General features: G+C 39.6%; 2 protein-coding genes across 2 annotated transcripts; one reads left to right on the forward strand and one right to left on the reverse strand.

The window, feature by feature from the left end:
- The first annotated feature begins 9,021 nt into the window (after positions 1-9,021).
- LOC127056886 (heat shock transcription factor, X-linked-like) lies at positions 9,022-12,228 on the forward strand. The gene is made up of 2 exons (XM_050965219.1): positions 9,022-9,594; positions 11,551-12,228. The coding sequence occupies exons 1-2, from the start codon at positions 9,031-9,033 to the stop codon at positions 12,226-12,228; spliced, it is 1,242 nt and encodes a 413-aa protein (XP_050821176.1). The 5' UTR covers positions 9,022-9,030.
- A 2,275-nt stretch (positions 12,229-14,503) lies between these two features.
- LOC127056657 (protein EOLA1-like) lies at positions 14,504-20,205 on the reverse strand. The gene is made up of 3 exons (XM_050964763.1): positions 20,118-20,205; positions 18,245-18,539; positions 14,504-15,333 (listed from the first exon to the last, which is right to left on the reverse strand). The coding sequence occupies exons 2-3, from the start codon at positions 18,495-18,497 to the stop codon at positions 15,116-15,118; spliced, it is 471 nt and encodes a 156-aa protein (XP_050820720.1). The 5' UTR covers positions 18,498-18,539; positions 20,118-20,205; the 3' UTR covers positions 14,504-15,115.
- Positions 20,206-72,089: the final 51,884 nt, after the last annotated feature.

The raw sequence follows: 72,089 nt of genomic DNA on the forward strand, positions 1-72,089 counted from the left end.
TGCTGAGGTGGATAACCCCCAGTTTACAGAATGATTCATGCTAGCTGTCATAAGAAATAAGATTATAAATTAATGGTCAGCACATATTACTACAGTGTCTGGTATGTTCATTGAAAGATCTCCTAAATCAGGCCTAGGATAAGAGATCCATAAAATCAACAGACCAAAACTAAGAGACTGGATTCATTCATTTTCAGCAAGATGCAGGTTAGGGTTTATTAAAACGGAGAGAAAGAAAGAGGGGAGGCAAGGTTTAGGAATTACTTTACCATCTTGGATCCCTTTCACTCAGATAATTTTGAAAAGATGCTGCAATTCAGGGTTACTTTGAAGTTAAATATTTCAGGTTCTAAAAAATGTGAATTTCTCTGTTCTTGGTGTGGCTATGGATTACTGGGTGGTAATTATTAGCATCCTGCATACATTGTGACCAAGGGGCAGATCCTTTGCCCAGCGAAGTCAGTAGTAAAGCTTCCATTGAATTTAGTGGTGGAGGATTGGGCCACAACTGATGTGAGAGAAGAAACAAAATACAAGACAGTTAAAATATTTAAGGAATGTTTATTAAATGATATATTTTAAAAAGTAGAGTGGAATAATTATTTAAACTTAGGGTTAGTAGTTCTTTTCACTATCATGTAAGAAAGTAGGGTTCAGGTTGGACATGCATTGAATTGCTTAAGAATGATCCTTCTGCATGATTAACATGCTACATTGAATTAAAATGATTCTTTTTATATATCTACTTGAGGGTTTTCTATAGCACCCATCCCCGTGGTATTTAAGCACTTCTCTTAAGCCTTTATTAAAACCTACATCAAATCCAATTCATCTGGACTAAAATGTGAAGTCATTTCTGAGACAAAACATACTGGTTTCTGTAGGAGCACTGCCTACATTAGATGTGCAGGATTGCATCCCTGGATGTGCAATAAAGAGCAATGCCTATTAGTTGTAAAATGTATTAAATATTCTGTGAATGAAATCTTCATTGTTTTGAAGAGCAGATACAAGCTGGATAAAATGTTATGCCATTAATAGTGTATCAGTACCCAACTGTGCATCGTTCTGCATGTTTAGCTTCATGGAAGTCTGCTGTAGTCAGCTCCCAATATTTACATCTTATATTAAATAAAATGATAAACTACCAAGAAATTCAGAAGTGTGAAATGTATTGCAATTTTAAAGAGAATTTAAAAATCAAAGAATAAACAGAGTGGTTCGTTAAATCCTAAATCAGGCAGCTTCCAGTCACAGACCGGTGCCTCTGGAATTACTACTGTAATACTCCTCTTCAGGAGGTGCTGTAAGCAGTGCACATATGCAGTCCACATAGTCTTTAAAGGAATGTCGTTATTGACTGGGACTTTTGTACAGCACATAGGCTTTGAAAAAGATTTACTTAGCTTTCTCTTCCTGGGTTTTTCCCCCAAACATAAAATACATTCTCAAGTATGAAGAGGTTCATCCTAAAAAGTTGTTCTTCCCTGAGGATTAGACCTCAGAATGTGCAGCTGAATTGGTGTTTTTACTAGCTGGATAAGGCTAGATGATATGGCAGTAAAAATGTCTATGCCTAGTCTTCTGTGTTGGTAGCCCTGGTGAAAAACATGTGTGTAGTGTGCTAGTGTAGATGCACCTGCTACACCTTCAAAGAACACAAAATTAAGAGATCTTTATATTGTCCATGTATAAGAAGTTATAGGTAGCTTTCTCTGTCCACTGGGGGAATTACTAGAATAATGAGGATGGCTGGGGAATGTAGGCATCAGTTGATGCTACATTGGTCACAAGTATTAGTGAAGTACTTCCAATGAAGTACTCTGTGTGAGTGTAATTTGGCAGTGCTTACCCTTAAGAACATCTTTAAGAACCATCACTTTCTGCAGACTAGCATATTCATTTTATTGCCTTTGTATCTACGCCCCTTGTGTGGACATAATGCCACCTGACCATATCTCAGATCTGAAGGTTAAAATGGGTTTTGACACTTCTAAAAATGTCATCCCTTCTCTATTTGCCAGCTGGATCCTCTTTGATATCCATATGTATGCTTGGCCCCATGTGAGGTTAATTTTTGCTTCTGGCACACTGATTCGGTGTTCTGCATAGAAAGCAGACAACTATTATAAGGTTTCCAATATTAAACAGGTAGTGTTTAGGTAAAAATGGTTCATGGACCCTCTTGTTGCCAGTTAAACAGTATTTCTACTGGAAAATTATTTTTAAAAAATGCTTTTCAAAATTTTTTCTTGAGATCTTACTGAAGGAGACCAGAAGGAAGTTTTAGAAACTGTCCTCTTTAAACACGGAACATTATAGCCCACACAGAAGTGGTATAAGCTTTCCCACACTGCCCTAGCAATGTACTGCAACCTTTGTCTGGGCAGATTGTATCTATGAAAGAGGGCAGTTCAGACTCCATACTTGAGCCAAACATTGATCTCTTTGATAAAAGAAGCCAATAAGAGTGCTGGTTTTTGTGATGTGGCAACCTGACAGCTGGACTAAGTCAAACTCACTGAATGGCTATTAAAAGGAAAACATTTTGAGTCATTATCAGCTATCTGGGGATTTGAGCCAGCTACATGGAGAGGAAATCTTCAATAACCCATTATTAATCTCAGCCATTTAGCAGAATTTATTGCACATTAAAATAGATGTTATGTTTACCCTTGATATCAGCAATTGTGCTCATTTTCTCATTATGATGCTATATTTTCTGAAAGGGATCCTATTATGATGTAATGCCAATGTTACACATTCACTATTGTGATGTTCATGAATGCTTATACAAATTGTATGTCATAGGTGTTTAACTTTCTGAAATGATCTATGAAAGAGCAATATATAGTCTGATATTACTCAAAAGCAGGTGAGAAAATCATTTCTACTAAAAATATTTGAACAATTTAAATTAAAAATATTATCAGTGTCTACTATTGTAAGTCCTCAGTATTTGGCGTTTGGATTGTAAATTCAGTGTAAAAAAGCTGTTAAAGTAACCTTATTTTCTCCCACTTCACTTTTTAAAAGTCTCTGGAAAATTCAAATGATGGATGGTAGCTTGATGGAGTGGTGCTGGAATAAATGTTGGTCCTGCTGAGTATTTTTGTTTTAGTGGGTCAGAAAATTCTCTCTGAAATACTTTATGTACAAAGTTTTACTAACCAACTGAATCTGAATTACTTGTAAGGACCAAAGTGTGCAGCATTTGGCTAAATTTCTGGAAGGTAAAGAGGATACCTCTGCATTATATGATGTCTTTGATCTGATTTCCTAGTAGAAAAAAAAAAAAAAACCTATCATTTTTTTTCAAGTGTCTGTTATTTCTGAGCCCAAGCCTGGGAGGTCGTGGGTGCTACACATCTCCCATGGATTTAAAAGAGTATTGACAGAATTCAGCATCTTAGTCTTTTATATCAAGCTCTGCAGCTGTCTGATAAACTTGAAAATCCAGTCCCCACAAACTACTGGAAGGGAGAAGGGGCTTTCTGTTTCTTCTGCATTGGTGCCTCCTGACTGCTGTAAAGGTGAGGTAGGACCTCCTGAGTCTGAGATAGAATCATAGAATATCAGGGTTGGAAGGGACCTCAGGAGATCTAGTCCAACCCTCTGCTCAAAGCAGGACAAATCCCCAGACAGTTTTTTTCCTACTTGGTTCCACCTCCCAAAATTCTTGGCTACTGTAATGGGGAAGATCATTCTCTGTTATACTCCCTTCCCCAGAACTTGCAGATTTCTGCAAGAGGGGAGGGTGTTTTCAAATCTACTTCCTCCAAAGGTTCCAAGCGTCTGGTAGGGTCAGAGAAGGGGAATGTCTGTGCCTCTAATTCATGTACACAGTCCATCTTGGTTCCTGCTAGGATCTCTCCTACTCGACTGTACCTCCAGTCTACTTCCTAACTACTGGGAGGGCGCATGAAGGCAAGAGGTGGTCTCTGCTACTTCACTCTTCCCCACGTTCCATGGTGGGGGTTCTCTTCCTCCTTGGATAAGTTTAGTACCTGCCTCTGCTGCTACTCTGCACTTTCCCAAGCAGCAGCAAGAAACTGATGTGCATCTCCACAGTTCTACTGTGGACACAGCAGCAGTGAAGCTGATCAGACATGTTAATTTTTCTCTTCCGCTTGACAAGGCTAGAAGTAGCAGTAGAGGCAATCAAGATGTCTGGCAGCAGAGTTAGGAAGATGACACTGCATCAGTTCAGTGTTGACCACTGAAAGACTATTCTTGAAAGAGTAAGGGTAAATACAAATTAGAAAGCTAAAAATGCATACATTGATAATTAAGTCCTCTCATTTGCAGGATAGGCTTCCCCGAGGCTGGGATGAGAATGGATTTTTCAAGTTCTTTTTTAGAACAATGGGAGAAATAATTCAGATTGAAGATAAGCAGCAGAAGCTAATTCAAGTGTCTCATTTACATAAATGAAAACAAACCAAGGTGCACAGGAGAGATTTTATGGCAGATTTTGGCCTATAAAATAATGCTGAGAATGCAACTTGAAAAGGGAGAGTACTTTCCAGAACCAGTGCTGCACATGCATACACAGCTATTTTGGAATTGATATACTTTAAAATAATCTGTCTGTTTTGTTACAGTTGTATTATCAAGCATCAAGAGTCTTTATTCAGTTGTTAATGATAACGAAAAGAAACACTAAAACTAGAAGTTTTACCCTGGAGCATGAGGGTAACAGCACTGACATAAAAGCTGTGGGTATGCCAGATGCTCAGGAATGTGCCTCAGCATGCTTCGGTGGTGGCCAGCAAACTGATTTGTCATCCCATTCTGTACAAAACTGTGCACAAAAGCTCCTACCTCCTCAAGAACTGAGAGCAAGCATCGGTGAATTAAAAACTCACTCAGCCATCTTGACAGGGAAAAGTTCACAAGAACAGAAAATAAATTTTGAAGCCATGAAGAACAAATATTGTGACCATTCAAACAAACATTCCCTCCTCTTTCCTGGACCTTCTCAGATAAGGGGGTCTAACAGCCGTGAATTAAAATATCACCCAATGGCCTTGACAGGACAAAGTTCACATGAACAAAATACAGTTAATTGTGAAACCAAGAAGAACAAAATGTATCATTTTCATCCATACAAACATGCCAGTTTTACTCCAGGTATCAGCTATGGTATGGATTCAAGAATTGCTGCATTAAGTTATCATCACCCCTTGACTCCAAATCCCATGCCAAGATTAGATCCCATAACCAGGCTTCCTATTTGTCAATGTGCTCACCTAGATTTAGCAGCTACGAATGCCTGCCAGATTCCCAGATTGCAGTTCTCTCATCCATGGTTTTCCATGCCTATGATACCATCTCTTTCTGCCATTTCTATGCCCGGGGATGCCCCTCATCAACATAGGGCATCCCCACATTATGTTTACTGCCAATGCTTTTGCTGTCTTGGAAGCTGGAGAGCCTCAAAACCAAATTTGCAGTAAGAACTTTGGCTGCAAGGGAAAAACAAATGTTAGTGACACATGCACTAAATAATTTCCATTTTATTAAAATTAAATGTCCAGAAAGTTAATTTTCTGTGGTTTCTTCTTATTCTTTGCTTCTCTTTTTTTTTGTCCCTATTGTTCTATGATTTACCTTTTAAACACAATATTCTGAAGGTGGGGCTGTTACCATTTCAGAGCAGTCGAAGAAAAACAACACGTAAGAAGAGGACCCTCAGCTACCTTTCATTGAAATTTAGTGGGGCAATGAGTTACCTTCTAATGACGCCAAAGAGTGCCCCTTTAAATCCTTTGAATTGCAAGGTTTTTATACAATCAGCAACATCTTTTGCTTTTTTGTGGTTCAATAGTAATGTCAGAGTTTCTTCAGCCATGCATTTCATCATTTCCAACAAACCTACAGGATAGGTATTTCCTATCCTAAGTACAGAAGAAAGCTTTGGTATCTTCTATAAGCATGTGTGGATACTGCTGACAAGTAGTGAGTATTTAATGGTGACCACTCTATTGTCTTGGTCTAATTAGCTTGGATATTTCCCCAAACCTGGCTCACCATGCAGACTGGTTTATGATTTGTTACATAAAGAGATGATTAAAGGCTGTGTGGTCTATTGTTTAGAGTAAAACACTGAGAATCACAGTTCCTGGGTTCTGTTTCTAACTCTGCCACTGGCTTGCTGTGTAACCTTCAAAAGTCACTAAGCCTTCCTCTACCTTAATGGGAGTAATAATATCTACCTCACACTGGTGGTGGGAGGCTTAATGAATAATGTTTGGAAAACACTTTGTTTTTATTGTGTATTGTTTCTCAAAGCAGATCAATGGATTATGGCTTGGTACTATTCCAAAGCTGTAATAAACAGATAATTAAATATCCTGTGCAGCTCTTTTAATGAAATTTTGTAAGTCCAATAGGAAGAAAAATAACATATGCACTGAACAACAAAGGATAGTCATACCTTAGATTCAAAGTGCTATAAAAAAACTGAGCTGTGACCATTGGCTGCCAGACATGGAGATGTGCTATAGATCTCATTCCATGGCACAGGTGAACTACCTTCTAGAAGCACAAACATCATCAGAGGTGAGTATTGAATGAGAGGTCAGTAGCACTAATGGACTATTGACACATCTATGTGGTCTGGATTTTAATGATTTCTAGAGAAATTTTAGAATGGATCATTTAACAAAGGTGGCCTTTCTTATGCAGTATAAATCCACACTTAAAATCATCAAGTTTGGGCAGAGTCTCATAGACCATGGTAGTGCTATATAATACTACTGTTAACCTATTTAATTCTTGGGCTGATTGTATTAGCATGCTTAATTCATTGCCGCCTTTTATAACCTTGGTTAGGACACAGGAGAAAAGAGGTATCTTTTCCCCATGATTATTAATACAAGCCACTTGTATTATTTGGCAAATAAATTTGAAGCAGCACCATTTTTGTAATTGTCACACACTCAAGTCACCCTTAACCTGTGATCAAATAAGAAATTGAATAGGCAGTGTGCAAAACTGACCCCATAGGAACCAGATGTGATATGAAAACTGTTTTGGATTTTTTGGCATAAACTAATAATTACCAGTAGATTTAATTTTTACTGTTACCAGTGAACACCATTTTAAACTTAGAAAATTTGAGCCAAAATAAACTGAATTTAAGTAGTTCTCAATGTTATTTCAAACAGACCTGCCAATTTATATATCAGATAACTGAAAATCGGAGACAGCAATAGTTTGTTTATCTTTTAGAAAAATTCCTGTATACGCTAAGAAGGAATATTAGCTTATCTCATGTGAACAAGTATATAGCTGTTAGTGATGGTCCAAAGCTGACAGGTTTGGATCCAAACTTTTCAATATTCAGGGGTGTGTTTATTGAAGATTTTGGCTAGGCCTGTTGCAGAGATAAGGCAAGTTGCAAATTGCAGACCCAGATCTGAATCTCACTAAAATTCAGGTATGTTTGTAACTGGAGGTTTTGGTTCAGTGCTATATATTTTGTGCACACTACAAACACACACAACTAACACATACGTAGACAAGGTCAGTGTCCCAAGGTTCTTACAATCTAATGGCTGGATCCTTTTCTCATTAAAGTCTGTAAGTTTCACCCATAATGTCAATGGGGCTGGATGGGGTCCTAAAAGAGACAGGTGGAATATAAACAATAACAGATGAGGAACAATGGTAGGAGCAGACCATTTTGGAAAGGAAACCAGTGATAGGCTAAAAATGTAAGAAGAGATTTGAAGAACAAGCTGGAGATCACTTAGCACATGAGAAAGGACAGGCTGTCCCTAGCATAGGGGGCAGTGTGAAACAGGCATAAGATCATAGGAAGAATCAGTCAAACAGAGAACTAAAAATAAAACTGTATAATGTACCATTTGAGCTTGTAAATTCAATTAGATCACTTGTTGAATGGGTCTCTACTGTATCATGTTTACTTTAAAATATCTTAATGTCCCTAGTCTTCCCCAAATTAAAAAAAATAAATCAAATTAAGTGAAACAACTCTAGCTGAAGCCATTGTCTTCCAACTGGGAAGGTTACTTTTCAAACCACAAAACGTGGCCCAAATATATTGGTGAACTTGAGAGTCTAAATCTAACCCAAAGTATGCATTACCTCCAACTGAAACCCACTCAAGACTCCTTTAGAATTACACCCACTTAACATGTAACTTACAGTTTGCATATTACCTCTGAATTTGGCCTGCTGAGTCTAACTGAGAATCGGAAAGTCTAAGCTGATGTAACTCACATACCAAGGGCCAGAAGAAAGAATTGTAGAAAGGAAGGGTGGCAGTAGGCCATTTCTCCTTTTATCTTCTTCCAGCTCCTCAGCCATTTAAATTACTCCAATTTAGACTCCGATGTGCACTCTTCTGTATCAGTAAGTGGACGTGATTCTGTCTAAGGAAGTCTAACTTATAGTAACTTACACCACTTCTAAATGTGGCCAAGCCCAAGCTGCCAGAGATTGCATTTGAGGAGACACCCAAGCAGGATCCTCCTCAGTGTAACAACGAAGAGGCTGGCAGTACAGTGTTCTCCAGAGGTGCTCTCAGTTCTGGAAGTTGCTCCCCCTCAGATTCAAAATAGGCCTGGTTTATGGGCCTTCAGGGAACACTACAAGGCAATCTTTCAGACTGCTGCAGCAGACAAGGGGCTATGATGGAGTTTGGATCTGTGGGGAAAGGCAGGCTGTTTAATTTTATTCTTTGTGTAATTTATGGCAGGATTTCCTAGAGCCCTGGATAGGTGCCCTCTTAATTTTTGTACAAAACTAAATAAATAATAACCAGTTTGGCCCTGTATATTTTATACCTGCGTAAATAATTTATCCTGCCACCATAACTAGAATTTATGACATCGCTAGAGTAACAAAAAACGTATATGTCACAGCCATGGTGTCGCTTCACTACCGCAACATTCTAGAACTTCACCTTACACTGTAAGCAAGTATTTATCACGTCTTTAGAACTATCCTGGACTGAGTACAACATTACCTTTCCAGGTTTAACTTACTCCATCTAGATTCATGGTTACAAACACTTCAGAAAAAGAAGACAACTTTAAATTTATGTTTGATATGGCAGTTGCGCTAATATCCACTGACAAAAAAACCTTCAGTCCTGAAAAATCAGAGAAAAAGCTTTCATCAGCAGTTTCTTTAATGCTGGACCAGAACATACCAGGAGATTTACCTGTAAAGGACATTTTGGAAGAACATGCTTATGAAGTGCAAGAAGATGCCAGCTTCTCCAAAAAACTGCATTGCCATAGCTGTAACCAAAGTAAAGTAGAAACAGGTGAGATAAATGTACTTCTTTCTCTCTCCTTTCCCAAAAAACTGTGGAAGATAGTAGAAAGTGATGAGTTCAAGTCTATTGGTTGGAATGATCATGGAGATTGTGTTATTATAGATGAAATCTGCTTTCAGAGAGAAATCTTAGATCGAAGAGGCATCTTAAGGATTTTTGATACTGATAGCATGAAAAGCTTCATTCGACAACTCAACCTCTACGGATTCAGTAAAATACGTAAAAATATCACTTTTCCTCGTTTTCAAGCAGAGAAAAACAGAACCAGAGCAAGAATACTGGTAAAGTAATAGAAATCTATGTTTTAAATAATTTCTTTGCTTTACAAAAAGGGACACATCCTTGAGTCTCAGCCTTTGTGCCCTGGGCATAGCTCAGGAGAAGGTGGGGTACAAACATGGCTTTAAGTTATCTTTGTTCCGCCCCAATTCTTAAGCAGGCAGGCACATGGGTGAGTCACTTGACATAACATAGAGCAGCATGAAGGATGCCGTAGATTACACCAATTGCCCATAATTCCAAGGAGCTGTTCCAAAAACCTGGGATGACTGGGGCATAGGGACAACTAGGCTGTGATGAGTTGGGTGTTCTGTCTGTACCACTTATGAATTTTGGATAATTTTATTAAATTGATCATGAAATTACTGTGTCGTAGAAAGCCTCTATGGATGTAGATCCCCCCGGGGTGAACAGGGTTGTGTCATATCTCTGCGAGGCCAGAGCCAATGGTGAATGATCAGCACTCAACGATTGTCTACTGGGACAATAGGTTTGCTCTTCCTCGAAAAAGACACTTCCTCCTCTTGTCTTACAGGAAGGGGGTTTAAGAAGGCAGAAGTCTGTAAAGGGACCCATGAGGGTAGCTGGGGCAGAGAGCCATTTTCCACCGGGTTAAGATGAGGGTGATTGATGTAACCTGTAGGAGCAGGGTAGGTTAGGTAAGGGGATGGGAGAGCTTTCCTGTCTGGTCTCCAAAGTGGGGTGCACACACCCCAGGGGTGTGCAGGAGGATCCTTGGGGATGCACGGCAGGAGGAGCTTTTTTTTGTTGTTGCTTCGTCAGGCAACTCTGAGCGGCATTTTTTTTTTTTTTTTTTTTTTTGCTTCAGCATGGCAGGGGGTGCATGCTCAAGTGTTTTTTTACTGATGGGGTGCGCGATCAAAAAAGTTTGGAGACCACTAGTCTACACCAGGGGTTTGGTGGTTATAGCTACGTCTCTCTGAGGGTGTGAATTTTTCACACCCTTAAGAGATGTAGCTATACCAATGTAAAAGTCTTAGTATACACTAAGCCTTAGTTAGGGGACTCCTCAGCTCCCTTTAAGTAGAATGTACGGCTGCTTTGTGTTGCTGGAGTAGTGCTGAAGATCTGGCCCCAAATGTCTTCCACCTACACTGCTAAATATGAAGTGATTTAAAAGTCCTCAAAGTAATATATATTAGAGGATTCTAGTTACATTAGTTGTATACAGCAAAATCAAAAGATAGACAGTGTTTAAATAATTTATTTATATGAACATATCTATGTACTATCTAGAAAAGAGGTCTCATGTCAGCCTCTACCAAAAAGGCTGATGTGGCTGGCATGTGAGGAAACCTCAAAGTCATAAACAATATAGTTTTTGAACTGACTGTTAGCATAGGGAAAAAATAACTTAACAAGAAATATAAATGTATAAATACCAAAACTGTCAATAATATTACTTATGGAGTAAAATTAGGAGTAATGGGATTAATAGGCTTGATTATCAGGAAGAACTGATTAAAACCCTCTGGCTTGGGACACTTAAAATAAGATTAGGCAAAGCACTAGAAAAAGTATTGCAGAGAACACCACACCATTGCCTCATACGGATAGACAAGATGCATTTTAGGTCTTTTCCTTTTCCAATTACTATAATTTCACTTAAATTGAAAAAAAAAAAGTCTTTCAGCTATGAAATTTGGAAAAATCTTTCATGTCTTATGAAGTGGTCACACTATACCCAGATCCTACATTTTATACTTAGGCAAAACTCCTATTAATTTAAATGGGAGTTTTATCTAAGGGACACAGAACTAGATAGCTTTTTTATTACTAGAGAGAATCTGAGGTTTAGTATGACAGTTCACAGCATGTAGACAATAGGTACCAACATTATTTATGGCAAGGTATCTTATGTTTCTTTCACAAGTTAAAACATTCTGAACCTTATTGTTTCATGTTAAATTTAAAAAATGTTCGGGATTTTGTTCCAGTTGTACCACAATCCATATTTTAGAAGAGAGTGCCCCTTTCTCATTCAGAGAATGAAGAGAAGAGTTGGCATCAAAAGTAATGAACAGCCAAATCCCATCAGTCCTAATCTGAAGAGAAGAAAGCCAGCTGCTCCAAAGAAATATATTGCCTTTCAAGATTCAGTTCAGCCAAATGATTTGCAAACACCTTGTTTACAAGAAACAATGCATAGCAATCTACAAAATAATTCAATAAATGCATGGAATGGCAAAATGACCCATTCCTACCCAGTCTCTACACCATGGCCTTTGGAAAATGGAACTGAAAACTCCATTCAAAATGGTATTTATAACCAGCAAAGAAATCCATCTATGGATACTAATGCCACCAGCTCAATTTGTCCATATTTTCCTCTGACTTCAGAAACAGGGCTTGATGCCTCAATGGAACTCCATCATTTACCTTCAGCTTACCAGGACTTTGTGTTCATGAATGCTCAGTTTACTACTTTAATGTCCTTTTGGAACCGCTGGTTTTCAATGTTGATGGCAGCAACTTCACCTATTCCTTTGACAGAAACTCTCAACCAACAGTTTACTTTTCCAGGTCAGACATGTTCTTTATGCAACTGCTATCGTAACACTGAGCCTTCTGCCAGCTGTGATTCTGCAAAGTCAAATTCTGCAGAACTCTTCTGACTGACAAATTACAGTTTATAATGGCTGAACCAGATCATGTCTTTTAAAAACAATATACAATTAAACTGGTTAAAAAGTCTAAGTAATGGGAGTATTTATTTCTTCTCTATACTTAAGTTTCCCAGGTAGCCAGCATAAACAAGCCTGAGTTAAAGATTCTTAAAAATGCATGCTTCCACCTACCAGATGTAAAACAAGTCAAGTAGTAGTACTCTAACAGATCTTTTAGACATAGAGACCATATACCCCAATCCTGGCACTCAGAACTTCACAGAACTGGGGCCCGTCTGTAGAAGTCCATTCCTTTGGCATGATTCCCAGTGAAGGTTTAAATGAAAAAGATCTAATTATCTGTAAACTTCTTGTATTTGTACTAGTACTTCACAACTATTATTAAAAAAACTAGACTCTCAAAAAGTAAGTTTCCGTTTTGTAGCCACAACATTAACTCCCTGGAGCACTACATTCAGTTCACTTCAGTGCCAGAAAAGATACTGACTAATTGGCGAGAGTTCAAAGAACTATAATAGTTGTAGGGATTGGCTTATCAGGAACAATTATAAAAGGCTTGTATAAAAAAAAACAGCCAAGAAAAAAACAAAGTGGAGGAGGAAAGTGTATTTGAAGGGTGCAAGTACCTCAGATGGAGAATTATTTAGGGAAATTCCAAGAACTAGAATTAACAGGATGAAGTTAAAAATGGAAAAATGAAAAGCTTCCTGGCAGTGAGATCTCTGTCACTGTCTAATAGTTTTCAGTTGAGCTGGTGGAAGCCACCTGGGGACATATAAAGCTGTGTAGATAAACATTAGAAAATGTACTCCAGGGAAGAATTCTGTTCTGGCCATTGGGAGATCGACTGGATTTCCGAATAGGTCTCTTTCATTTCTAGTTTCAAGGAGTCTAGAACTCTGTGACAATTTAGATACCCACAATCTTCATATTTAAAACTCATAAGGGCAGTAACAATTACATTTAACCCGTATTTGCATTGATACATCTAAATTTCTATTAACAGTTACATTTCCTCCACTGAAGAGGAGGGGACAGGGGAGTAACAATATGGTAAAAAATCTTAAGTGATCAGAGGAGAGGCTGAAAAATATGCTAAATTTAAAGCTCAGAATTATAAAACAGTATATAGCTCCAGATGAATTTATTTGAAAGTGGAAATGGGAAAACTAAGAGGTTGAAATATGTTCAGTGATCTCAATCAGAAGTCCAAAGCAATATGGCAATCTTTATTTTAAGAAATACTCTCACCCCTACCAAGCTCAGATAGCTGGACTTCATGCAAGAAGAGAACCACAGAGAGACCCAAAATTTCAAAAGCGGTAACACAGGCATTTCATCAGTGCCGCAACAGCATCTTAAATACATGTTCCCCGTCATGCAGAGGAGACTTATTAATGGATCCACATAATTGCAAATCCATCAAACTACTGTTCCTCCCCAGCCCAGCCTGCCTCCTCTAGCTGTGTGTGTCAGGTCACAGAGGGTTCTATGGAGTAGAGTGCTATGGTGGCAAGGACAGCAGGGCCCTGTGCTGGAGCCAATATTCAATGTGACTGTTCTAGCTGGGGCCTGAGGTCAGGCCTGAATTTGCCCCTTGTCAATTAATTTGTAATCTCTGAGCACAAAAGTGATTTTTTTGTGCTTAAATTTTAATTCAGTATTTAATTCCCCACCATTTACCAGTGTTTTCCATCTTAAATTATAATACTAAAATCTATTGCATTTGTTCAGTTACACTTTTTACAAATGCATCTATAACAACATACATGTTCTTGTCCTCCCAAGTACTTAGTCATGCTATAGAGTCTATAAAGGGGAACCAAAAACTCTATCATTAATGCAAAGGAGTGTCTGAATATTATTAGATATAACTTCTATTTATATAGCACTTTTGATGCCAAAGGATAAAAGGCACTTTATAAACTTAAACTGTTATAAAGAAATTGCATCATCCCACTAATGAAATGTAACCACCGCTGGAAAGCACAGCAGCACATAGCAACACCAACTACCCTCTTAGGGTAGGAGGTGAAGGAGAATACTGTACAAGAAATTGTAATGGGAATTTGAATAGGCAGACTGAATCCATAATTTGAACTAAATTTAAAGGGAAAGCTAGATATTATACTGCATGTTTTTGTTTTGTTACTACCTACATATGTAGGGAAAAATTAAATGCTTACAAACATCTGAGCAGAAATTCATTTTTATTTCAAAATAAGACCTATGTCCTAGAATAAGAGTTCTGAAACACTGATGCTGAATTTTAAATTAGTCCTCCTTTAATCCTAAAACTTAAAACACATGCTTAACTTTACTTATATGAATAGTTCTTCTGAAATTAAAAAAAAGTTATAGACGTCAATAAGACTATTCACATGCATAAATCTTTCTAGGACCAGGGCCCAAGTTTCTATTTACAACAAATATAACTGAATACTTTTCCATTCCATTATCATCCCACAGCCTGATGCAGCCACACCTCCTTTTAGGTTTCAACATTTAAAATAGGTACATCTGTATCTCAGTATATTAAAAAAATTAAAATTTACAAATTGTCCATGTGTACACATACAAGACACTTAAACAATATAGACATCAATAATGGTCCTTACAATGACATCTCTTCATTAGTTGGTAGAAAAATAATTCCATACATTTTCTCATTATTTCAACTTCTTATTATGGGGTCACAAAAAACAGACAAAACTCAAATCAGTTTTTGCCTCATATCGATTGCTATAAAAACCATTCACCACGAATACATTCCAGATGACAACTTGGGGGAAAAAATAAAATCACCTACATATATGAAGCTCAACTAATGACATCTGACACTACAGCTTTACGCTCAGGTAGGTACAAATATAGCTTAATGTTCCAAAGGGATCAGTTCCTCTGGGATATCCACTTGCCATACATCTTTGCCCCCTTTAGCAGGAATTGGTTTCAGTAGCCATCTTGGATTTGAAACAACAGTCAAGTATTTCTGCTCCAGGCTAGTGAGTACAGCTTGATTTTCCAGCTCCAAAATCTTTTCAGGAGATACGTTTTCTGGATACTGTGAGGTCTCTCCAATGTCAACTAGCCCTGTATTATAAATACAAAAGTTACTTGGCAGATTAGTTCCCCTCCCCAAGAGAAGTGTTCCAAAATAAATTCTCAACTTCCCAGTCCACAATTTATAATGTAAGGTCTCTACATCCACTATACACACCTTAAACAAGAAGTGTCAATCTCTGCTAAAGGCAGCCTGTGTGACTCAAGATGAAAAGAAAGATGAGCAGAAGAATGCAGCTATAAGATAAATAACTCAGTGCGATGTAATTCTGTTAAAAAGAAGTTCTGCAATTATTGAGGTATTATTGCAAACTTGGGAGCCAAGTTCAGCCCAGGAACAGCTCCTCTTAAAAAACAGAACTGTGCTCACTTATAACAACTGAATTTGCCTCTATTTTATTAAAATATCAACAAAAGAAAGTAAAAGAAGTACTAGACAGCAGGAACTTTCATATCTTTCCATGATTCAAATTTTTTATGAAATAAAGTCCAAATAAATCTTCATTCCTTTTCACAGTTTAGCATGTGATTTAGACAGAGATTATAAATCTACATACTACCTAACAATTTTCAGTACTGTACAGCTAGAACAATATTTTGGTATACGTAATAAACTGTTCCTAAGGAAATAAAAATATTAAAATGAAAATGCAAGAGTTGATCGGATAAAAGAATTGATACAGATGAGGCTAAAACAACAAAAAATGGATGCAAACTTCATAACTACACATACAGTACATCTACTTCAACACAGTTTAAAGCAAAGAAACAACACTTCTGTCCTAATTTTGTACCACAGTAATAACCTTCCCCAGTGCCCAAACAATAAAAAACAATATTTGGAGTATTCAACCATTTCCACAATTGAAGGAGGCAGCCATCAAAATAATGTCCTAACATGACATGAAAAGCATGCCATGACTTCATTTAACTATAGGAGCACTGTAAAATAATATCAGCAAGAGGACTCAGAAGCTCAACATGCAAGAAAACACATGTACAATCAGCATTTTTAGTAATAAATTTAGCATCTGGTCCATTTTAAACCCTTTCAAACAATTACAAGCTGGGCACAAACCTACTAATTTTTACAGTCTTGAAAGCAGCAGTGTCTAAAAAAGAAAAAAAGCTCAAGGGGCCACACTGAATACTCCATTTTCCTTGACTCGGGAAGAACAAACTGAGTCCTATCCTTCTCTAGCTACAAGTCCCACATCTCATGAGGGAAGCATGCTACAAGAGGAAGCAAAGCTACCTTCTCCTCTAGATCCAGTAGAATTCAAGAAGTGCTGGTAGAGGTGGTTCACGAGGCAGTACCCCCATACAGTCTCCCTGCGCCCACAGACCAGATTCAAATCCTTTAGTTTGTCAAAAAGCTAGAGGACGTAATTCAGGGAAAACATTTTCAACTTGTAATCAAATTTCTTTTTTAACACAGTCACCCTCAAGGCCACAATTTAAAGCCTTCAAGGGCCACAAATGGACACCACTGCTGACCATACCAGCAGGCCAGATTGTGGGTTGGACACCACTGCTTCAGAGCAAGTGTTAAAACGTTTTATAATTAAGCTTCTCAGAACTGTGTTTTTGTTTTTTAATCATTTCAATGGATAATGTGTTTATTTTTTAGCATTCTTTTTAGATTGTTGTAGATTTGCATGTTCATAGTTGCTGGAAACTATGAAGTAGAGATCAGCCAACAGACTTTAGACAGTAGACTTTATATTTTAATAGATATAAGGCTTTAACTCTTCGAATCTCAAACTGTCAACCTCACGTCAAAATATACAAAGTAAATATTCTTAAATCAAACTAATAAATTCTCAAGCAGCTTTTTTTTTAACTTTGCCTATCTGTAAATTTAAATTATTGATTAACATTTTTATGCGTCAGTTTATATGTCTGCAGTGAAACTGATGTTTACTGACATTTACCAAAAAACCCTAATAGTTCCAAGCCTAGTTACAATCAGCAAAGTAAGTAAAAGTGAAATACAAAGGTGCATATATGTTAAGTCTGTGGTTCTCAAAGCTGGTCCGCTGCTTGTTCAGGAAAAGCCTCTGGCAGGCTGGGATGGTTTGTTTACCTGCTGCATCCGCAGGTTTGGCCAATCGCGGCTCCCACTGGCCACTCCAGGCCAACGGGGGCTGCAGGAAGCGGCACGGGCTGAGGGATGTGCACACACATACACACAATTTGGGTGCAAACAACTGCTATCTGCTTAAATTATTCCAAAACCTTAATGCACACACAAGTTTGCATCCAAAAAATTTACTGGCCCCAATGGTATTTGTGGGTTTAAAATTCTAATATTTCCATGTATATTAGGCTACTGAACATGCTCACACAAAGATTAGAATGTTTAGGGAGTATGAATTAGCATAGACATACTTCCAGTAACAGGCATGTGTGCGTGCAACTTTGTGTGCTCATGAAAGAGAGAGATGGGAGAGGGTGCTGGCATTTGAAAATTTAAGCCCCAATCCTGCAGATACCTATGCATGAGCTTTACTTTCTGTGTGTAAAGTTGCCTCATTGACTTCAGTGCCACTACTCACAGAACCTAAAGTTAAAACTTGTACATAAGTCTTGGCAGGATTGGCACCTTACAGTCACTTTTCTAAGTTCAGCTATTCTTTAAGATTCCATATACTGCTTTACAACTATCAGCCCAAATATGATCATATTTCCACCTACTCAATCTCTCTGATATCAATAAGGTTGCACAAGTGGAAAGTACAGCAAAATTTAGCTTTTTGTATTTATTTGGTATTTTATTTTTAATGTTTTTATGAACTTTACAGTACCTCACAAAAAATTACAAAGTTATAAAAAAAATTGTCTAGAAACAGTTTACAAAATGTGTGCTTAAGAAACTGTGTTTACAAATTTAAAACATGCTTAGGACTGCGTGCAATAAAAAAAGATCAATACTACTTACCAGCAATAACTCCTCTGCCAAATTTTTCCCCTTTAGCTAGTAACTCTTGAACTTGTGTAGGTGTCATGCTAAGTCTATTCAGAAGAATCTCTTTCCATGTTTCATCTTCCCAGTCCTTAAAAGCTATGTGAATAGCAATAGTGCAGTTCTTGTAGTCTACCAGCAAAGGACGCCAACGAGTCTCTATTGTTTTGATTTTGTTCAAAACCAATCCAGCATAGGGTTGCCGGAAGGAAAGACAGCCAAATATCATCTTTCTTCAGCGTCACTCTTTACCTTATATTTCTCTCATATCCTGTTTAGTTTATGAAGGGGGAAAAATTAATTAGTTTAGCACAACATCCTGATGTCCAGGACTTGAAAATCTAGCAGTGGCCACAGAAAACTAATGCATCTGCCTGCACAACAGTCTTGGGAAGTTTTGCAAAATATTCTGATTATTCAAATCACTGTACCTTCAGAATGCCTTAGAATTTCTATAAAGGAATAGTGAGTTTTCAGATATTTAATCTGTCTCGAAATGCCAAAAATTAGATTATGATCTGTTACATTGGTGTCTATTATTATTTGTAAGGTAGTGGCTAGAAGCTCCAACCAAGATCAGGGCCCCATTGTAACAGGACACTGAACAAACACAGAGTGAGAGACTGTCCCTGCTGGACAATGTTACAATTTAAATAGACAAGTCAAACAGGGAGTGGGAGATAGGAAATATTATCCTCATTTTACAGGAGAAAAAACCTTTGGTAGAGCCAAGAACTGAACTCAGACCTCCTAAGTCCTAGTCCACAAGACCCTTACTAAATCCTATGTTACTCTGTCACCATAACCGAGATCAGAAACTAGCTACAAGTAGGTATTTACAAATAGAAATTAAACCTTCCTCATTAGTTTTCAGCCCATATCATTGAGAATGTTTGGGAAGAAAGAAGCAAAATGCAAGAAGACATGGGAACAAGAGTGGGAGCAGGACACAAAACGAATCATTAGTCTTGCAGGTTTGGAAGAGTGAGGGAGGAGCTGGAAGACAGGAGAGCTGAGAGGCAGGAGTTAAATTGTCCTGTGCCTTGCAGGCAAGGGCAAAAAACGAAAAATCAAATGAGGTGGGCCTGCAAAAGCCAACAAAGATATTTGAAGAGGGTTGACCTGCCCAGAGTGGCAGACAAGATGGAAATATGCTAAATCTAACTATGTTTGTTTTTTCAAACACAGTGAAAACAGTACGTTGTTGTTTGTTTACAAATCAAATGCTGGGGCACTGTGCTACAGAGCCGGAAGGCCAACATGTTAGAACAGCTAGAAAAGTCCACCTGTGGCAAGAAGTAAACAAACAGCATCCAGGGGAATTAAATGTTTAACAATACTGCACACTCAGCAGTATGAGGTGTTTTCGCTAGCACAGCAAATTCATGTTATACATGGTATTTATCCTGACAGTGCCCAGGACAGCTATTACTTATAATAATAATACAAAAATTAGTCAAGTTGTCTCACAGGAGAGCCACTTGCACCATTCCTACGAGGGTTGTTCAACATCCAGCCAAGTGCTGACTCAGGGCCCCCCTCACTCTTCACACTGGGGTTGCCCCCCCATCAAAACTCAGGCCCCCTCACACTTTTGGGCTCCCCCCCACCATCAACTCAGGGCCCCCCTCACCCTTGGGCTCCCCCCAACAACTCAGGGCCCCCCTCACCCTTGGGCTCCCCCCAACAACTCAGGGCCCCCCTCACCGTTAGGCTCCCTCCCCCCCACTATCACTCAGGCCTCCTCACACCCTTGGGCTCCCCCACCCACCATCACCTCAGGCCCCCCCTGGCCCCCTTCACACGGGGGTTAACATCCGCCCGCCCCACGCGCTCCCAGGGCCCTTACCAATCGGCTCGCCGCTTCCTCAGCCACCCCCGTCTCTCCCCCGCGCTGAGCGGCCTGCACTGACTCTCCCGCCACTGCCACTCGCCACCAGGCCCCGCCCCGCCCCGCCCCGCCCACAGGCGCCGCGGCGTTCGCCACCCGCCGGCAGAGCTCGCGGCTCGGCGCAGCGGGGGAGGGGCCGGCGCGCTGCTTGGCCCTGGCCTGAGGGGAAGGGGGAGCGGGGAGGACCCGACACCCCCCACCTCGGTGGGCTAGGCCGCTGCCCGCGGGCGGTTTAGTGACAGCGGGAGGAGAAGCTGGGGGGTGCGGGGTGTTGGTGAGTTCAGGGCCCCCGCCCCCCTTTAATACCCGCTTCAGGCCCCCTCCCGCACAACCACCTGGGCCGAGCCAGCGGCAAACGAGCTGGACCCAGTTCGCCTCCATCGTTCTTGCCTGGGGTGGTGACCTGACTTGAGCTGGGACCCCGGGGTGCCTCGGCTTCCCCTGAGCCCAGCTGGGGTAGCCCTGCAGCGCTGTGGGGTTGTTGCCTTGGAGGGCACTAGCTGGCACAGGGTGGTCTTAGGTAATAGCAGGGAGCCTCTGGATGCCTGGGCGTGTTTCTGCCTCCAGATACTGTGCTGTTTAGCGCTAGATCAAAACAAACAAGTATTGATACTTCCTATCCGATAGTTCACCCCAAATCACTCTTGCTGTGTAAAATCCGAACATCAGAGATTGAAGTTTATTCAGCACTAGATTTGTCTGATTTGTACACAGCTCTTTGCATCTGCTGGCCAGTTCCAGTGAATCAGCTGGTTTTGCCTCTCTTCTGCCTGCTCTGCAGCCAGGTTGGGCCTTCTCGACACTATATTTTGTCTCTTAAATTGCTACCAGCGGTGGAGCTCTGCTGGTAGTGTTAACACTGGGCTTACTGATGTAAATTGTCTTCCGGTTGTTTCTGGTACTTTAACTATTTACTGCTCTGGTTAAAATGCTGGCAGATGGTCTTTGTTAGCTCCTCCACCCTTGCAGAACTGCACCGGTGTTTGCAGCAATGGGCAATTTTAAGGAAAAAAAAGTGTAGAAACAATCTTACAATTTGAAAAGTTCAGTAAATAGAACAGGGTGAGAGTGAGTCAGACTGCTGCCAGCCAAGCAGCATCTTCCCCATCCCTCCCTGCTAATGGTCCACTGATTTTTTCGGGGGCGGGGGAGAGAGAGAGAGGTCTGTAGGGAGCAGCGGCTCAAAGTAGACAGAAAGCAAAATATGCTTTCAGGAGAGTCAAAGTAGACATCTAGTAGAAGAGTGAGATCAAGGGGGATGGGAAAAAGTAGAGGCAGACTTCGAAACAGGCAAAGGAGAAGAAATAGTAAGAAAATAACAGCTTTTAGGTTCAGTGAATTTTATCTTATTTGTTCTTCCATTTAATTGCTTTTGTCCAACATGCACTCCACAGCCACATTGAAGGGATAGTGTTGCACTAGGGATGTAAAGGTGAACTGATAATTAACAAATAATTGTTAGTGGCATAGGATAACACAGTTTCAAAGTACAGTGTTTTTGTTTCCCTCTGTGGCCAACAGCTCCTTTTCTAAAGGATACCCCAGCAGATACTGGGCTCAACCCCATAGGAGTCTGCAAGGGAAATCTTGTATAATATTTAATGTTTTTGTAATTTTTAAAATGAATTTTTACTCTATACCCTCTTGCATTTCCAGTGATGATAAAACTTTTGGAAATAGGTATGGAGAGATTTCTGTTATCCCTGTAAGCTCCATTGTGGTCCAGTTATGACTTTGAGGTCTCTTTGGGATGTCACATAGAATGGAAGGCAGTGACACAAAGTGGGGTAGGGGAGAGGTCAGGTTTAAATAACAAATATATGGCATGCCATTTTTGTTCTGTTTAACTGGGGTATTCAGCATTTATTTTACTATTATAGTTGACCATATGTATTATTTTAAGTTACATGCCTTAGACATGCATCAAAGTGGTTGCCCTGCTGCTCATTTTCATAGGGGAACTGAACAGCAAAAATAAAATTAACAAGATCTTCCTGAGCTAGTATATGGTGCTGAAAGTGGGGAGAGAGCGAAAATGATCTCCCTATATAAAGAGTTTAGAATTAGTCCAGTTCCTCCCTGCCTCATATAAAAAGGGAAATTAATAAAGGGATAGTCAGTTTCCCTGTGCAGCCAGATCCAGGGTAAGGTGGCAAGGTGCAGATGGAAATTAAATAATCCTGGTCAGTTTCACTGTGCAAGATCTTTACACAAGGAGCCTGGGCAAAGGAAGAGGAAAGGGATGAGGAAAAAGTGGCTAGTAGGAAAAAATAATGACTGTTTGCAAGGAGAATTAGAAGGGGGGGGGAAGCAGAAAATAAGGGAAAAAAGGAAAGGAGAGAAATCAGAGAAAGAAAAGATAGAATGGTGAGTTAAGGAAAAAGATCTGCTCCAGTGATGATAATGTGTCAGTATCACCTCTGCACGCTTGCAGCTGGAAGTTTCAAAGTAACTTTTAAAATTATGGGAACTCAGAGATGGAGAAGGAAAGCTGATTTTTCTAAAAGTCAGAAGAAAAATGGGTTACTCCTTCAATTAACTGAAGACACTGTCACCCAGAAAGTCATTGAGTCCCAGACAGCAAAAGGTAAGACCAAAGCAACATTTTCCTACGGACATTTGTGTTTGTGGATGCAGGCTTCTGAAATTAAATTAGTGTTGTGTGCTGTAAACAGTGATTTGGGAGGAATAGATTGTGCTCTCTTGCTTTTTTGATGTAAGTTGTTTGAGTAGTTTTGTGGCAGCTGCCTTCGCTATAGACCTCCACTGAATAGCTAATGTTCTAAGAAAATAACCCTAGTCTTAACCTCGCCACATAATTTTAACTGCTGAGGCTATTTATTATCCTTGCTACCATTTTCAGGGATTCTTACTGTTTTTCAGTATCCCTCCTACTGCAATATTTCTAATGTTCTCCACAGTATTCCTTTTTACAATGCTATAATGACAAGAGAAAATAAGTGACAAATTTAATGTAAATGTGATTATTTAGGTTTTTTTATTTTAAATGTTCTTTGATTTTTAGGTTATTTCAGTCTTATTAGATCTGTGTGATTAGTGCAAGGACCTGTTGAATCTGTATACAGTTGCAAGTATTGCTTTATTGCTTTTGCTGTTATTATTTCTGCTATTTTTCCACTGCAGTAACTGCTAAAAATGTGAGGCCAAATTCCTCTCTCTGTTATGTGACAGAATGTTTGGATTTACATGCATGTAACCTATAGCAGGATTTGGTCCAATATCATTTGTGTTTGATTATATAAATATAATGCCTTGTTTCATGATCTAGAGAGAGATTTTTAAAGACACCATAGGGAATTAGTTGTCATATTCTCATTGAAAGTTTTAAAAAAAATATTAAATGCATTTTAAATTTTTAAATACAGACGTGGTTATTGCCATATAAGGTGAGTAAATGTTATGTAGAATTGTCATATCAGATATATCATATTTAGCTAATCTAGTCCAGAAACTTCTTTTCTGTGGGTCAATACTGGATGATTCATTGGGAGGAAAACAAACAAACAAAAATAAAACCCCAGCACCTACCTAATACCATGAGCCTGCAAAGTTTTATGTTACTTATTAAGCTTTACTTTTATGCACTGAGATTAGTCACATTGGCTTCAATATGACTATTCAGTGTTTGAATGCATAAATCTTATTAGGGCTTAATTGTACAATGCTGTATACAAGCGAGAAAATTCTTCCTGATGCTGACAGATGATCAGATTATATCTAGGAGTTTGAGGTCTGAGGCATTATTTTGGCCAGCATGGCTACTAGTGTTGGTAAAGATCATTATATTAGCTAATCCTCTGTAAATCATAGTACGGTATTTGTCTTGATGACCTACTGCAACACTGAATTCCACAAGTTGACCTATATACTGTGTAAAGAGGTATATTTAATTTTCTCAGCTCTAAATTTATTTCTCTTTAATGTCAAGTGTCTCTTTATTCTAATGTTATGGGAAAAGATAAAAATAGTCATATAGTCCCCATTATAGAATGTGTTACTGTTTGTGTGGAGCTAAAACTATGCCTGATGTATGATTTATTGAGACTCAGTTCTGATCTCAGCTAGATAGGCAAGTATTGTTGTGTTTCTTGTCAGACCTGATCAGTGGCTGATTTTACATTATTCAGTACATAACAATACATGCTAGGGTAGCTGAGGTCAAAATCAGGTCAAACCACTCAACCATATGTTACAGTATTCATCTGATTTCAGAAGTGGGTCAAGATACACAGCACTATGTGCCTGCGTATCTGAGGTCAAAATTGGATTTTCACTTGCTAATAAATCAAATCAAGATTTTTTTTTTTTAAAAACCCTACGAAAACACATTTTACACAGTGATAACCATTAAATATTTAGTATACACCAGCAGTTACCTCATATTGGTATCTGAGAGACCATAGTTATTTTCCTGTGTTTAGAAAGGGAAGTAATTGCGACATCTGAAAAACTGATGGTATTATTAAATATTCACATTTCCAAAGCTGCAATCATTATCTGGGAGCTCAACTGTGGTAACTGTAAGCAGTCAAATTCTGTTCTACGTAGATTTATTTAGTATGCCATGCTCATCACTAGTATCTGAGCACTTTCCAGTAGTGCATTAAGCAATGTGACTAAGATCTTGTTACATGTTCTGTTCCCTTATCCTTTCATGAGAAGAAGATAAATGTACAGTGGAGTGTTTTCTTTTGGTAGGGTGGAGATTTTTTTATATAAATATACCTGTTGCTATCTATATAATAAGATTCCAGGATTGTCTCTGTCACTTTTAAGCTATAGTGTATGTTGAGTCCGTGGGAAGTGATGGAAGCAGCTACAATCATGGTTGAGCGTTCTCTCTCTGTTGCAGTTTCAGGATTCACTGTTAACGTCTATTTTTTAAGTTCTCACCCTTTTGCAGCTCTTTTTATATACAAGACTTTACGAATTACACGCGTGCAAAAGCATGGGCTTTTAGCTGTTAGTGTGTTTATATTAGAGAAGGCAGGTCAAAAAAATGCGTTTTCAACTTGGAGTGGTAAGTGGTAAGGTTTGTGATGGTCTTAGTTCCTGGGGGAGTACATTCCACAGTCTGGGATCATCTTTGGAGAAAGTTGTCTCCTGAACATTCAAGCTTTATTCTTATTGTTGAAAGTTCATTTGTGTCAGAGGAGCATAGTTGACTTATTAATTGTGTGCCTGATATTTTTAATGACACTGGGTACCATTTTCAAAAGTCCCGTTTTCAAAATTTTACCCTTGGCTTTGGGCCACAGTTCAGGAGAGCATTTAAGCATATGCTTAAAGTCCATTGACTTCAAGTGCTTCAAGTTGAAGTGCTGTCCAGAATAGTGATGATTTCCTGAATTGGAGCATTGGAGCGGTAGGGAATCCTTCAGGGTTTGTGGTATGCCTGGCTTTATTATATGCTTATAGCTCTTTTGTTACTTCTCTGCTAGGCCTTCCTCCATGTCTATGCTCTGTTTCACATTAGCTACAGGAAAGGCTCTTTGGCCTGTATCAAAAATTTTTTTGTAAAACTCCTTGTTATGGAAGAAAAAGAGTTTACTCTATCAAGTTTGGCATCCTCCCCAGTGCACTGAAGGGACGAGTCCAGGGAGATGGAGGGCCTGCTGCTATACACAACTGTCACAAAATACTATCATTAAATTTTTATCCTAAATATTGCAGTCAAGCACATCTAACTCCATCTTCTACATTCTGCTAATTTAATGTATAAAACAATCATAGTGGTGGAATTTCCAGAATTGAGGAAGGTGTTATCTGATATACTCAGTTTGCCAGTCACTCTGATTTCATCAATAAGAGATGTCTTGTACTTGCTTCAGAGGAGTTTAGGCTAATCAGATAAATATCATCAATTAAAAAATTCCAGAACTTTGTATAATGAAGCCTATCTTAAGTACCTGTTCTGGGGACTAAATCAGTTGCTTAAAGGAGGTGATGTGTGCCATATAGGATTCTAGATAGTAAATGGTCTGCTAGAAAAGGTGGAGCAAAATTGTAAAAAAGCCAAATCTATTAAGTAATAATATGTTATATACAAAACCTCAGTTCAAACTGTTTATTCAATTTCACATGATTTTTATACAGACAAAGTAAAATTACAGTACTAAAAAGTGCTTTATTTAAAAACTAAACTTGGTCATACAGCACAATATTTCTTTAAATCACATATTTTGTGAGAAACTAAGGACTGTTCTATAAGCATTTTAGTCAGTGTCTTTAATTTCTGTGAATGATCCTAACATTTCCACATTTAGTTGCTGCAGAGCAAATGTTATCAGAATGTTTGACTATTCAGAAAATCACTGACATTATTATCCTGATCAAAAGTTTTAGTGTTACAGGTAATCGTTCTGTTACATTTTTTGTTGGGCCTGTCTTATAGTAGGTGACTTCTGGGTTCCCTTCTGACTCTGTGAATCTGTTTCTTCATTTCAGCAGGTGGGTATTGTAGTTTAAAGAATGCTTGGTAGAGATCCTGTAGGTGTTTGTCTCTGTCTGAGGGATCGAAGCAAATGCGGTTGTATCTTAGAGCTTGGCTCTAGACAAAGGATTGTGTGATGTGGCCTGGATGAAAGCTGGAGGCATGTAGGTAAGTATAGCAGTCAGTAGCTTTCTGGTATAGGGTGGTGTTTATGTGACCATCGCTTATTAGCACTGTAGTGTAACGAAGAAAGTAACAGATCACCACTAGCCATCACCTACAGCTCCCAACTAAAACCTCTCCAGCGCATCATCAAGGATCTGAAAACTATGCTGAAGGAAAATCCCTCACTCTCACAGACCTTAGGAGACAGGCCAGTCCTTGCTTACAGACAGCCCCCTAAACTGAAGCAAATACTCACCAGCAACTACACCCCGCACAACAAAAACACCAACTGAGGAACCAAAGTCTGCAACAAACCCCAGTGCCAACTCTGTCCACATATCTATTCAACAGACACCATCATAGGACCTAACCGGATCAGCCACACTATCAGAGTCTCATTAACCTGCACATCTGCCAATGTGATCTATGTTGTTATGTGCCAGCAATGCCCCTCTGCCATGTGCATTGGCCAAAATGGACAGTCTCTACGCAAAAGAATAAATGGATGCAAATCTGACATCAGGAATTATAATGTTCAAAAACCAGTAGGAGAACAGTTCAATCTCCCTGGTCACTCAATAACAGATCTAAAAGTGGCAATTCTTCAACCAAAAAACCCTTCAAAAACAGACTGCAATGTGAAACTGCAGAACTGGAATTAATTTGCAAACTGGACACCATCAAATTAGGCCTGCATAAAGACTGGGAGTGGTTGGGTCATTACAAAACCTAAACCTAATTTCTCCCATACTAATTTCCCCCTACTGTTACTCACACCTTCTTATCAACTGTTTGAAATGGGCCACTCTCATTGCCACTACAAAAGTTATTTTTCCTTCTGTGGTATCCTACTGTTAATTGAACTGTCTCATTAGACTGACCTCACACTTGTAAGGCAACTCCCATCTTTTCGTGTATTTATACCTGCTCCTGTATTTTCTACTCCATACATCTAATGAAGTGGGTTCTAGTCCATGAAAGCTTGTGCTCAAATAAATTCATAGTCTCTAAGGTGCCACAAGAACTCCTCGTTGTTGGGGGTTTTTTTTAAAGGAAATATCTGAGAGTGGAACTTTATTATTGATCAGTGAGTCTGATTTGTTTTTGCTACCTTGTATGTTTCACTAACACAGAAGTAAAAACGGTACAGCTGGTGAGTTACGTTATCTGCTCAGAGGGTAATTCTTGTACTTGTAGGGTGCTATTACACAGAAATTATTCTTGTCCTCTGCATTTTGAAAAGTTATAGGAAGGTCATTGATACAGGCTGCAAACCTAGCAAGTTTATTTAGAAACAACTTGTGTAGCGCTTAGTAGCAATCTTTTTTTGGTTGAGATAGGTGGTTTCATGCTGAGGTAATCTGCAGAGCTCTTCTTCCCTGGCTGATTATTAGGTCCTATTCTACAGGCAACTCTCAATGCAGTCTGCAGCTGCATAAAATATCTTTAAAAATAAGGCTGGGTTAACTCCCCTACCTGGCCATGGATCCATAGCCAGAGCTGGTGACCTCTAAAATATTGAAAATTTATTTTTTGAATTTATCTTGAATCCTGCCATGAAGGGAATAGTCTTACCTCATCTGATTGAAGCGCTCCGTCCTGGATCTTAATTATTTTACCCTTCTTCGCCTGTCTTGCACTGCAAGGTGTGACAAGGAGTAATAAGACTTCAGGTGTAGCCATTTCTAATTACTGTAAAGCTTCTAATAACTTCTGCATATAACTGTAACATGAAAGCCCACGTGTATTTTCTTAATAACATCTACTCCATATGAAACTCTCTATTATATTGGGGTTCCCCACTGACTTCTTCCAGAATCGCATCAGCACCTTTTGATCCAGTCCCAACAGAAGACATCTAATGAAAGAAAATTTTTTGAATTGCCTCAGCACATTTGAACTAATTGTGAAAAGAGAGACCTGACAAGGATTACAGGGGAAAAAGAGGCACTAGGCTCAGGTGACTTGGATTCATATTATTTTCAAGCTGGCCGTACATGTTTTTGCATAACCTAAGTGTTACTTTTAACCCTTCACAACAAGTACAACTTTTCAACGCAGTGGAAGTACTGATGTTACTTCTACTGAATTCAGTGGGAAACTCGCAAGCTTTCACTCTTTCCTGAAAGCAATATGCCACCTTTCTGTGGTCAGTCCTGTACTAGCTAGTTCCTTCTCTAGAATGTTGGAAGGTTCAGCATGTGCTATGCTGTTAAAGGCTGACTCTGTGAATCTGTTAGCGCTGCATTTAACAACATAGGGAAGGACATTGTTAAACAGCTCAGGAAAAACTACCTTTCAGGTGATATTGCATGTAACTGGTAAGGGCTGCTTGTTTTACTCTTCAGCATCTAAAAAACTGTGAAATAAAATAGGACTTTATAAAAGAGATTTGCCCATATTTTATTATTAGTGTGAGCTGCATTTTTACTATTGTGATAATCTGACACATTTATAAATGTTAAGCTTATTCCTGATGGATTGTTTAATTCTGGTATCTTGAGTGGGTTGTTATACCATGGTTAAATCTTTCTTGACGCTCTGTAGTAGGTTTAAGTGAATCTCTAATTTCTTTCTGTTTTGTTTCTTTTAGCAATGATAGAGAGAGAGAGAGAGAGATTCTGTTTAATTTAGTGGTTTACATTCTGGAGTGTTTTTACTCCTCTTTTTTAATTTTGCTGAACATATTTTTTCTTATATAATTATATTAAAACTTCACAATGTATTTAAAGTGCATCATCTGATTTCTTACCTTTATTTCCTTTCATCCTCAGAGATGCATCAAGTATATGGGTGCATAGTACTCTGCACTTTGGCAGAGGTGATAGTTCCTCCTTAACAAATGCACTATGATTTTCCTCACCGGCTATATGTGTGCATGTCTGAGGAGATGAAGTGACACCCTCTCATGCACACATTGAAAGATAACCAGGTAGGGAATACCAGGTGTTTACATAGCTTTGGTTTAAACTTTTTTGGTAATACCTTGTATTTTAATAGGCATTCCCTGAACAAAGAAATGTTTCATTTTAGTACCATCAACAAACAGAAATGAAAACCAAAAAAACCTTAGTTTTACCCAAGAATCTTAACCTTATTTTAACTATTAAAGAAAGAACATTATGTGTTGAGGACTTGCATCCTCAATATTGGGTGTACCTCATAAAAGACCCTCTATATCACAGTGCCAAAGCACAGAGGTGTAGGGCTGAAATCTTAGCTCAGAGTTTCCTTCCTTTTGTGTTTTTGTTTTCCTCCAAACCTTCATATTTATTAAGCATTTGTTGTATTTATACAACCTGGGCCAAATTCTCTTCAACCCCATTGACTTTTCCTTTTCTGTCTTTTCTTAGTTCTCTTCAGCATTCCCCTAGGTGGCACCATGACCCACAGAACAAGAAGTGTATGCTTTCAGAACAAGTCCCTAACAGCTAGTGGCAGCTATGCTAGTGATACAAACATATACTCAATCACTTCTCACCCTCTGCATTCTTTCTCTTAATCACTAAGAAACCACTTCTCAAATTTCTCAAACAAGCAACTTTTTTAGTTGTGAAATGAGACCTAGAGCTGATGATGGCCAACAACTAGGTTAGAAATGCTGGTCATCAGAACGTGGGCTTTGTACAATAAGTTACATAGCTTCATTGGAATTAAGAATCAGTTAACTCAGTTTAAAAGAAAGCAATTAGGTCTCTTATGTAAAACCACAATTTATCCAACGTAACATTCTTATATTACCATGGGCACACAGGAAGGAGGTCACTGACTCCATAATAGAGTCTGGCAAACAGGCCACAGATTCATCAAACCAAAGCAATAAAGCATAAATACTGACAATCTGGCAAATTTACAACCTACTTCAGGTCCTGCTGTACTAGCAAGGAACACAGTTCCTCACTCCCAGGTCCACTCTCCACGTCCTGTATCACAACCAGTCTGACTGTGCTTTCAGTACTTACCAACGTTGCTATTGCTCCTGAATCTCTCATTGAATTGTTGATTTTCCCCAAGCCCCTGTGTACAAATCCCCATCAGTGCCCCAGTTGTGAGCTTGTTTCCAGTGTCAGGAGTGTGTGATACTCCTCCCTCTTAGACCCACCAAGAATGGGAGTCAACAAGTCTTTCACGTCTCCTTAAAACATACCAGGTTAACATTGCCTGGGCTGTGCAGGAGTGCCAAAGCTTGTTTGCAACTACCACTGGAGACTGAAATAGAAAATGACTGCTCCACCAAAGTCCATATGCCATGACTGGCTAGCGGGCTGGACAGCCCTCATTTGGATACTGAGTATGCGTTCTCCTAGAATAACTACCTACCAGGTTAAGGAGTCTGATCTTCCCCAGCAATGGACTGCTTTTTGTCTTGTCCCTACCTTTGACCTGTCCAGCTAGGGTGGCCTTACCAGGAGTTAAACTCCTGCTAGCATAGCATTCAGGGTCACTAACTCAGAAGCCTTCCCATCATGTCAAGGTGCAGTCCTGGCAAGGGACTATAAAGAATATCCCTATAATAGAAAAGTTGAGAAAACTGTTAGATAACTTGGTTCTGTGAACATTACTGAACTACTCAAAAGTGGATCTTACGTGACACCTAAAGATTGCAAACACATTAGGGGCCTGATTGTGGTCCCAGTTACACTTATAGGGTAAATAAGGAGTAACTCCACACCATTAACCAGAACAAGAGATCAGAAATGGGTCCTAGAGGTATCTACCATAAAAAGCCTCACAGTGTGGTATCAGTGCTCAAAAACATAACTTGAATGCCACAGAAAAGTTTCCCATGAAATGTTGTCTGTTTTTGCCAAGTAAAAATATTATTCCAAAATAGAAGCAAGGATCCAGTAATGAAATAAATGTCAGCAAGGCTCCAATCCTAAAACTGATAGCGATAGCCTGTGGATTGTCATTGATTTTTCCAGGCTCCACATGGGTGCAGTTTTCTTCCTGTTACACCATCAAGTGCATAATCAGCGTGATGAAAACTCTAAATGATAAAAACATAAGAATGCCCACACTGGGTTAGACCAACAGTCCCTCTAGCCCAGTATGCTGTCTTCTGACAGTGGTCAATGCCAGTTGCTTCAAATGGAATTAATAGGTCAGGCAGTCGCTGAATGATCCATCTCCTGTCAGCCATTCTCAGAATCTGGAAGATAGAGACTAGGGACACTCTGAGCATGGTGTTACATCCTTGCCTATCCTGGCTAATAGACATTGATGTACCTATCCTCTGTGAACTTATCCAGTTCTTTTCTGAACCCTGTTATAGTTTTGGCCTTCAGAAAAGGTTGATGACATTTACAAAGCCTCAAAAGAATACTGAAGAATCACCAGGTGAAAGGCCCAATGAAAGAGAGAGAATAATCAGGTTTTACTTTTAACAAAAAGGACATTTCGGAAGTATTTTCCTAAAGTCAATGTAAGTTCCCCATTAATTCAACAAAATGGTGGTGGCTTCTTTTTGCTTCTTTTCTTCATTCTGTAGTCTGTTTCTTTGTACCTAGTGTTTCTGAGAGGACCAGCTCAATGATGTGTAGTAAGTAATGATATTTATGTCAGTTCATATGTACAGAGTAAATAAGGAGTAACTCCACTGAAATCAACATAGTTCCCTTCTCTTGTTCTGTTTAACTGGTTCCTAAGGAGAATACTGTGAAGGGCATCACTGGAGTGATATCAGTGCTCAAGAACTTGTTTGCGCTGTTGGAAAAATGTCAATCCAGACTCACCGCAGAGATAGCCTGCTGCCTTTGTGATTTACCTAGGCATCACTTGTCATGGACAGAGAATGCTTGCTCAGCATCAAATTCAGGGTCCCTTTTGTGGCAGCACATAGCTTTACCACTCTTTTAATGGTCTTTCTCAAAGAGAGCTGATTTATATGATTGCCTAGCAAAGCAAACTCTTACCAAGTTACTTTCCCTCTCTGTTTTCATAAAACATTGTTCTGTAAGTTGTAATCCATTTCCTGAAAGAGGATATTCTGCTGAAGCTAAATTTTGGTGTCACTTAGTGCTGTGGATCAGCATTCTGTTGCTCAGAAATGCATTGCATATGTGCCAACTTTGCTTCCAAATATTTATGGTGGTTCCAGTTTATGAAGTCAGAACAGGAACTAAGTACAGGGAGAGAGTGCAATCTCACATGTTGTCCCTTTTGGCTGCCAAAGTGCTAGTTCTGGCAGGAGAGATGGTGATATAAGTTTTTGTTTTTAACTTAATTTTTTAAAACAGATGGTGGCGTGGATAACAATGGTGGGAGCTTGTGAGGAGGACGACTAAAGAAGCTGGCTCAGCCCCATTTCATGCCTCACACTTCTATACAGAAAACTGCCATTTGGTAATAGCTAGGCAGGTGTCAAGTTGTGATTACTGCTGCTAGTTAGCTATGAATTGTGTACCCAGCTAGTCTACTCTGAAGCATCCTATTATTTTTATCTTGTCTTCCCTCCCCTTACCCCCATTTTTTTTTTTTTTTTACGTTTGCATTAATACCATGTCTTTCAGACTGTAAGGTATTTTGGGCAAGGACTGCCAATTAGACATTGTACAAACATATCCAGTGGGCCCACCAACCTGTTTGAGGTCAGTAAGTTCTACCCCATATACATGTTTAATAATAATGATGATGATAATATGAAGGACCAGCATTATAATGATTTCCAAATAAAGAGGAACTCTTGGCTGTTCAAGAGAACTGACAAATCTAGAATGGCTTGGTTAAAGGTCTCACTTTTTGACCAAGAATTTGCTGATTAGAACCTTGGTATTAGGCTGAGGTGCGTATCTAGAATTTCAGCTACCTGTATTGGACTGTAATGGTAGCTCTTAAGTTTTCTGTAAAATTGTAATTTGAGCACCACAAGAAATAATAAACTAAATACTTCTGCTGCCCGCAACTCTTAAGTTTTCAGTGTTCCCACTTCCCTTACATTATCCTGTTGTTTCTTCAATTTCACTGGTTTCCTATAAGACTGAAAGTGTTATTTTGAAGCCTAGGATTATCAGAAGTTTGATTTCCTCTTATTTAAGGGAATTGATTCATGTGTGTATTCCAGCGTTAGCATTATGTTTAATCCATGATTAATGTTAACCCTTCTTTATAATAATAAGTAATCTTCCCACAATTTTTCTCCATCATTCTTATTATTATCACTTTTGTTTAGCCAGTAGAGAGATCTTTACTATACAAGATATTGAATAGTTGTGCTGTCAACCGTTCTGTGGTGGAATTTTCTATTTTAAGAAATTCATACAGCTGTTGCTAGTTTTAAATCTAAGTTTAAGTCTCATTTGTGTTTTTCCTTTAATGATTTTATAGTTTTTGTTTTTGTTAATATTACAATTTGCACTTATGTAGTACCTTTCAACTAAGGATACCACAGTGCACTTTGCAACATTAATTAAATCTCACAATATCTTTGAAGTAGGTACTTATCACTGCATTTATTTTAAAGATGGGTAAATGGAGCAGACAGAGATTGAGGCCAGAATTTTAAACTTAGGTGCTTAAAGTTATACAGTTATCAGTGGTCTAACTGGAAGTCGGTGAAAGCTGAAGGTATTTATCACATTTGAAAATCTGGTCGCTTTTATTTATTTGCTTAACTTAGAATATTTTGGATTAAGACGCTTGCCTAGAGTTACACAGTGAGTATGAATACAGTGTTGTCATGGCAAAATTAAGCAAAATTCATGGAACAGTCGTGGCGGAAAAAAAGAACAAAATCAGGATATGATCACAGTGGGGCTGAAGCCAGAGCTCCACTGTCTGGGGCTGACAACCGAGCCGTGCCACCTGGGGCCGAAGCTAAAGAGATCACGGAGGTCTGTTAAAGTCACAGAATCTGTGACCTCCATGACCAAATCGTATCCTTAACAATGAGTCAGTGGCAAACCTAGAAATCCTGACTCGTAGTGCATAACTCTAACCACAAGGACACATGTGTTTGTATTTTGTTTAGTTCATTGTTAGGAACCATGATACATGAGTAATGGTGCAACATGAATGAATAATCCGCTGTGGCATTTGAACATCTGGCATACTTGAGTCTAGAGAATTGCATACACAAATTACCAAAGCTAAAACTAAATTCAGTTAAATCTGTGTAGAACCTGAAAATAGAAATTCAAAATATAAATATTTAAATCCACTTGAAGCCTGATTTATCAGTTTTGGTAGGGTTGAAGACAGTATAGGGCCACAAGTGCTGTTTAATGCCTGTGAAAATGGCACAGAGTAAATGCAATTTAACAAAGTTTTTCAGCTGAGTATTCCCATATGTAAAATGTTTCCTTAATCAATATTTAAATTATAAAACCACAATGTTTCTTAATCCCTGGGGCTATGGTACCAGGCTGGTAAGCGGGGCTTCAGGGATGCGAAGGCTCTACAGAATTTTCCTGTATGATGCTCATTTCATTCTTTGGTGCTACTTAATATTGCAGCACCATCCATCTTGAGCTGACAGAAGCAGTCATAGACACCTACAGATGTGTTAGGCCCAGGGCCTTCTTAAAGAAGCTGAATCTTCCTAGTATGTTACCTGCTGCATGCCTGGGGTTGTTTTCTGTTTATTTTGTTGAAAAGCCTACTTTAGTTTTGATACTATAACATATTGTATTTTAATTTTTAATTTTTTTTGCCTGTAATTGCCAGTTACCAGAGGCAGGCAGTAATTTTCTGTGCAGTTTTGAGAACAAAGGAATAAACAAATAGTTGCTAAGTACTGTTGTGTTTTCATTTGCATTCTTCCCCAGATCCAAATTGTAAGCCCGCAAGACCACAATTTTCAGCCAAATTACAAGCACAGCAAAGCATTGATTCGTTAATTTCTCTTTTTAATAGCACTCCATACAGGAGTGCATCTATCCCTTTTGGAATCATGTTTATTTACAATGCCAGGAAAACAACTAATAAATCTAATTTTATGCATATTACTAATACAAACAGTTGTCCTGCTCCATTCGAAATAATGGCAACATTTCCTTTGTTTTCAGTGATGATCAGATCCATTAGTTTTTCTGTTCCCTTACTTGAGGGTAATGCTTTAATTATTCATCTGAGCCAGTCCTAACACCTTTGTTAAAACAGAACCTGCTCTCCAGTAGTTGTTTAACCTCCACCATGCTTATGTTTGACTAAGAGAATCAATATTTAGGACTAGAAATGCGTATACTGAGGGACAAATGCTGCTTGCCTAAGTCATGTGAGTAGTTCCATTTACTTCAGTAATAGATGTTGGAAGGACAGCAGAAGTGGGGAAGTCAAACCCCTTCCCCACTGACCTGATGCTGCCAAAACACTTGCCTCCTCCCGCAAGCAGCCTGACCCTCTCCTGCCCTGTTCCCCGTGCCTGCCCCATTCCTTCCTGTCCCTTCCCTGTTAGTGAGCCCTCAGCCCATCACAATTCCCCGACCTGGCTGGTTTCTGGCTCTGAGAGGAGCCACTCCTGCAATTTTGTCAGCTGACAGGTGACAATTCAGCTGGTGGCTTGTGGGATGATGCAGAGCAGGACCCGCCTGGCACATGGCATGATCCAGGGTGGGATGTGGTGACAGTGAGCCAAGCAAGGCTGCAGCACTCTTCCTCCCAGCCAAATTTAAAAAAGTGGGAGAGGGCATGGCCCTTTGGGTCCTGCCGCTTATCTCTAGTGCCTATGACTTCAGTGTGTGAATAAGGTACAAAGGATGTAGGCCTTAGTCTTTCTGTATAATGAGATCAACAGAAGATCTTCAGTGGGCAACAGACAAAATATATAGAACTAACCCTTTCTTTCTTCACTGAAGAAGATACAGTTTTCAAAACTCGTCAAGAAACACGCTAAACTGAAAAATACTTTACATTAACTGGGCCTGCAGTTTAGCTGGCCTGGTTTAATTACTCAAAGAGTTATTAAACTAAGATGCCCAGTATAGTATTTCTTTTCTTTTTAAATCTTTATGATTAGTAAATAAAACTATGACTAGAAAATTAGCTATTGATCAGCAACACTTAACTCCATTGGTGACAAAATATACCTCATGAGTAAGGACCGAATTCTGTCAGTGAGTTCACTCATGAGTAGGGTTAAGAATTTGTCACAGGAATTTTAGTAAAAGTCACGGACAGGTCGTGGATAATAAACAAAAATTCATGGAAGCCTGTAACCTGTCCTTGACTTTTACTAAAAATACCATGGGAAGGGGGACGGGAGTGGACTAACAGTCTGAGATGACCATTGACTGCTGCCCTGACCCCACTGATCCTCCTAAAGGGTTGACCCAGTCTGGCTGCTGCTCTGTCAGCTGGTCCTGTGATGGCAGCCACTGCTCTTGCTCCAGCTCTGGCGACCGCCGCTCCGGCCCCAGCGACCAACCAGCCAAGCCTCTGGGGCTGCGGTGGCCTGAGGACCAACTCGGCCCCAGCCGCTGCTCCAACTCCAGCCCCGGCCCTGGCCCCAACTGCTGATCCAACCCCAACTGCTGCTCCTGCACAGGGGCTGAGAGCTGCTCCACTGCCGCAGCTGTGGCAGGCTGAAGCCGAAGAAGTCACGGAGGCCCTTAAAGTCATGGAATCTGTGACCACCTTGACAGAATTGGATCCTTACTTATGAGGGTCATTTAGGGCCTGATTTTCCTCTCAATTAAACCAGTGTAAAATGCCAGAAAGGAAAGATGAATATATACAGGTATATAGTATAACAATAACAACACAAATATCAGTAATCTGTTAGTGATGATAGTGTATTGATTAAAAACAGCAACATCTATCCATATAGTTCAAGTGTTCCTTTGTATTATGGTAATATAAGAGACACAGAGATTATATTTACTTCTTCCAACAGTACCAGAAACTCATGCACATTTGATTTGAAAGTACTGATCTAAAAGGGAAAGAGAGAGAGTAGAGATCCTGTGTTCCTCAGTGCAGTAGAGGGTATCTGTATGGCTGCCTTTCCCCACCTCAGTCTGGTCATGTTATCCTGGACTAGGAACTAAATCAAGGAGATTGAATCTGATGTTGGGCATATCACTTAACATCTCCTCCGTTCCTCAGTGGTGAAAGAGGGATAATCATATTTGTTCTCCTTTGTAAAATATGTTGAGATCCTTGCAAGAAGAGTGCTATTAAAGTGCAAAATGATACAACTCAGAAGCATTTAGTTCATAACAGCCTGCCACGCAGTTATCCTATAGTGTACTCTGGGTGGGTGGGTTGCTTTTTTGTTAGAATCAGCTGGTTGAGCCACTCTGGCACCCATACCTGACATGCGTATATTCCCAGTTATGAGACTGACCATCAAGTGTGTATTGTAACGTTCTGCCATGGGGTAAGACTACCTAACTCTTGTGCCTGCTGCTTACCACTGCACACACTGAGCTGGCATCCTTTTTCAACCTCTTCTGCTGTTCTCTTCTTCAGAATCAAAGGTGCCCTTACTTGGACTCTTTCTTCACGTGCATCTGCAAGAATGGGAAAAAAGGAATATCCTGGCGAAACACCAGGAACCCCCAACCTGTGGTGAGGCAGAAAAACAACTGGGTTTCATTTGATGACCTGACCCTCCTTGAAGGAGAAGAGCTGCTACTATGCATGTTTGGAATTCTGGACAACAAAATGAAAGTTTCAGGGCCATATTCTGACGCAGGACATACACATGTGGGTCCTATTGACTTTGATAGGAACCAGACTCATGGTCTTAAAAATATAACAGAAAACAAGCCAGAACAGTGCCTCCTAAACATACCCAAAAGGGGAAATAACGTGGAGCTATTCCTCCTAACTGCCCCTCTACCCCAATATAATGTGACCCGGTATAACACAAATTCGGATATAACGCGGTAAATTGGCACGCTGCGGGGAAGGGGGCACTGTGCGCTCTGGCGGATCAAAGCAAGTTCAATATAACACGGTTTCACCTATAATGTGGCAAGATTTTTTGGCTCCCAAGGACAGCATTATATCGGGGTGGAGGTGTATGTGTCAACCCAAAGCCAAATAACACCACCCTCCTGAAATGGCAGCTATGTATTCAGAGGTCTTAGCTATGGGATTGCCTCAAAACCAAAGTGTTTTGTGTTTTTTAGTTATAAGTTCAACTAAGTGATCCATAAAAAGCAAAGCATTGAAATAAATTGAACTTAGCAACCAAACCACAAAACATGCCTGGAAGCAACAAAAAGGGTTTTATTACTGCTCTCCTTTTTTTTCTTTTTCTTTCTAGTGTGCATCTGTGACGGATGATGTGACAATGAATCCTCACTTAAATGTTAAAGAATGAATACTAAGCTAAATTATTAATACCTAAAGTGTCATTACACTTCTGCAGCATGACCTATGCTGCTCCTCATTGGCTTTGTCCCTTTGCTTGTCCATCCTGTGGCACTAGGAAATGCTGAGACTGATGAAGGAGTCTAAGAAGATATGATTGTCCCTATAAGGAATGAGGTAATGAGTTCTTTGGGTACATACGCTACAAAGAAGCAGTGAGAAGCAATACTGCTTCTCTTTTCTGCCCCTACCTCTCTTCCTTTTCACATGCTGCATATTCAGGTATTTAGGGAGTCCCCCGCACACCCCTTAAGTGGTTTATTAGCAATCACTCTTTGTATTTTCCATTTGTTACGTTTTTTTCTATTCCGTTGTTAGAATTTCTTTACACTTTGACTCTCGCCATCGCCACATTTTAAACTTCTCCAACCAAATCTCCTACCCACAAAAGATGAGAAGCATCAGTTTCCTTACATAAAGACTCATGATGAAGAGGAAAGCAGATTGTATCTCCAAAGAAGAGCTAGGGGGAAGACAAGATACACTGCAGCAACACAAAAATTCTCTGGAAGGCCTTCCTCACATATACTGTATTGCTGCATCTGGGGTGAATGTTGGAGTAGAGGAAGCACGAGAAACAGTTGCTCCATCTAGTATCCCTTCCTAGAGACTTGACAGATCTCTGCTTGGAAATCTGTATAGGAGTTAATACTGGTCTGACCAATATTAATGCTCCTTCCAGGCCTTTTTCCCCATTGTGCAGGATGATGAGGGATATAATAGGTAATATAGCAGCCAAGGGTGAGGGGGTTCCAAGAGCCAAGAAGAGGGGCTGACTCTCTCTTGTAGAGACCTCAGATTGATGGGATAGGGTCTTTAAACTCCTTACAAATTCAGAAAGTCTGCAAAGTATCAATCATAACATCTGCAAGGCAGAAAGTCCTACCCAATGAAAGGAGCATTCCTTGGGAGCTCCACCATTTTACTCTCAAGGGGTTTGACAAGCCTTTCTACCCCTCCTGTGAGTTTTTCCAAAGGAGGAGCATTTGACTTCTAAACTTTAAGAAAGGAGCTGAGAGAGAGTTAAGACAAACTATGGTGAATTTTCTTTAGAATATTACTGTTATTTCTCCTGATGACCCCGATGTCATCTTCCCAGGCTTCCCATGTTATCAATGAAAGTGAGCACTGCTCACTTGGGTCTTGCTGAGATGACCCTTCACTTGAGATTCAGATTGTGATCTATCAAGGTGACTTTATCCTGTGTTCCTTCACTGAGAGGCACAGCATCCAGTTTCACTGAGTGACAAAAAGTTTAATACTGGTGGAAAAACTGTATCACCTCTGGAGAAAAAAAATTGCAAAGCCTTATGATGCAAGATAAGATTTTTTTTTTTGCCTTCCCTTTTTCTGCAAATGGGCAAAGTTTTGTCAATTTCTGTTGTTAATATTATTTATATTTTTATGTAAGAGGCAATCTTAAAGGTTCAAACTACTATCAGGGCCCCATTGTGATAGCTGTACATATAGGCTGAAACTGACTAGGTGATTTTCAAAATTGATTAGGTGATTTAGCTACTAAACAATAATTAATTTCAATGAAATTTATGTGGCTAAATATCCTAGTCAGTTTTGAAAATCACAGTCACTTATAGTAAAGAGGAGTCCCTGCCCAGAAGAGCTTACAATCCAAACAGACAAAGGAAATAGCATAATGCTAGTTCAACAAGAAGGAACTGAAGCACAGAGTGATTAAATCACTTCTCCGAGGTCACACAGGAAGTCTGTGGCAGAGCTGGGAACTGAACTGAGATCTTGAGTCCCAGTCCAGAGTTTTAACCTTCTTTAAACCATACATACAGATGGTTTAAATATCTTTCCTCTTTAGCCTTTTGTGTGCAAATGTATTTGAAGTAGTCAAGATGCTACCATTATAATTCTGGTCTTCAGTTGTTTATTGTTAGAAGCAGGCAAATAATCAGTTTGCTGTAAAATGTGTCTATGGGAGAGAATCTTGTGTACCACAGGCTTGTGGTTTGATTAAAAAAAAACAAGTCAAACCTTTATTTAGGATTTCCCACTATCCATTAGTACTATCCGGGTATTGAGATGATTCAGAAATATGGGAGCTATATTGTTTCAGTACATTCTGTCTGTGAGTGAACAAGCAGCTGGGTTATATAGATTTATTCATATGGATTAAAAGACCACGGTGATGTTATATTAGAGCTACAGAGCCTGATTTTCCCCTCACATTTATGTAACTGAAATGTTCTTAGTGTAGTTACTCCTGATTTGTAGTCTTGTAAGTGAAAGGAGAAGCAGGTCCATAAAAGGTTGTTGTTCAAGTAAAGCTATGTTGTCTCTAACAATCATCTTCTGTTTCTTCGTTGGGATTGTTGGAATACTCCGATACAATACAAAAGCCATAATGGTATCCTCTGGCTTTTCTGAAGTGAAGCTCTCAAATAATATTCTGTAAGACACCAGCCTGCTAACAGTCAAGATATATTGTCAAAATATGAACACTGTACCTTTTTAGACAATTTTCTTCTGCTAGTCTACTGAGAAATTGACTCTGTAGAGTGAATTATCATCTGGAGAAATTCAGAGCTGCTGTATGTCATCTGAACATATCTGAGAAGAATCCAGCAAAAGGATTATTGCCATTTTTGCAGAAAGCGGTTAGTGAAAATTATTGATTACATTCCAAGAACCATTCAACTTTATCACAAGATATAGTGCTTGTTAAAAAGACATTGTCAAGTTTTTTATAGTTTTCATTTTTTTTCTTGTAACCTCCCATTTTGAAGCTCCCAAATACAATTTCTGTCACTAATAATTTTGTCCTTTGCCATTTGACAACCACAGATTCTTCCACCTTTTAAATACAGCTGGATTTTTTTATGTGCTACTTTTGTTCACACCTGTCATCAGTGTTGCCAGCATAACCTAGGAATGGATTATTTTGCTTACCTCATTGCCTCCCACATGTTCCCACTGATGTCTTGCTGAGATGACCCTTTCTTAAATTACTTTTTTTAAAATGCCATCTGTCTTGACAGACATCTGTTCTGCAACTACCTCCACTTTCACAGATATTTTACCCCAAAGTGGGTTTGAAAAATAATAAAGATCATTACAGTTAAAGATAAAAGACAGGAATACACACTTTTTTGAAATACAACAAACACCAGTGGGGAAAAAGCCATACCCAATAGTAGTCAAGCAACCTAGGCAGGATTTGTGCTGGTCACCTAGAGTTGGAAGATTTTATATTCAGTCACCAATCTGAGCTACTTAACCTCCTATCATAGACTTATCCATGACTGCTCTACATGTACTTTGAGATCTTCCTATCAGGTTCTAAAGAATAATGATCCAAAAGTCTTTGTCCTTCAGAAAACTAATGAAAAGAAATTTGCCATGAAACACTATTGCTCATTCATTTAGTTAAGAGCCAAAGGTGTAGCTCGCAATTTGAACACTGGTGAAATCGCTGTTCTCACACCTTCCTCTAAATATTATCAACATCCTCTTCCAAGATAGACATGCCATTTGCTCTCATTTACATCTGTACTTCTGCATATGCCCCAATATAATTAATAATATTACAGTTGCCAATAGCTATTGAACAGTATGTTAATAAAAGACAGGAAGAACAAGAAAAATCTGCCAATCACTAGAAGAAGTGTTGCCACTAGAAAATTTCAAAATTGTTTACCAAAGCACATCTAGTTTGTGCCTGCTTGGGTTTGTATTACAGACTCTATAAAAACTGTGTGTAGAACACTGTATGAAATACTTCTGAAGTCACTGATGGCATCTGATTCAGTTTTCAGTTGAAGTTAACTGTCAATCATATTTTGCGTCAAGAATCCACTAGTAAAGCAGAATAATATATATTGTAAAGTAAAAAAAAATAATAATAGTAACGCTGAAAATATAAATCCTCTTCAGACCTGTACATTTCTCTCTTTTAAGGAATCTGGCAAAAATCAGGTAAAAAAGCTGCGTGGAAGAACAACACCTACAGTAACATAGCCACTTTCAAATTCTCAACGCCATCCAGTCAACACCCTCATCCCTTCACCCTCCTTGCTATTTTCTGTCCCGGAATCAGTACGATAATGGATATAATGTAGCTTGAAATTCCAAAATATCAAAGAAGTGGGGCAAACCTTGTTCCTGTTTTGTAACAAATTCCACATGTTCTAATTAGGAAGAATGATTAATTTTTGTATACCACATAAGGTAGGTCTTGTTCTAGAACAAAACCAGGATGTCCAGTCAGGTCAATAATTATTCTAATGCTCAGCTCTTCTAGTCAGCTATTAGTGAATTAATTTCATCCTCCAAGGTCCAAGAGTCTTACAGTGAACTGAATGAAAAGCATATAAATTACCTGGTTCTCTCTGACTACATCTGGATAAGCTCCATAATATGACACTAGGAAAACAGGGATGAGGTGAAAAGGTACCTTTTAGAAATACCATTGAACAACTAGATATTATGGTTATAAAATGGACTTTTTTCCTGACAGTCCCTCTGAGTTTTCCTTCAGAGTTCTTACCGTCTACTGCTCTTTCTGTATGTGTGCAGGAGAGACAGATCTTCAAATCCCCCTGCTATGCAGCCTATTTTATTCTAGAGAGTTCCTCCAATAATATTGCTGTTAAACTCTAAATGAGTGCATCATATAATACTTTAAAAACTGTAGTTTATCAGTCTGTATCCAGACTCTTTCCCTGTTCCAGGATTGTCTGAGTAATTAGGCCTTACTTCTGAGAGGTGCTGATCCCTTCCTGGAAGGTGCTGGTTACTCTGACCTCTCACGGACATCAGTAGGAGCTGAGATTGCTCAGTACCTTGCAGAATCTGGCCTTTGATTACTTTCATTGCGACAAAATAGTCTATCTTCAGTATTTCTGTTCATCTTTATTATATCAGATTCACCCCCACTGGATAAAATTCAGAATTTGAACATTTATACTAACAAAAATGTTAAGATCAGAAATAGTAGAGAGGCTTTGCACCGGCCCTTCGCATCCAGGTGAATTTCAGACCAAGACTAGGATCTGTAAATCTGTTTGCTGAATTTGGACACCTAATTCTCATTAATTTTAATGGGAACTGAGCATCCAAATCCCCTAGGCATTTTGGAAAATGTAATTTGAAATGAGCAAGATACATGTTTATAATTATTCTATCTTTCTTTTTCTGCATGTATATGATAGAGATGGTTGTACCCTAAAATTGCTAAATTAATCAAACCAGACAGCATATGGGCCAGATTCTGCACTGACTTATGCCCCAGGCAAGCCCACTGAAGTCGAGGAAAGCACAGTATTAAACAGTTGTAAAACATCAATTGGGATTTTATTTGCAGGGATTCCCTATTTAAAGAATTGGGTTCAAGAGACTTCCTGTCTCTGGATTAGGCATGGTGCTTCTGTTCTTTGACGCATTTAATATATGGTTTGGTCATGTGGCTGTGCAGTGACAGATAAGTAGTGGCACATATCATAAAGGGACCATTCAAGATAGAGTGGCCTGTTAACACCTCTGGAGTAATAGGACAAAAAGAGGGGGGTTAGTGGGTTACGGATTTTTGCAGTAATCCATAAATCTAGTGCCTCTGTTCCCAAATATCCCAAGAGTACCTGCTTCAATTCAGAAATAAACCCCGCTCTGACCGTACACCCCTAGTTGTCACCTACCACCCCATGCTTGAAACCCTATGAGATATCATCAACCAACTATAACCTGTAGTCATTGAGGACCCCTGAACCCTCCCTCTGGCCTTCAAACAACTCCCCAGCCTCTCCAAGCTCATCATCAGAAGCAAGCTCCCCACAGACCAGGACACATCAACTCAGAGCTACGCCAGACTCTGCCAGAACAACACATGCAAAACCTGGTGACAGATCTCCACTGCTACAATGATCAACATCCCCACAACACACCTTTCAAGATCCCTGGATCCTACACACGCCTATCACAACATGGGGTGTACCTCATCCAGTGCAGTAAATGCCCCAATAACAATTATGTGGGTGAAACCAGACAATCACTGCGCTGTCAAATGAACTCACATAGGAAAATGATAAAAAGACAAAACACCCTGTGGGGGAACACTTTTCACAAAGCAGTCATTCTTTATCTGATCTATCAGTCCTCATCCTCAAAGGAAACCTGCACAGCACTTCCAAAAGATGAGCCTAGAGTTAAATTTATTACTTTGCTAGACACCAAAAATCATGGACTGAACAGACACACTGGATTTATGGCTTATTATAACAATCTGTAACCCACAAACCCCCTCTCTTTTTGTCCTATGACTGCAGAGGTTTTAATGGGCCACTCTACCTTTAATGGTGCCTTTACAATGTGTGGTCACTACTTTATGCTAAACAATCTGTTCTACCTTGCATTTTGCTGTGATTCTGGGAGTTCCTTTCCCAGATCTGAGGAAGAGCTGTGTGGCTCGAAAGCTTGTCTCTCTCACCAACAGAGTTGGTCCAATAATAGATATTACCTCACCTGCCTTCTCTTTCTGATGTACATAGTATGAAGCATTAATGAAAGCTACATCCAAAACAATAAGATAACCAAACAGGAGGGAAGAGCCAGGAATTCTCAAAACCGCAGGTTTTTACAAATACCTGCCAGGGATGGACTAGATCAGTGCTTCTCAAAGTCGGGCCGCTGATTGTTCAGGGAAAGCCCCTGGCGGTCCGGGATGGTTTGTTTACCTGCCGCATCCACAGATTCGGCCGATCGCGGCTCCCGCTGGCTGGGGTTTGCCGCTCCAGGCCAATAGGGGCTGCAGGAAGGGTGGCCAGCACACTTCCTCGTCACTTCCTGCAGCCCCTGCAAATGGGGAGTGTAATGGTCAGTTTAAATTATTCTGGCAGGGAGTTCCATAGTCTAGGTCCTGCTTGTGTGAAAGTCCTGTTCTCTGTGCTCACGAATCGCCTTCTGTTGGCTGGCAGTTTCATTTTTCATAGTTGCAGTCTGGAGGCCATAAATGTATCACTGTGCCTCGCTCTTGGATTGATAAAAGGGGGTGCAAGCTTCTGGACAGTTTCATATATAAGTGGATGTTCTATGCTGCCTTGGTTATTTGCAAGCATATCAGACTGAACTCAGATATCCCCTGGCTCATTAGAGCGGTATGGGCCAGAAGCAGTATGTAAAATGGGTATAATGCTTGTGTACCTCACATTGGTTATGACATTACATTTTATTGTGCTCATGTGGGACATAATATATGTCCAAATATCTCCTATGTTCAGCAAAACAATTCAGGACCAGCCTTTTTTCTCTCTCTCCAGTTTTTCCACAGTGTATTGTGCACATAAAGTTGTTTGTTTTGTTTTTTGCTTTTGCAAAGGGTGAAATACACAGTTCCTTTGGAGATATTTGTAACATGTTCACAGATCTGAAATGAAGCACAGGTCTCTTACTGGCATTCATATTTACTACAATGTGAACTGCTGCATTATCTTTAAAAAGTGCTCCGTACAACAGAGAAACAACAAGACCTTCAGCAGAGTGTTGTATTGAACATTTAACAGATATTAAGAAAAGTAATGCTAGCACTTCTGCCACATCACCCGTCATTAATAATAAATCATCTCACTGTGACTGTCTAATGGGATGTGCAACAATGCTGATGGTGGCAGTCTATGCCAGCACTCTAGTGGATGTGTACAAAACCAATAGCAGAAATGGCACTTAGCAGTGTTCAGCGGGAAGCTATTTGGTCAGGTCTGAGTAACTAAACTCAATAAAACAAAGACAAGAAATTAGAACTGAATTGGGAAATATAATCATCTGTCCGTCGAGCTTCTTATATAGCCCCTATCACCTTAGGCTCTGAACAGCACATGAACATTAATGAATTTTATCCTCAACACCCCCCTTTAAGGACACGTTATCCCTATTTTACAGAGAAAGAGCCACAGAAGGAGAAGTGGCCTGATTTTCAGAAGTGCTGAGTACCCATGGCTGCCATTGAACTCAAAAGAGCTGTGGATGCTCAGCAACTTTGGAAAATCAGGTCATAGGTGACTTGTCCAAGGATACATAGAGGTCTGTGGCACAGCTAGAAATTGAGTCCCAGTTCAGTGCTTAGTCACACAATACTATTCTTTCTTTATTCTCCCCACCCCCGCCCAAGAAACGAGAAACAGTCAAGAAAAAGCAAAGTAAAATGAATCCACCTTGCATTATTCCATGAATGATGCCAGATTGGGATTCTGGGAGACTCCTATGGTTCCAGAGTTGGTTGTGTTCTACTGAGAATGGTCTGTTGCTGATCCTGGAGACTCCAGTCCCGGGAACTGAGAGTAAAAGCAACACAACCAGATTATGGCAACTTCATGTGCAGGCATGAACAGAAGGGGTTACCTGAATCTCCTACCGCCATCTAGTGCACTCTTTGGGGCCAGCCAATTTCGTATAAAATGTAGCAGTGCAGACAAATCTCATTAAGCAAAGATGGTGTAACCAGTTACAGTACAATTAAACATAGCATCTGTGACCCAAATTGCTTTACAGAGGAGCTTCGAACAATAGAATTGCTTAAAAAAACCTGTTCAAAGTTGATAGACTCTTCTGAAAAGAAGTAAAAGACACTTTGAGGAGTCCCGCAGTAAAAAGCCATGGAGCTAAAAGCGATTGCTCTGTCTATGTGACTTCAGCTGTTTGCCATATATAGGAATCCGCTTAAATGCGCAAATGTTGAATTTGTGAAACTAATTAGCACATAAAAATCCAGCTGTAATAGTAATCAAAACTTGCCTGTTCAACAGACTCTTTTTTGGAGTATTAACACATCCTGCACATATGGCCCCCAGTTGAAGATCTGGAGCTGTTCATATCAGCAAGTTAATACCCTGGGATTTAGCAGCAAGTTTTTATTGGTGCCAGTTGCAGAACCAACATGTGGTCTGACTCTTACTAGTGATTCCAAGGTTGTTTGCCTCTGTGAGGAAGAAGAGGGAAAGTGCCTGGTATTGCCCCCATTATCCTAATACTGTATGAAAACAAAGGGTGCTGTTTTAATAGCTGAGATTGCTATTGGAAAGTACTGCAGCTGCTGAACTCTGCCCTTATCAGAAGCTATAACTATAGCAACAAGGAAACATTGCAGTTTAAAGATTACAGGTTAATTAGCTACTGAAAGTGACTAATTCCTGTGTATTCAATAGGAGTGTACATTGCAAGCATTTTCTTGACTTTCTTGTTTATGTCGGTATCAAAGCAGGCCTTAGGAAGAAGTTTTCAATTTTCACTCTTCGGAAATGTACAGGGCATTACTTTATTATTTGCAGTGTTTTTGCAGCTGTGTTGGTCCCAGGATATGAGACAAGGTAGGTGAGGTAATGCAGGAAACCAAGCAGTGTGTTCCCCCGACTATCCAGCAGAGGCAGCAACAATGGTGAGAGGTCCAGAATTGTGGAAGCTGGAGTGGAAAGGCTGCTAGTGGGGGAGAAAGGGATCGAACTGGAGGCCCGGTGTCAGAGTGAGGAGGCAGAGTTGAAGTAATAGAAGCTTGCTGGCCAGGATAAACCCAGGCTAGAGTAGAAGAGGAGAGGCGAATCATGCCCATGGGATCCAGGAGAAAGGACATAATGGTGTGTCTGATCAGACTACCAAATATGAGTATGATGGAACCCCTCACTCTGTCTGTAGCCTGTCATTATGGACGCTAAAGGTTATTCTGGGATTCTAACTGTGGAAATGTGAGGAAAATCTTTTTCTTATGTTTTCTGTAATGATGTAACAGGGTTGAGCCCAAGGGCACAGGTACAAGCCTGCCATAGCCAGACTCTGTGGTCAAGGGGTAAACCCTTCCAGGAAATTGAGGCAGTGTTAATTGTCTGTGTATGTCCTACAGCTAAAAAGGTGCAATGATCTGCTAGGAGTGGTGGGACTCTAGCACAGCTAGATAAATAGCTAGGGGCCAGCACCTCCTGAAGCAGAGAAACTGAGGCATAGCTGGAAGGTGCTGTGGCCCAAAAATTGCCAAACATAGAGAGAGACTTGCACAGCTAAGGATAGCTGTGAGCCAGAACTCCTCTGGGAACAAGTCGGACTTGGGGTGGCATGAGATCTGGTTTCACGCCTTTGGGGGTGACTGAACTGTTTACTGACCTGGATGACCCAGATGGCTGTGAAGCAACCACTGGCAGAGTATGGATGTTAAGGAGTGGGAAAGGGACCCCTTAGTTTATGGGTTCAGGGAACTTTGATGCCTACTGTGTCGGGGTGGGTCACTACTCTGTGTCAGCAACTCACGTCAGGCCTGACATACTCACTACACCCAACACACTACTGTCATAAAATATACCCAAAAGGAGGCATATAATATATCATTAGAAAACTGATAATTCACTGATAATATTCTTGCTAGGTGTATGTATGGGGTGTGTACAAAAAGTTACGGATACATGCTAGAATTAAGTTCTTAAAATGTGTTTGGCAAACAGTGCATGAGCCCAGTCTGTCTTAGTTAGACCTTAGAGTGTATATTTGTGTGTCTGACCAGCTTGGTTGTCAGGCAGAGACAATGAAGGAGCATTTACATAAAAAGAAAACAAGGCCATCAAGCTAGCAAGTTGGAGAGAGAGCCTCTGGGCTATAAAGATAGGGACTCTGAGCCTCATATGATAAGTAATTGAATCAACTGATTGTAATCAATATTACAATGAAAGATATTACCTCACTTACCTTGTCTCTCTCATTAGTTTTTATGCTAGTTATTTCCCAAATAAAAACAGGTTATCCCTCAGAATTTTCTCTGTTTCAACCTTTTCAAAGTGCCCATTCTTCTATGATTTTGTTAAGATCACAGATTGCTGCATCTTGTAGTTTAAGATGAAAATAAATAAGTTCAGTCACTTTAAGAAATGTTTGTTTTTAATCCTCTTTTGGCTTCAGGTCTGAAGTCATCTTTAGTTCTTCTTGGGATTCTCCATTATGTACTCCCCACTCCTTGGGAACCGTATCTATGGGATGTGCCAGCATATGGCCAGGATGGGAGCGAGACCAGAGGAGTATGCAGGCTTATGATTGCCATGTGGCACAAGCCCTTTTGTAGAGGTTGCAAGTGTCAGAATTTAGAGCCGACTGAGGCTGATTTAAGTTGCCTTTGGGGTCAAACCAGCACCTGACAAGCTTGGGGATCAGGGGAATGCAAAAATGACTTAGAGGTATCTCCTCCCAACCCTTCTCCCTACCTCCTCAGCTGTTCCAAGTGGATCTCTGGCAATGCAGTTTTGGATCTAATGGTGGATTTTTAGTTTACCTCTGTTGCCCTGAGAGTCTGAACTTCCTTCCTAATGGTAACAGTAAGTGTAAAGTTAGGTCCTGATCCTGCAGGTGCAGAGCACATCCTCAGAGGTGCTTAGCACCCTCATCTTTCAGGTAGTTATTTCAGTTTCAGACCCTCAGGGATAATCCATTTTCTGCTATTACTATTGGAAGATCATGAGTTAGCACAAAAAAGTTAAAAATATTAAACCAAATAGAAATGGCAGCACATTTCACTGTCACATGGGAGAGCTGAAAAAATGTGCATGTCATGTGCCTGGTATTTGGGTCCAGTAAAGAGTAAGATCTCTCTGGAGGTAGCACCTTAAATTTCTCATAGATCAGGCAGCAAGGCTAATACACAGAGTTGTATGGGCCATAGAGGAAGTTCTATTTCCTGTTGCCTTGGCCAGAAATGAGGCATATGAAACTAGTTGTTTGGAAAAGGAAGGAAGTGGGAGGCAAGCTGGAAGGAAAAGGTGGTGTTGATAAAAAGAAAGGGGAAATCCAAGATTCCATATCTTTATGTGAAGGTGTGCTGTTTTGAATCAGTGCAGGAGATCTGAAAACACCATCAGTATTTCCATAGTCAAATTGACAGGTGAAGAATATGGATTTAACAGCCCTAATTTTAGGCATCCAGGTTTGGAAATAACTTTATGCATCTCCTTCACAATTTTGAATATTTCAAATAATAGATCTTAAAGATGTATCTTCTCCACTGACAAGACAATCAATCCCTTAGCTTTTGCTTTAAAATAAGAATAGACCACAGAATCATGCCTAACATTAGCCTGTTTTATGGTAGCATTTTCTTCGGAGACCAAGGATACATTTGCTGTGATAAGGTGACTGTTACTTAATCCATTACAGAGACAGAATTCAAGTCAACCTGTTCTTTTTGCAATGAAATTATCATTGCATTTGATTTGTAGTATTACCCCGTGTTGATGCAGCTCAATATCCTGTTTGCTTTTGGGAATGCAGCCATATGCTAGGCTAATGATTTCAAGGATTTTTCCACAATAGCCTCTAAATCCCTTTTTCTGTTCAGAATTCTGCATGACTCTTCCGTTTTAATCATTATTCACCATTTTAGTTCATGTTCCTAAACTTCTATTGCATTTTTTGGTACTAACTGCATTGTCCACCTGCTAACCTGAAAGATCCAGATATGAATAAAGTTCGATGGTTCCTCATTATTTGCTGCATCTTTAGTTCAGGTATCACCAACACATTTGGATATCACACAAACCCAGAAATCCTGGACCCCTCCCCCATTATCTTGGGCATTGGCACTCTCACTGAAGGACTGTTTGGATATGTGGACTGTCTACTCAGACCCTATACCACCAGCACTCCCAGCTATCTCTGTGATACCACTGATTTCCTGAGGAAACTACAATGCATTGGTGACCTTCCAGAAAACACCATCCTAACCACTATGGATGTAGAGGCTCTCTACACAAACATCCCACACACAGATGGAATACAAGCTGTCAGGAACAGTATTCCTGATGATGCCACAGCACAACTGGTTGCTGAGCTCTGTGCCTTTATCCTCACACACAACTATTTCAAATTTGATGACAATATATATCTCCAGATCAGTGGCACCGCTATGGGCACCTGCATGGCCCCACAATATGCAAATATTTTTATGACCAACCTGGAACAACGCTTCCTCAGCTCTCGTCTACTCACGCCCCTTCTCTACCTACACTACATTGATGACATCATCATCATCTGGACCCATGGGAAGGAGACTCTGGAAAAATTCTACCACGATTTCAACAGCTTCCACCCCACCATCAGCCTCAGCCTGGACCAATCTACACGGGAGGTCCACTTCCTAGACACCACAGTGCAAATAAGTGCACATTAACACCACCCTATACCAAAAACCTACCGACCGCTATGCCTACCTTTATGCCTCCAGCTTCCATCCCGGGCACACCACACAATCCATTGTCTACAGCCAAGCACTGAGGTATGACCGCATCTGCTCTAACCCCTAAGACAGAGACCAACACCTACAAGGTCTCCACCAAGCATTCTCAAAACTACAATACCAGCACGAGGAAATAAGGAAACAGATCAGCAGAGCCAGACATTTACCCAGAAGCCTCCTACTGCAAGACAAACCCAAGAAAGAAACCAACAGAACTCCACTGGCCATCACATACAGTCCCCAGCTAAAACCCCTCCAACGCATCATCAGGGATCTACAACCCATCCTGGACAATGATCCCACACTTTCACAGGCCTTGGGTGGCAGGCCAGTCCTTGCCCACAGGCAACTTGCCAACCTGAAACATATTCTCACCAGTAACTGCACACCGCACCATAGTAACTCTAGCTCAGGAACCAATCCATGCAACAAACCTCGATGCCAACTCTGCCCACATATCTACACCAGCAACACCATTACAGGACCTAACCAGATCAGCCACACCATCACCGGTTCATTCACCTGCACGTCCACCAATGTAATATACACCATCATATGCCAGCAATGCCCCTCTGCTATGTACGTCGGCCAAACTGGACAGTCTCTACGGAAAAGGATAAATGGACACAAATCAGATATTAGGAATGGCAATATACAAAAACCTGTAGGAGAACGCTTCAACCTCCCTGGCCACACAATAGCAGATCTTAAGGTGGCTATACTGCAGCAAAAAAATTTCAGGACCAGACTTCAAAGAGAAACTGCTGAGCTTCAGTTCAGCTGCAAATTTGACACCATCAGCTCAGGATTAAACAAAGACTGTGAATGGCTTGCCAACTATAAAACCAGTTCTCCTCCCTTGGTTTTCACACCTCAGCTGCTAGAACAGGGCCTCATCCTCCCTAATTGAACTAACCTCGTTATCTCTAGCTTGCTTCTTGCTTGCATATATATACCTGCCCCTGGAAATTTCCACTACATGCATCCGACCAAGTGGGTATTCACCCACGAAAGCTCATGCTCCAAAATGTCTGTTAGTCTATAAGGTGCCACAGGATTCTTTGCTGCTTTTACACATTTTAACTGGTCTTGAACCATGAATATACTCTAACACAAACTATAAACATCTGCCTGCAGCATTCCTAAACTACCCTGAGTAGTGAAAGCTCCATTTAGCCTTGAACATCTCCTGGGAATGTGATTCCCAGCTTTTTTCTTCACCTAATTCTTTTTATTACCATCATTATTCTTCTATTATATATAGTGCCAAAAGCATGCTTGGCAGTTTAGAGTTATCAGGTTTTTCACAATTGTTAACTTAATTTTTCCCTGCTGTAGCTTAAACCCATTATTGTGCTGTTTCCTGTTGACTAAACTGAAAATCTGTCCTCTATACAACTCTGTCACATTTGTAAACCTTTGATACTAGTATCTTCTTTCCTTGATTTTCTTTTATCTAGAATATAAGTTTTCCAAGCTTATATTCCAAGCTTTCCATTTAAAAAATGTCATGCCCAGTAACACGTAGTATTACAGTGGAGAGCTAAGCAGTGGAAAACAGAGTAGGACAATTACTTTCTTCATTTTACACATGGTATACCTATCAATATAACTGAGTATTGCATTTCTTTGTGTTCAGGGTGGATGAAAAGCAGGGGAGGGGCATTACTGAGTTGTATTCAACTCATATAGTCTATTAAAAATATTTATCTGGCACCCATTGCTATGGTATCTAGACACAGTGAGCTCCTAGATCTTTTTCTGTTTTATTGGCTAGCTACCAGTTCCCCAATATATTCTGTCTGTATCTACATGTATGGTCGCCATCCAGGTAGCACCCCTGTGCTTGTATGTCCATTTGGTTATTCATACTTACATAGCCCATTTTAACATACTTTGTTTTATTGTGAGCGTATCTTCCAGTGTTTGCAATCCATCCGAATCTTCTATCATCCAAAGATTCAATCAACATACAGTAGTGTCTGCTCTGTCTTCTAAGCTGTTAATGAAAATACTGTATACTTGTGCACTCAGAAGAGAACCCTGTATTATTTCCCTCCATATCTACTTTTAAGTTAATGATGAGTACAAAAAAATAGCACAAGAAGGAACGAACAAAATCAGAAACGCTAAAACACAAAATGAGTTACGTTTAGTAAGGGACATAAAAGGCAATAAAAAGAAGTTCTATAAATACATTAGGAACAAGAAAAAGATTAAGGAAAATGTAGGTCCTCTGCAGCATGGAAGGAGAGTTAATAATTGACTACATCAAAAAGCCTGAGGCGTTTAATGCCTATTTTACTTACAGTTTGCCTTTTTTAGTATAGACGTAACCAGATACTCAATAAAATTAATATTAACTAGGAGGAAGAAACACAAGCCAAAACAGGAAAACAACAAATTTAGATAAGTTAGATGTATTCAAGTCAGCGAGGCCTGATGAAATACATCCATGGATATTTAAGGAACTGGCTAAAACAATCTTGGCACTGTTAACGGTTATCTTAGAGAACTCATGGAGTACGGGTGAGGTCCCAGAGGAATGGTGAAGAGCAAGCATAATGGACACATGGAACAAAGAGAACAGAGAGAGTTATACACAAACTTGGATACCTGGGGAGGTACTGGAACCAATTTTCAATAATCCGTTTATAAGCACCTAGAGGATAATAGGGTCAAGAACAAGTCATGTCAAACCAGCCTAATTTATTTCTTTGATAAGGTTACTGGCCTAGACATGATATATCCTGATTTTAGTAAGGCTTTTGACACAGTCCCACATGCCATTCTCATAAGCAGACTAGGGAAAATTGGTCTGTGTGAAAGAACACCACATCACATCACCTAATCCATAGTTTGTTTCATACAGGAGTGAGTAGCAGGCCCCTTGAATATGGAGATGACAGCCTTCAGCTGAAGAGTAGTGGAAGTGTTGGGTGGACTTGGAAAGACTTGGAATGCTAGTTTCTGTGTAGTAGTTTTACACAGAGCTATTTAAAATACTATACAATCCTGCGGGCTGGATCTGGCCCGCGGGTCGTAGTTTGCCCACAGTGGGGCCCCGTATTTGGTTAGTCCTTAGGCACTACTGTAATAAATACAGTGATGATTAATTATAATAATCAAAGATATGGCAATCCAGCAGATTTATTTCCTTTCTTCTTTCCAGCAGCTGCCTCAGTTCCCTCCATGATCTCGTATCAGATGTGCAGATACAGTTGGAGAGGGCATCTGTCAGTGAGGAGCTGGGGTGTGGCAGCACTCATTCCTCACATGAGTACTGCTCTGATTATCCTCCCAGTTTCCAGATCCTCCTCAGAATCCTAGGAAAACAGCTGGTCACTAGGGGTATGTCTACACTGCAAAGAAAAACCTGCAGCCGACCTGGGCCAGCTGGCTCGGACTCCTGGGGCTTGGGCTGCAGGGCTGGAGCCCGGGCTCTAGGATGCTCGTAGCTTGCAGGGTCATAGAGCCCAGGCTCCAGTCTGAGCCCGGAAGACTACACAGCAGTGAAATAGCCCTGCAGCCTGAACCCCCAGAGCCTGAGTCAGCTGGCATGGTCTGGCTGCGGGTTTTTCTTTGCAGTATAGACATATTCTAATATGTAAAACACCTTACTTAGAGTTAGACTATGTGTTTTCAGACCTGTCTATGGGGCAGCCATCTGGAGGCCTTTATTTACTTCCCCCATGACTAGAAGCTCTTCAGCCCTACCTCAAAGCCAATCAGAGGGCTACTATTGTGAGCATCTTAACCCCCTTCCAGGCCAGAGGCTCTCTGATCAAAAGGCCAACAGAGCTTCTGGAGTAAAGAGGTGACTGCTCCACAAGGTGAGAGATCTGGAAGCCCCTCAGCACCTGCAGAGAGATGTAATTGGCTGCACTTCCCCTGAAGGCAGGAGAACTGGACAGGGAGCCAATCAGAAGGGCTTGCCAACTACAGAACCAGTTTCTCCTCCCTTGGTTTTCACACTTCAGCTGCTAGAACAGAGCCTCATCCTCCCTGATTGAACTAACCTCATTATCTCTAGCTTGCTTGCATATATATACCTGCCCCTGGAAATTTCCACTACATGCATCTGACGAAGTGGGTATTCACCCACGAAAGCTCATGCTCCAAAACGTCTGTTAGTCTATAAGGTGCCACAGGACTCTCTGCTGCTTTTACAGATCCAGACTAACACGGCTACCCCTCTGATAATCAGAAGGGAATTTCCCCCTTTTGCCTGAAAAGGAGTTTTCCCATTCCCTCAATATCTCCCTCCTCTCTCTAACCCAAATACCTCTAAAATCCTCTTGCCAAGTCTCCCCCAATCTCCTCTTTTCTCCCTACTCATGCTCTCTCTTCTCCTCACCCAAGCCATTCTTTGAGGGAAAACGTTCAGCTCACAAACAATTCACCTTCAGGATTCCAGAGGATTGTTATAAAGATCACAAAGGACAAGACTGATTTTAAAACTTCTGAAAAATATCTTCAGTGTTCTATAAAGCTCCAGAATTTCCTCCTTATTATTCTGTCTTGTATTTTCCTATTATGTATATCACATGGGTTTATGAGAGATTGAGCTCTGGCCCATTCTCAAACAGTACTTGCTTTATGCTGGAAAAGACAACTTGGTTAGCCTTGTTTCTGTGCATCTGTAAAATGTTATATTGTTACCCAAAGGTCTTTAAAGAGAAACCTATGTGGCTTTATTTCAAGTAGACAGAGTTATTGCTGTTGTGTATTTTTGGATGGACAGAGTAATGCTTAAAATCTATTTGATGTTGTCTTAGCACTAATAATAGTTTAATTTACAGTTTACTAATGATGCATTTGTGCCAGATTCTGGGTTTCTGTTAATGTAAAATGCAGTGGTTGTTGGCATGGTACAGCTACCTTTGATCTTTGTAAATGACCAACAGTAAATTGTTGAATATATGAAACTGAACAGTAGGACGTCTCAAGTTGAAGAATAGATGTGATGTTACCTTGAAAAACCTGTAGAGCATTAACAGAGTTTGTTTTGATGGGAATCTATCCAAGGCACCGTGCAGTATGGAGGTGTGTATTAATAGGAGTACGTGTAATGAAGACCTGTTCTTCAAACATGGCAGGGAAATTACTACTTTCACAGTGAATAAAGCAGCCTAGATTCAGTGAATAATATGCTGATGCTACGTTCCTTTCTCTTCCAGTTTCATTTCAAAGTGGTAAGAATGGATTTTATGAATACTTTGTTTAGCAGTTAACTTTTTAAGTTGTTTTGAACTACTTAAAATACTGTGAAATATTTAAACAAACATGGATAAAACATGTCTAATTAATACAAATATATTTCAGATGCTTAATATGACTGATAAACAGCTGTTCCATGTGTGTTATTTCAGTAATAAAATGTACATTTTTACTAGAAAGTACATAATCTTTTGTTTTAAAGGCTTAATGTTTTGTTTGGTAATGCAGTAATAGAATAGAGATAAGACAAGGGAGGAAATGAACATAATTCTTGAGAGGTACAGTACTTGCATACAGTCTAATTAATCAGATAGGATTACACCATGCAGGTAAACTAAGTATAAGATGGGATGAAATTCTGTTTGATATTTTGACCCCAAAAATGTGGTTGCCCTGATTTCATGATATTAAAAATATTCTGTAAATTAGTGTTGGGTTTGCTGTTCTCACTGTGTGGGTGGTGGTGGTGTGGGGGGGAGTGTTTTGTTCATTTATTTCTTTTGATATTTCCCCCCCCCCCACAGTAACTTGAGGGCTTTGAAGTATTTTTTATAATTTGTAAATGGAAATTCTTTGAAAACATTCTGCTTAACAACATGCTAGACAACATCTTAATAAAGAAAAATATGTGGCCATGGATCAGGTCTTGTGAATTCTAGAAATCTACTATCCTATTTTTGAAAACCAAAAAACATTTGCAAAGCTGTTATTTCTGTTTAATTTTTTTTCTCAAATTCATTTGAAAGCCAACATCATGAGATGGATCCACAGAATAAAGTATTTGCTCTCTATCTGGTCCATGTTTTCAATGAGAGAAAATATAACTGTTGCTAAGATAAACTGTAATTCTGAGTATAACATACATAGCTGATGAAAAGTACAGTATAACTTAGAGGATTTTGTATTATTACAGGTCCCCCCCACTTCTGGCATTTAATCAAAGCCACAGTTATTGTGTAAATTTAATCACCTTGCAACACACTAGTAATTTCATTATCTTCTTCCTATTTGACAGTACTTAGAGAGAGGTTTAAAATTACATTACAGAGATAAAATAGATTTTTGGGTAAAATATTCAAGATAAATATTATCAGACGAGGCAGTGCAACTGAGACAATGAAAGAAATTATGCTTTAAGCCAGGGTTGGAATAAATGATGCCCTAAAAGAGAGCAATATTATTTAAAATGTTTCAATGAACAACTTGTCAATATTTTTTCACTCACAAGAGTGGAGAACCAGAGCTGGCTTGGCACCTGTTTTCTAGTTGCTAGATACAGCTATTCCCTTTTTTTCAGAAGCCCATTTATGGGGCATTATGGATTCTGGAGAGAATGGCTCAAAGATGTTGAGCAGTGCAAGCATGTATATACTTACATGCTCACGCACATAATCCCTGATGGAGTTGTATAAGATTTTGAGTTTGGGACACACATGATGAAAGTCATGCCAAAGGAGTGCCAACAAAGCATTAACACTGTCCGCCACCACCATGGATTCTGTATGTGCCATTTATGGTTTTACAGGAAAAAAAAACTTCTTTAGAAATGGTTGAGAATTTTTAGAAATGTTACTAATACTATTTTTCATATCCCTCTGCCTGCACAGGCAGGTTGCTTTAGTACAGTTTGAGCCTCAGATGGAGAGGAAATTAATACATTTTAGAGAACTCTAAAAATAGCTTTTCATGTCCTCATAATGTAATGAGATGAAGGCTTGATATTTTGTGGACCAGATGCACGTGTCGCATCCCTTTGGAAAGGGGAGATTCCAACCTTCTCTCCAATTGTATAAAGAACCCACTGTAGCACTGACAGTTTGAGAAATATTGGACCTTCAGTGTGTTGTGCAAAGGGTTACCACCATGCGTGTTTGAGTCTAGTAGGTATGTTGGACACAGGAATTGCCATAAGCTAGATAAAATCAGTAGTTTGCTTAGTCTGGTCTCCTGTCTCCAGCAGTAGTCAGTATTCATTGTGCTTTAGAGGAACAACTAATTAAAAGGAGAAGTTTTTTTTCCTAACCCAGGCAGTTAGTGGCTAGTTTATGCCCTGAATGAGAGTTTACACCCTTTATGAATGTTTATCCTTTCTGAACAAACTATGGATGCTGTTGTTATCCATTTAAATGCCTCATTCTTTTTTTAGCCCTACTGTAAAATAATGTGTGTGAATATATATGTATGTCAGAGTAAAACATACAGATTCAGATTAAGTTAAAATGTTCATTCTGCTGCCCTGACTGCTTATTCCTAATTCCTATAATTGATATAGGTGGTAACTAGTGATAATACATATACAGGGCCATTGGACAGCAGCAATTCAGTATTGTTAAGCCATATTTGTCTTTCTAAGTATTTATAAGGTGCCTTCAACTTGGCATCTAAGTACAAACCCTGGTAGGAAAAACAGTCTTAAACAGATTTTGTGACTGTGTAGAACAGACAAACATTTATTGTGTAGAAAAAGTACTGGTCAATGATTTTTAAGGGCTGAACAGTGTTCAGACAAGGACTCTAAGGGAGATTTTCCAAAACCTCCTTGACCAAAGGCAGGTGCCTGCACCCCAGGACAGTGTGATTAAAAACGGATAAAATGAGGAGCTGCCAGGATTCTGTTTTTGATGTGGGGGATATCCCTATGCCACTTCCTCATGGTGGAGCGAGGGGAAAGGAAATTTAGGCACATTATGACTCAGAAGGCAGCACTCCTCAACTCTTTCAGAAGTTCATGGGTTCCAATCTCATGTCCGGACTTGTCCTACTCAGTGATGACATTGCTGTGCAGTGCCCACTGCCATACTTTTAATGAGATAATTATCTGAGTTTGTCTATCTGTCTCTAGCGGCTGTTGAGATGACAGTGGAAGATCCCATTCATAAAAGGAGATTATAATCCAGGTGTCCTGGACAACTTTTGCTCTTCCAGAAATGCAGTTCCAGTGTCCAAAGCTGCGTGTGACTTATTGTTAAATGCCTGCTGCATTTGCCTACATCACTGGACTACCACTTTCTGGCACTTCACTTTGGAAAGCCTATTAATTTAACTTGATTATGCTATAAAATGCTCTTTAAAAATTCTCTTCTGATAAACATCTGTGTACTTTTCAGGTTTGAGCTATAGCATTAGCCCCAGTCTTTAACACTGAACTTTCCACCACCTTTAAATTTAGAGTCTAATATGTTTCCTTTTTGTACTGTTATTTTGATGCTCTTTGCATTGCTTTTGGGAACAGAGAAATGCCATCCAGCCAGCATGCAATTTATGTTGTTCCTTGCACTGAACTGCATGAATGAATATGTTCTCAACGTTTATTGTTATTTAATACCCAGAGTCTAATTTGAGAATTTGTGTAAAAACTGCTGCAGATAACATTTAAACTATCCAAATATTAATTTTTATGCAATTGCTTTTTGACATGCATTACATATCTCATTAATTCAAATATGGAATCTGCCTTTGCATTCTTACGACCAAATTCTGCTCTCAAGTATAGATGCACAACACCTATTTATATCAATGGGGACTATGCACAGATACGAGACTGCGAAATATGGGCTTTACTAGAGTAAAACTCTAAAATGTCATTTTAAAAAAAGCTTTTGTAAAGTTGTCATTCCCTAGCACCTCTTCTCCCCAGAAGAATATGCATGAGCCTTGCTTTATCCTCTAACTAGTTGTACTGGTTGGGGCGCGGGGGGGTATAGCTGTCAGCACCAGACTGTAATCAATAGAATCCAGCCTTCACACTAAACAAAAGAAAACAAAACAAAAAAAACCTGTCTGTGATTCAGGGGGTTATGTTTATATTGTAGGGGAAGGACTAAATGAGTTAAACTGCAATACAGTCTAGGTCATCTATTTCTGTCTTCTTCAGACTGTTGCTGATATGGTGACACTAAATAGGTTAGAATTTTCACGTAGCATGGTAACCGCACAAGTGCTGTAGTTAGCTTAGATATCTTGCCAGTTACTGCATCTTATGTAAAGATTTCCAGTTACAGGTGTCAAAGAAAAGAGGGTGAGGGAGACATTTAAAATGACTTTAAAGATAGAATACAACAACATGGAACAGTAGCTGGACAGTGCTGTCCGACAGAATTGGAGCATGATGTCCATTACTGATGGAAGGTGTGTATGGTATGCTTTGGAAAAAGGATGGAACCCAGGAGTTACAGATTATTTGTTTAATAATAATGTCCACAGTGAAGTAACATCTTTGTGTCTAATTTTTGAAAGCAATGGGTTAATTTACATCACCACATGGTTCAATATATTGCAAAGCACCAGACCATGTCTCCTGGATCAACTCTGTGTTTTAGTAACTGTCTGGGGTAACTGAACATTTATCATTTTACCACCGAAATATTAAAGGATAGGTTATTATTTGTGGCTTAACTTGAATTAATAATTTACCCAGGTTTTTCATTACCTACTTATTAAACACCTGTGTAGTTACTGTGTCAGTGGCTAGTAATTCATGAAGTTTAAAACTTCTGTGGAATGGTTTTTCACCTAAAACACTATTTTAGTTTATCAGTAAATATTCCCAAATCAGAGATAAAACAGGGAATGCAATAATCCAAATTCCTCTTTTCTAGTCTAAATTGTTAATGCCTTTCCATAGAGCTAGTGAAAAATCTCTCCCTTCCTTTGTTCAGTGAAGCATTAATTTTTTTCTATGGTGTGACTGCATAATGAGTGCCTGCTGAGACAGTATGTGTAATGCATACTTGTATGCATCAAAACCATGGGAGCTCAGACTTTAATCACAGGCCTCTGTTTACAGTGGGGAAAAAAGTGTTACATGGGTGTTCCACAGTTTTATTGTGGAATTTTCCTTGGGAGCTGGGATATGCATTGCCTCTCTTATTTAAAAAAAATCCCACTGAACTTGGCTTGACTTCATGGTAGCATGTGACTCAGTATCAACAAGTAAAAACACCTAAAAAGTAAATATTCAATTTAGGGGAAAAAAATAACCTTTGTGTAGAAAAGAGTGTGGGGGGCTTTTTCTTTTTTTTAGAAAGCATTTTTTTTCTTTCTTTATTTTGAAGTTATTTGCATTTCTTCTTTGGCTGTAATCCCCAAACAGACACAATGGGCCTGAGTCTGCAAGGTGCTGAGCATCTGTTGGTAGCCTTTTAGCACCTTGAAGGATCAGGCTCAAAGGCCCAAATCCTAGATGCAGAGGGCTCCTGACATAGTGGAACTTCTGTGGTTCTGTTAAGCCTTGAATTGCAGAGAACGGTTCCCAAAGCCTGTTCCACCATGCAGCTTGGCTCTTGGCACAAGGGCATGCTAAAGCTGCTGGGGGTGGGGGCATGGCTACAGGCTCCACTGTCCTTCCTCCATTGAGGTGAGGTGTTAGGGCTGGAGGAATAAGGCTCTGTTTCTGCTTCACCACCTAGTGAGAAGGATTCCTCTCCAGCTTGGAACTGTGGGAGTTTCCCAAGTTCTAGACAAGTTATTCAGGATGAGTATTGGGCACAGAAATTTGGAGTAAGAGTCAAATGTCTGCCTTTGTTTACACCACTGAAACCACATTGGGGTGCCAAAGGCTTCAATGGGAACCCCTCCTGTATATCCCAAGACAAGATTTGGTCATATCTGAAAACTGTCACATCAGAAGACATAACTCATCATTCCTCTTTCTTGTACTTTGACATTTAACCTAGTTCTCTTTTCAGTCAAATGTTAATAATTTAAAGCAAGATGTTCAAATGTGCATTTAATAAACAAAAATAATTTCATTTAAGATTTTATTAAGATTCAAGAGGATGGCTATTGTTTGTAACTGCAAACATTAGTAAGCAAAGATTCTGCAAGGCCTGTATGCATCCATGCCAAACTTGCACTTTATAGTCCTGCAGATCGGCCTGTTTTTGTAGGATCATAAGATCGATTGATCTATCATTCTTTCTTTCGTTTGTTCTTTCTCTACATTTTATACTTTCCAGGATGTGGTCTCTGCACTGCTGCAACGTCTTGTGCCTGTGCACATTAGACCTGTTCAGCACACATGGAACACACCTGTTTGTGCATGCACATATCTACTGCCTGCTATCCAAAGAGCTGAACATTATTATTGTCTGCAAGAGTATAACTCCTAGAATCAGTCAGCAACAGAAACAACCCTTCATTTATTTTAGCTGTTGTAAAGGTTTTAGAGCCCGGATTACATCCTGATGGCCAAAATCTAAACTCCTCCTACCCACTACAGAGCAGCTTGTCTAGTTACTCTTGTGGTAACTGACATACTGTTTCTCCAAATGCAATACACATCCCCCCAAGATATTGAAAAAGATATAGGGAAAGTTGATTCATATGTACCTTTTGTGTAACACAGCCCATAGTTAATGTATGTACAGTTGAGAAAAGTCCCAGCATTCCTTTTCTTTATATATGGTGACAAGCACGGTTTTGATTTCAGTAGCACCATCTATTTGAGAACTGATCACTAAATAAATATGATACGAAGAGCAGATTCTCATAGACTCATAGACTCTAGGACTGGAAGGGACCTCGAGAGGTCATCGAGTCCAGTCCCCTGCCCTCATGGCAGGACCAAATACTGTCTAGACCATCCCTGATAGACATTTATCTAACCTACTCTTAAATATCTCCAGAGATGGAGATTCCACAACTTCCCTAGGCAATCTATTCCAGTGTTTAACTACCCTGACAGTTAGGAACTTTTTCCTAATGTCCAACCTAAATCTCCCTTGCTGCAGTTTAAGCCCATTGCTTCTTGTTCTATCATTGGAGGCTAAGGTGAACAAGTTTTCTCCCTCCTCCTGATGACACCCTTTTAGATACCTGAAAACGGCTATCATGTCCCCTCTCAGTCTTCTCTTTTCCAAACTAAACAAACCCAATTCCTTCAGCCTTCCTTCATAGGTCATGTTCTCAAGACCTTTAATCATTCTTGTTGCTCTTCTCTGGACCCTCTCCAATTTCTCCACATCTTTCTTGAAATGCGGTGCCCAGAACTGGACACAATACTCCAGTTGGGGCCTAACCAGCGCAGAGTAAAGCGGAAGAATGACTTCTCGTGTCTTGTTTACAACACACCTGTTAATGCATCCCAGAATCACGTTTGCTTTTTTTGCAACAGTATCACACTGTTGACTCATATTAAGCTTGTGGTCCACTATGACCCCTAGATCTCTTTCTGCCATACTCCTTCCTAGACAGTCTCCTCCCATTCTGTATGTGTGAAACTGATTGTTCCTTCCTAAGTGGAGCACTTTGCATTTATCTTTATTGAACTTCATCCTGTTTACCTCAGACCATTTCTTCAACTTGTCCAGATCATTTTGAATTTTGACCCTGTCCTCCAAAGCAGTTGCAATCCCTCCCAGTTTGGTATCATCTGCAAACTTAATAAGCGTACTTTCTATGCCAACATCTAAATCGTTGATGAAGATATTGAACAGAACCGGTCCCAAAACAGAACCCTGCGGAACCCCACTTGTTATACCTTTCCAGCAGGATTGGGAGCCATTAACAACTACTCTCTGAGTACGGTTATCCAGCCAGTTATGCACCCACCTTATAGTAGCCCCATCTAAATTGTACTTTCCTAGCTTATCTATAAGAATATCATGCGAGACTGTATCAAATGCCTTACTGAAGTCTAGATATATCACATCCACCGCTTCTCCCTTATCCACAAGGCTCGTTATCCTATCAAAGAATGTTATCAGATTAGTTTGACATGATTTGTTCTTTACAAATCCATGCTGGCTATTCCCTATCACCTTACCACCTTCCAAGTGTTTGCAGATGATTTCTTTGATTACCTGCTCCATTATCTTCCCTGGCACAGAAGTTAAACTAACTGGTCTGTAGTTTCCTGGGTTGTTTTTATTTCCCTTTTTATAGATGGGCACTATATTTGCCCCCTTCCAGTCTTCTGGAATCTCCCCCGTCTCCCATGATTTCCCAAAGATAATAGCTAGAGGCTCAGATACCTCTTCTATTAACTCCTTCAGTATTCTAGGATGCATTTCATCAGGCCCTGGTGACTTGCAGGCATCTAACTTTTCTAAGTGAATTTTTACTTGCTCTTTGCTTATTTTCTCTTCTAAATCAACCCTCTTCCCGTAAGCATTCACTATACTAGACATTCCTTCAGACTTCTCAGTGAAGACCGAAACAAAGAAGTCATTAAGCATCTCTGCCATTTCCAAGTCTCCCGTTACTGTTACCCCCTCCTCATTGAGCAGTGGGCCTACCCTGTCCTTAGTCTTCCTCTTGCTTCGAATGTATTGATAAAAAGTCTTCTTGTTTCCCTTTATTCCCATAGCTAGTTTGAGTTCATTTTGTGCTTTTGCTTTTCTAATCTTGCCTCTGCATTCCTGTGTTATTTGCCTATATTGATCCTTCGTGATCTGCCCTAGTTTCCATTTTTTATATGACGCCTTTTTATTTTGTAGGTCACGCAAGATCTCAAGGGTAAGCCAAGGTGGTCTTTTGCCACATTTTCTATCTTTCCTAACCATTGGAATAACTTGCTTTTGGGCCCTTAATAGCGTCCCTTTGAAAAACTGCCAACTTTCCTCAGTTGTTTTTCCCCTCAGTCTTAATTCCCATGGGACCTTGCCTATCAGCTCTCTGAGCTTACCAAAATCCGCCTTCCTGAAATCCATTGTCTCTATTCTGCTGTACTCCCTTCTACCCTTACTTAGAATTGCAAATTCTATGATTTCATGATCACTTTCACCCAAGCTTCCTTCTACTTTCAAATTCTCAACAAGTTCCTCCCTATTTGTTAAAATCAAGTCTAGAACAGCTTCCCCCAGGCTGTTATTGTTTTTATAAATGGAGAGACCTGCAAGTCTAAAAGATGCAGGACACAGTCTTGCTTCAAATGGGCCTTTGGCCAAAACATAAAGCCGAACTGTCACCTTTTCTTCAGGTGCTAAGAGTCTCAATTCCTGGTTATACTAGTAATGTCCCTCTAACTGTAGAAATTGTTTTCTTTGAGTAAGCAAGGAAAGAGGCTAGTTCTTTTGTGTTGATAATGTTAAGCTTTTAATTTTAGGTTAACTATTTCCAGGTCATATTTCAGTTTCTGATCACTGGGATAAACACATTTCTCATGTCTCAGAAGACAGCAACATTGCCTACAAACTTAAAGATACAAATTAAAACAATCAAAATTAAAAGCATTTTCAATTTGCATGATCACTAAGTCACAAGGTAGCTTCAGCATGAGATAGAGTGGTATAGTATGCAAATTTAAATACTCTTACGCAACAGGATACTTTCAGAATGCTTTTACCAAAAAAATATGCGATGAGTATATAAATTTGAATTGTAATGACAGATCACTTCAGTCAAATGAAGCCTAACAATCAAAGCCATTTTGATGGCTACAGTATTTTTTTCTGAAATATTTGAGACTGCAGTAGGAGAGCTCCAACTCAAAGCAAATATGAAAGGCATAAATTTTCTAATGCTCCAGAGCTTCCCCATTTTAACTTTCATACTGGCCCTAGTGCAGTATAAAATCAGTGGACTCTGGATACAACCAATTTACTTTTGGTTTTAAATCACCCAATATTGTATTATTGTTTGGATTTTTTTAAACCAGCATTTTTGCTGATTAATGTCGTTTGTGAATGCATGTTATTTCATCATTAACCTGATCATCAGCTATAGGTAGCAAAAACTAACAATATCCTAGTAACCAGATTACTGTATGCATGTGGGCCTTATTTATTGCTTGAATGCAACACACAGCTTTTAACAGGGTTGCGTGATAGAATGTTTGAATACAAACAATTAAAATCAGATTGTTCAAGCCCTGCATTTTTCATACATTAATAAAACATCAGCTCTGCATAGGTTTACTTATACTGTGTCTAAAGGTTTAGCAAATTAATGTTAACACGGCTGTGTAACCATAAACATGTAAATCCATGAAGATGTTTTATTGCACAGTGGTATTACTTGGGCTGTCAACTTGATAACAAGAATGATCCAAGTGAATTCTGACTGACAAAAATTGCAGTTGGATAACAACTTCAGTTTGTTTAAGCAAATAAGTGCCTAAGCTCTCAAGCACTCTGTTTTAGAGCAGTCAGTTTTCATTAGTCCATTTCATGTCTCACAGGTATGTGTGTAACTACAATTAGCAACAAGCTACAGATTCAATTCTTTCACAGAAATTCATTGCATGGAGCAGAGGAGTGGTAGAAGTTGAAGCTCATAACGCTGCAGTGAAGTAAAAATAAAAGCAACAATTCTTGCACGTTTAAAATGTGTTTTAGCTCTCCTTGGGTTTAGGGATTAAGGAGAGAGCATGATGATTCGCATGGCCCTCTGTTTACTGTGAAAAAGCCTTCTCTATAATTTATGCACTGTGATTCTTCAAGGGCCACCCAATGGAGCTGCAATGCACAAATGTGTTTTGATTATTTTTTGAGAAAAAACCATGAACAAATGGATATCATAATCAGTGTTTTTTTAAAATGTAAATTAATCAGCCCTTGAGATACTTCTTTGCATTTTTTAAACCATTTTAATATAAAGTCCTTTTCTTAGTTACTATAATGGATGAATGAACCCATTCTCAAATACTTCATTCAATGATAACTTGATGTCCATTAAATATATGTGTCATCAAATTAACTTCAAGTGTAAAAGGCTAATGAATCTATTCAGTACTTAAGCATGTTTTCAAAGGATGACATTTTCATCTGCCTGGAAACAAAGTTAGAGAATTAAACACCAATTCCATGCCTCTCTGAACACACTTTAATAAGGAAATAGCTTGTGGAACTTGGCACATTTTCCCTAAACCATGAGATAAAGCCCATACATAAACAATAATATCCTGTGGTACTTGGTACCAAATTAGCTGACTTTTATTGCCACTGAATAGAAATGCACAGTCTGGCTTTTTTCAGAGTTCATTCTTGAAATTCCAGGAATATTGTAGTAGACCACTTCAAAGGTTATTATTCATCATCAGAAAACCTTTTGACTGTTTACTGACTCTTGAGCTTCGCTCTCTTCTACATTGACAAATTATTTCAAATTACACAGGAGGTGCAGATTCTATGAGGAAGGAATTATGTGTTCAAAGTGCAGGTTCATTAACTAAGTCATCATTTTGCAGTTAAGAATTGTGGTTATTCCTGTGAAGGTGTGGGTAACTGTGAACATAGAAGGGAAGGTACTTGCTGATCCATTGTGAGTGTTGTATTCATATTTGACATCTTTGCCTGTAGGCCTGTGCCTCTAGGTTTTAATAACCTATAACAACAAGTATTACTGGAATAATGCATATGGAAGATGGAACACCACCTTTACTAAGATTGACTTAAAATAATACTTTATTTATTAAATATGAACTAACTAATCCCAAATCCCTATGAGAGATACATATATAAGTACTATTGTCCCCCATGTTACAGCTAGGGAAACTGAGGCACAGAGAAGTGAAGTGACTTGCCCAAAACTATACAGTGGTAGAGCCTTCAGTCCAAACTCTGTCGCATACTGATAAACTCATAGTGCTGGCCTTAGTTTTTTGTGATTTATACAGTTGTATAAGGTCATACACTACCTATATGTCCCCCACCTGCCTACATTCACTATCTGTAGTCTTGTCTGACTCCAGCACTAACTGTTATGGCAGGAAATGGATATCTTAATTACCTTTACCAATCGTATCACTTGCAAAGTTGTATTGCAACTCAATTTCCTGATTTCCCAGTCTGTCTGTGGGAGCGGTGGGGTGAGGGGAGGTCATCGGAAACCACAGAATATCTTAAAACAGATGGAACATGGGTTGCTACACCTGAGGAATGTTTTATGTAGAATGCAGTTAGGGAAGGGATGGGTATGCAAAAGTGGGAGACCTGATTTTAAATGGAGAGGAAGTTGCAAGGGGTTCCTGCACATGCTACTTTGCTTAGAGGCTTGCAAAAGCCTAGGGATTATCCTGCTGGTTGGTGTTGAGACATTCCTGATATTATCACTTCTGGAAGGCAATATGTATAGGGATGGTATTTGAGTTTGTGGGTGGATGGCAGTACCTGGAGACCTCAAATTTCTTTGATCTCAGTACATCTGTATGTGGTACAGACATTGTGCTTATTGTACTAGTTAGTTCTCATGGAGCTGGATGAAGATAAACTGTCCATGCTAAATATTTTAGATCTGTCAGCTGTCTACAGTATCACTGTAGGGTACCACCATTCTGGTCTCTTGGAGGAATAGGTGAAATTGCTCTGAAGTGGCTCCACTCCTTTCTTTCTGAGAGATCTCAGAGGAGTATGTTGGGCAATTACACACCGCTCCCAGGACTCTCGTGCTGGATACCATAGTGTTCTGTTATCACCCCCCTGTTCAATATGGTTATTAGGAGGGTAAGTGAGGAGTAAGAGAGATTGTGTTTTCAGTATGTTGATGATGCCCAGCTCTACATCTTCATCTAATTCAGCCTGGCTAGTGCACATGAACAGAATTACACTGAAGTCTGGAGGAAAGGTTACCTGGCTAAGACTCATCCCAGAGAAGACTGAAGTAACGTTTGTGGTTTGGGGAAAGCAACTGGGAGCAATGGCTAGGACTATTTGATTGCCTATTGTGGGGTAGCTACCATTTGTTACTCAGTTTGCTGATTTGCAAGCTGTAGTAGATCTCTGGCTGATCCTGGAAACATCTATAGCAACAAGGATCAAGATTTCTTTACCCTCTGCAGTTGGCAAGAAGACTGAGAACTTTTTTACTATGTCTTTGTCATCCTGAGATTAGACTGCTGTAGTGCCCTCTACATGGGGCTGGAACTAGTGGTGCAGAACAGGGCTTTGGAGTGGAACCCAAAGCTGGAGCGCGGAGCAGCTCCGGAGCAGTGGAGCTGCCAGTTTTTGCCTGGAGCTTGAGCAGAGCTGGAGCACAACTCCAAAGCCCTGGTGCAGAATACGATTGCCTTATTAATTGGTGTTTCACAATGGTAGCATATTACATTATTGTTGGAGAGCTACATTACCTTCTGTTAACTTCTGGGTGAAATTTAAGATGTTGATTTATAAGACTAAATACACAAATATTTTGGGCCTGGCCAACCTGAAAGTTTTCCTCTGTCTTGGGTGATACAGTAAACAGTTGCAATCATTCGAGGTGTTGATATCTTCATAGTCTTAAAGGTTATAGAGGCGGTCTAGAACTCACTTTCTCCTTTGTTATGATGGAGACTGGATGTGTTAAGTTTTAGGGCACATGGCAAGGGTCATCTGTTATCTCAGGAAATGGGTTGTGTGATTGGGGTTTGTTGTGGGGTATCATTTCTGGAGGGCTTTGTTGCAGTAAATGGGCGTATTATTATTGTTAAGTGGACTATGGTGTGATGTTGCACTCCATATGTTTTATGGAAATGTTTTATGGCTGGCTCAACAAGGCAGGGTTCTGGAGTCCCAAGCTGGCAGGGAAAACTGGCTCAGAGATAACTTCAGCTCATCATGTGACAGTCCCAAGGGAGTCTCTGTGACCGAACCCGTCACATATGGTATGAAGTGACCTGGGTAGTAAGACTCCTTTTCATTCAGGAGTTTTTACTGTTGCATGCTTAGAGCTTGAATAATTGCTTTAAATACGTTTAACAAGGGAATGAGATAATATTACAGATCCTACAAGGCAGATGCAGGTAACAGGTGTTTAAATGAGGGATGGGCAAAACCAATTGGGATGGCAATCACTGACCTGAATTTTCACCCCAAATGAATACTGTGTTGTTTTCTTTTTGAGATTTGTAATTGTTGATGTATCTGTTTCATTTGCATTTTTGTTTTTGTGCCTGCCTTTGTATTTCCTGGCTCTGTGTGTAAACATATGTACATGAGAGAGAGAGAGCATGGGCAGAGGAGGGAGATGCCAAAATAACACAAGAAGGTAGTTGAAAAAGTTTTTCAGAGCTGCTTTTAGGTTATTTCTGACCCAGCTGAAACCAGGAAGGACTGGATATGTTCTAGCCTGAGTTCAGCAACAAAAGGGTTTGGATAAGCGCAATAGAGGTCATACCCTGGTCCCATTAAAGCCAACTGGAATATTGCAGTCGTCTTATCCATTTTTGGGATGCCTGTATGAGCCAAACCACCAAACTGTATTCTGTCTTTGCATCTCAATTAGTTTTTCTAAAGTATTGTGCATTTTGAATAAAGGTAAGTAAAAATAATATTTTGCACATATATAGAACCTTTCATTTGATGATCTCAGGTTACTTTACAGGCATTAAAACACACAACGCTTTCAGGGGTGAGATGTCGTTGTTAATATTCCACAGTAATACTAAACAACAGTTTGGGACAGGAAGTGATGTATATAGCATATCCAATTGAAAATGCACAGAGAAATTAGGAATTAGATTGTAATGACCTGACTTGGAATTCTCTTAGGACATGAGAGTTAATACCCCTACTCTGACAAAAAATGCCATGAGATCTTCAAAGAACTTTTCAATAACGCATACATATTACAGTTAGAAAACCCAGTATTGAGTTTTTAAAGAGTGTAATCTCAGTGAGAGAAAATAGACTTCATACTTATA

Source organism: Gopherus flavomarginatus, chromosome 8, assembly GCF_025201925.1.
Source record: "Gopherus flavomarginatus isolate rGopFla2 chromosome 8, rGopFla2.mat.asm, whole genome shotgun sequence".
NCBI classification, from domain to species: domain Eukaryota; kingdom Metazoa; phylum Chordata; order Testudines; family Testudinidae; genus Gopherus; species Gopherus flavomarginatus.

What these genes read in the sequence shown, in the direction of transcription:
- LOC127056657 (XM_050964763.1), bottom strand. Translation starts at nt 18,497, where the DNA reads ATGATATTTGGCTGTCTTTCCTTCCGGCAACCCTATGCTGGATTGGTT. An exon ending in TGGCAGAGGAGTTATTGCTG is followed by an intron (nt 15,334 to 18,244) that starts GTAAGTAGTATT and finishes TTTATAATACAG; the next exon opens with GGCTAGTTGACATTGGAGAG.
- LOC127056886 (XM_050965219.1), top strand. Translation starts at nt 9,031, where the DNA reads ATGGTTACAAACACTTCAGAAAAAGAAGACAACTTTAAATTTATGTTT. An exon ending in GAACCAGAGCAAGAATACTG is followed by an intron (nt 9,595 to 11,550) that starts GTAAAGTAATAG and finishes ATTTTGTTCCAG; the next exon opens with TTGTACCACAATCCATATTT.